Source organism: Bombina bombina, chromosome 10 (genome assembly GCF_027579735.1).
Source record: "Bombina bombina isolate aBomBom1 chromosome 10, aBomBom1.pri, whole genome shotgun sequence".
NCBI classification, from domain to species: domain Eukaryota; kingdom Metazoa; phylum Chordata; class Amphibia; order Anura; family Bombinatoridae; genus Bombina; species Bombina bombina.
This window is the reverse complement of record NC_069508.1, coordinates 191,434,878-191,506,966: the sequence shown is the minus strand read 5'-3', so window position 1 is coordinate 191,506,966 and position 72,089 is coordinate 191,434,878. Positions and strand designations below refer to the sequence as shown.

The window sequence follows — 72,089 nt, the reverse complement described above, 5'->3', positions numbered from 1 at the left end:
ATAAGTCTAATAGGTAAACTGATCTAACAATATCTTTTTATTTTCTGAAACATTACAGCCCCTAAAGAATCTCTATGTGGGGAAAAAACAACAAGCACGACTACAGTTTGGTCAGCGATGACAACAAGCACATCAGCACTTTGGTCAACAACAACTACACCAGACTTTGGAGATGTTACAGGCGTAGCGCTGCAAATGAAGATTACCAACCGGAATGAATCAGATTATAATGACAACCTGAAAACGTTTATAGAAGACGAGGTAAGTTAATGCTTATGGTAGTTCATAACATTTCTTTTTTGTAAATAAGTATGTAATACAAAAAAAGGAAAAAAGGGTCAGGGGGGGACATTTTTGTATCAGCACCTGGGTTGTGCTTTTCTGATTGATGCCTAAATCTAGCCACCAATCAGCAAGTGCAATCCAGTGTGCTGAATCAAAAATAGGCAATTCCTTAGCTTAGATTCCTGCTTTTTCAAATAAAGATAGCAAGAGAACAAAAAAACAGGTTCTAAAAATATATTCAAATTCTAACAGAATATTATAGCGCTGCGGAATCTGCTGGTGCTCTACATTAAACGATAATAATAATAATAATAATAATATTAGTCTGCTTGGCCAGGGTAGAGATAGCACCATCTACCTTAGATAGGAAACAGGAGTTTAAAGGGACACTAAAGTCAAAATTAAACTTTCATGATTCAGATAGAGCAGCAAGTTTAAAGAACTTTCCAATTTACTTCTGCTATTAAATTTGCTTTGTTCTCTTGGTATCTTTTATTGAAGAGTAAAACTAGGTAGGCTCATAAGAGCTCAGGAGTGTGCATGTGTCTTTAGTACTCTATGGCAGCAGTGTTTTGCAACATTATTTGTAGCTTTGTTATACAATGTTGCAAATCACTGCTGCCATAGAGTACTAAAGACACATGCACACTCCTGAGCTCTTGTGAGTCTACTTTGTTTTACTCTTCAATAAAAGATACCAAGAAAACAAAACACATTTGATAACAGAAGTAAATTTCAAACGTCTTTAAAATTGCTGCTCTTTATGAATCCTGATAATTTAATTTTGACTTTAGTGTCCCTTTAATAATGAAAAATTTGGAAGAAAATTAAAAAAAAAAAAATGTTGTTGCAGTTTTATTAATAGCCATTTGTACAAAACTAGTGTAGCAAAAGAGAACCACAAATAGATTTATTATGTTGTCCTGATTTTACAAATACCCCATATGTCCAGTAATGTGACTGGTTATGAACTGGTTATCATATTACAGAGAACAAACTGAGCGCACCCTAACAATAGTCACAGGATTTTCTGTAGGTAGCAGTAACATTACCAAGTGGAACGTAATTTAGGTGGCTGAACGAGGATCATAGGATTGTTCTTCATCAGTAAATGATTTTCTTTGTGTTGTTCAGGACAATCATTATATTTTCAGTAATCTGTTGCAATACTTTACAGTCTGATTATCCTAACACAAAACCTATTAACAAATAATTAAATATGATAAATATGGTGCCGATTTGCCAATGTCTGGCGGACATGATCCGCGGTAGCGTATCATGTCCGCCAGACATCGCTGAATGCTGACAGCAAATGCTGTTGGCATTTAACATTGCACAAGCAGTCCTAGTGAACTGCTTGTGCAATGCCGCCCCCTGCAGATTCGCAGCCAATCGGCCGCTAGCAGGGGGTGTCAATCAACCTGATCGTATAGGATGGGGCAGATTGATGTCCGCAGCCTCAGAGGCAGCTGACCAGTTAAGGAGCAGTGGTCTTAAGACCGCTGCTTCATAACTGCTGTCTCCGGTAAGCCTGAAGGCTCGCGCAGAAACAGGGACATCAGGGCCATTCAGCCCTTGATAAATTGTCCCCTATATATTTCATTTCCTTTTAATCTCACTCCTAGTTTATATAAATGTATCTAATGTTTTGTTTTCTGCAAATGTCACCATTAAAGGGACATGAAACCTGAAAATTGTCTTTTGGGATTCATACAATTGTAAAAATGATTCCAATGCACTTCTATTATCAAATCTGCTTTGTTCCCATGGGATTCTGTGGGAAGAGATACCTAGGTAGTTATCTAGCGCACTACATGACAGGTAATAGTGCTGCCCTCTAGTGCTCTTGTAAAACTGCTGCTATATAGTGCTCCAGACACATGCACGCTCCTGAGATTACTTCCTTGCTTTCCAACAAAAGATTCCAAGAGAATGAAGAAAATTTGATAATAGAAGTAAATTAGAAAGTTGTTTAAAATCACTGCTCTATCTGATTCATTAAAGACTCTTGGGATTTTTGTAGATGAATCATTTAATAAGCTTTATTTAAAGAATTGTGATCAACCTATATACCATTAAGCTTAAAGGGACACTGAACCCAATTTTTTTCTTCCGTGATTCAGATAGAGCATGAAATTTTAAACAACTTTCTAATTTACTCCTATTATCAAATTTTCTTCATTCTCTTGGTATCTTTATTTGAAAAAGAAGGCATCTAAGCTATTTTTTTGGTTCAGAACCATGGAAAGCACTTGTTTATTAGTAGGTGAATTTACCCACCAATCAGCAAGAACAACACAGTGTGTTCACCAAAAATGAGCCGGCATCTAAACTTACATTCTTGCATTTCAAACAAAGATACCAAGAGAATGAAAATAACTTGATAATTGGTGTAAATTAGAAAGTTGCTTAAAATTGCCTGCTCTATCTGAATCATGATAGAAAAAAATTGGGTTCAGTGTCCATTTAACTTCTTTAAAGCTATCAGCCAAGTTTTACTTTTTTATTGTATATCTCCACAGGTTACAAAAGTAGTTGCTAAGAAAAAAATCAATATGAGATATACCAGAGTGGGTCACAAGTAAGTGCATTTAGATTTGCTCTCATTGCCATGTTCACTGATGTGTAGATTAGATTTAATATATATATACGTATATATATATACTGTATATATATAATGCTATATCACAGGTAATATATATATATATATATCTATATGTACTGTATATATATAATGCTATATCACAGGTAATATATATATATATATCTATATGTACTGTATATATATAATGCTATATCACAGGTAATATATATATCTATATGTACTGTATATATATAATGCTATATCACAGGTAATATATATATATATATATATATATATATCTATATGTACTGTATATATATATAATGCTATATCACAGGTAATATATATATATCTATATGTACTGTATATATATAATGCTATATCACAGGTTATATATATATATATATATATATATATATATATATATATGTACTGTATATATATAATGCTATATCACAGGTAATATATATATAATGCTATATCACAGGTAATATATATATAATGCTATATCACAGGTTTTATATATATATATATATATATATATATATATGTACTGTATATATATAATGCTATATCACAGGTAATATATATATCTATATGTACTGTATATATATAATGCTATATCACAGGTAATATATATATATATATATATATCTATATGTACTGTATATATATAATGCTATATCACAGGTAATATATATATATATATATATATATATATATGTACTGTATATATATAATGCTATATCACAGGTAATATATATATATATATATATCTATATGTACTGTATATATATAATGCTATATCACAGGTAATATATATATAATGCTATATCACAGGTAATATATATATATATATCTATATGTACTGTATATATATAATGCTATATCACAGGTAATATATATATATATCTATATGTACTGTATATATATAATGCTATATCACAGGCAATATATATATATATATATATATATATATATATATATATATATATGTACTGTATATATATAATGCTATATCACAGGTAATATATATATAATGCTATATCACAGGTAATATATATATCTATATGTACTGTATATATATATAATGCTATATCACAGGTAATATATATATAATGCTATATCACAGGTAATATATATATATATATATATATATATATATATATATATATATATATATATGTACTGTATATATATAATGCTATATCACAGGTAATATATATATAATGCTATATCACAGGTAATATATATATAATGCTATATCACAGGTAATATATATATCTATATGTACTGTATATATATAATGCTATATCACAGGTAATATATATATAATGCTATATCACAGGTAATATATATATATATATATATGTACTGTACATATATAATGCTATATCACAGGTAATATATATATCTATATGTACTGTATATATATAATGCTATATCACAGGTAATATATATATATATAATGCTATATCACAGGTAATATATATATATATATATATATATAATGCTATATCACAGGTAATATATATATATATATATATGTACTGTATATATATAATGCTATATCACAGGTAATATATATATATATATATATATATATATATATATATATATATGTACTGTATATATATAATGCTATATCACAGGTAATATATATATATATATATCTATATGTACTGTATATATATAATGCTATATCACAGGTAATATATATATAATGCTATATCACAGGTAATATATACATAATGCTATATCACAGGTAATATATATATATCTATATGTACTGTATATATATATATAATGCTATATCACAGGTAATATATATATAATGCTATATCACAGGTAATATATATATATATATATATATATATATATATATATATATATGTACTGTATATATATAATGCTATATCACAGGTAATATATATATAATGCTATATCACAGGTAATATATATATATATATATATATATAATGCTATATCACAGGTAATATATATATACATAATGCTATATCACAGGTAATATATATATATATATATATATATGTACTGTATATATATATATATATAATGCTATATCACAGGTGAAATATATATATATATATATATCAGTGACGTGCAGTGACATCAGAGGCTGGTGAGGCAATGGCTAGGATATGCCTTCATTCTTTAGATATCCTTTGTTGAAGAAATAGCAATGCACGTGGGTGAGCCAATCACATGAGGTATCTATGTGCAGCCACCAATCAGCAGCTACTGAGCATATTTAGATATGATTTTCAACTAAGGATATCAAAAGAATGAAGAAAATTAGATATTAGATGTAAATTGGAAAGTTATTTAAATTTGCATATGGGTTTCATATGGGTTTCATGTCCCTTTAAATGGTGTCTTGGAAAACTGGTCAACTTAGTAAACATCTGATTTTAGTCTAAAAGGATTGTAAAAGAAACTCTTGCCAGATAACAAAATGCTTGCTCTGATTATGAGATCTAGAAATCCATGCCCATTAAAATATGTTTAATTTTTTTTTTACTTTAATGCTGCAAATTATGCTTATAGATTCTTTCATTATTCAGTAAATATAGAAAATGTCTTGATCCAGTGGCGGCTGGTGAAATTAAAAGATGGTGGGGCGCTTGACCCCACCCCTTTAAATAAAGCCACACCATCAGATGGCACTACCAATTCATTAATTAAATAAATAAAAGGTAGACAGAAACACAGAAAAGCACTCGGGGGGAAAGGGAGAGAGAGACGGGGGGAGAGAGACACAGAGGGTTAGAGAGAAAGAGAGAGAGAGACACAATCACACACAGAGGGTTAGAGAGAGAGAGAGACACAATCACACACAGAGGGTTAGAGAGAGAGAGACACAATCACACACAGAAGGTTAGAGAGAGAGAGAGAGAGAGAGAGAGAGAAAGAGAGACACAATCACACACAGAGGGTTAGAGAGAGAGAAAGAGAGAGAGACACAATCACACACAGAGGGTTAGAGAGAGAGAAATAAAGAGAGAGTGAGAGACACAATCACACACAGAGGGTTAGAGAGAAAGAGAGACACAATCACATACAGAGGGTTAGAGAAAGAGAGAAACAATCACACACAGAGGGTTAGAGAGAGAGAAAGAGAGACACAATCACACACAGAGGGTTAGAGACAGAGAGAAATAGAGAGAGACACAATAATACACAGAGGGTTAGAGAGAGAGAGAAAGAGAGAGAGACACAATCTCACACAGAGGGTTAGAGAGAAAGAGAGAGAGAGAGAGACAATCATACACAGAGGGTTAGAGAGAGAGACACAAAATCACACACAGAGGGTTAGAGAGAGAGAGAGAGAGAGAGAGAGAGAGAGAGAGAGAGAGAGAGAAAGAAACACAATCACACACAGAGGGTTAGAGAGAGAGAGAGAGAGAGAAAGAGAGAGACACAATCACACACAGAGGGTTAGAGAGAAAGAGAGAGAGACACACAATCACACACAGAGGGTTAGAGAGAGAGAGAGAGAGAGAGACACAATCACACACAGAGGGTTAGAGAGAGAGAGACACAATCACACACAGAGGGTTAGAGAGAGAGACACAATCACACACAGAGGGTTAGAGAGAGAAAAAGAGAGACACAATCACACACAGAGGGTGAGAGAGAAAGAGAGAGACACAATCACACACCGAGGGTTAGAGAGAGAGAAAGAGAGAGAGACACAATCACACACAGAGGGTGAGAGAGAAAGAGAGAGACACAATCACACACCGAGGGTTAGAGAGAGAGAAAGAGAGAGAGACACAATCACACACAGAGGGTGAGAGTGAAAGAGAGAGACACAATCACACACAGAGGGTTAGAGAGAGAAAGAGAGAGAGAGACACAATCATACACAGAAGGTTAGAGAGAGAGAGAGAGAGAGAGAAAGAGAGAAACAATCACACACAGAGGGTTAGAGAGAGAGACACAATCACACACAGAGGGTTAGAGAGAGAGACACACAATCATACACAGAAGGTTAGAGAGAGACACAATCATACACAGAGGGTTAGAGAGAGAGACACAATCATACACAGAAGGTTAGAGAGAGAGAGACACAATCATACACAGAGGGTTAGAGAGAGAGAGACACAATCATACACAGAGGGTTAGAGAGAGAGAGAGACACAATCATACACAGAAGGTTAGAGAGAGAGAGACATAATCATACACAGAGGGTTAGAGAGAGAGAGACACAATCATACACAGAGGGTTAGAGAGAGAGAGACACAATCATACACAGAAGGTTAGAGAGAGAGAGACACAATCATACACAGAGGGTTAGAGAGAGAGAGACACAATCATACACAGAAGGTTAGAGAGAGAGAGACACAATCATACACAGAGGGTTAGAGAGAGAGAGACACAATCATACACAGAAGGTTAGAGAGAGAGAGACACAATCATACACAGAGGGTTAGAGAGAGAGAGAGACACAATCATACACAGAGGGTTAGAGAGAGAGAGACACAATCATACACAGAAGGTTAGAGAGAGAGAGACACAATCATACACAGAGGGTTAGAGAGAGAGAGACACAATCATACACAGAGGGTTAGAGAGAGAGAGACACAATCATACACAGAAGGTTAGAGAGAGACACAATCATACACAGAAGGTTAGAGAGAGAGAGACACACACAATCATACACAGAAGGTTAGAGAGAGAGAGAGAAAGAGAGACACAATCACATACAGAGGGTTAGAGAGAGAGACACAATCACACACAGAGGGTTAGAGAGAGAGAGACACAATCACACACAGAGGGTTAGAGAGAGAGAGAGAGAGAGAGAGACCCAATCAGAGAGACACATAAGGGATGAGAGTCAGAGGGGGAGGAAGAGAGACAGAGAGAGAAAGAGACCATGGGGGAGAACAACACATAATGAGAGAGAGAGATAGATAGAGAGACACACACACACGGGGGAGGGGGGAGAGGGACCACTGCATTTTAAAGTAATAAAACAGCAGAGCTACAGAGAGTTCAGAAAATGAGTCTATAATTTAGTGTGAAGTACAGAGGCAAGCTGCTAAGTTAGTGGGTGTAAAGTTTGAGTAAACAAAATACAAAAATGACCCTGCTGTAAAAGAGTAAAAAAACACTAAACCACATTCATTAAATTATCATTTTCACTAACAGAATCCCTTTCAGTAAAATCTTACTTTAATAAGATGTGGCTGAAACACTGCAGTGCTCTCTCTGCCTCTCTTCCTGCTCTGTATAAGGATTCAGGAAGAACAGAACTCTCTTTTTTACTTTAGCAAAGCTAGCAGGTTCACAGGACAGCAACAAAATATATGAAAGTTGTTTTTTTCCATTTTTGTTTTGTTTTATATGATTTAACATCCAGCCCCAACCCTATGTTCCACTTACTAATGCCTCTCGCTGGATTGGTTCAGCCAAAATAGGACTGCCTCAAATAAGCAGTTAATGGGCCATGCAATGATCTTAACCACTTGCATCCAGTAGGTGGCGCAGCATGTTGTGTAATGGTGGGCAGACCTGCTTGTGCCTCTCCATTGCACAACATATAGCTGTGAGAGAAAAAAATGCTGGGGAAAAAAAAAATTAAATTTGTTTTTAAAGCCAATAAAAAAAATATATTTTTGCCCATATGAGAGGTGAAGCACTGCCTCACCTGCCTCTAGTGACTGCACATCACTGATATATATAAATATATATAATGTTATATCACAGGTAAAAAAATATATATACATAATGCTATATCACAGGTAATATATATATATATATATAATGCTATATCACAGGTAAAAAATATATATAGATAATGCTGTATCACAGGTAATATATATATATATATATATATATATATATATATATAATGCTATATCACAGGTAAAAAATATATATACATAATGCTATATCACAGGTAATATATATATATATATATAATGCTATATCACAGGTAAACAATATATATACATAATGCTATATCACAGGTAATATATATATATATATAATGCTATATCACAGGTAAAAAATATATATACATAATGCTATATCACAGGTAATATATATATATATAATGCTATATCACAGGTAAAAAATATATATACATAATGCTATATCACAGGTAATATATATATACAAAATTAAATTTGTTTTTAAAGCCAATAAAAAAATATATTTTTGCCCATATGAGAGGTGAAGCACTGCCTCACCTGCCTCTAGTGACTGCACATCACTGATATATATATATATATATAATGTTATATCACAGGTAAAAAAATATATATACATAATGCTATATCACAGGTAATATATATATATATATATAATGCTATATCACAGGTAAAAAATATATATAGATAATGCTGTATCACAGGTAATATATATATATATATATATATATATATATATATATATAATGCTATATCACAGGTAAAAAATATATATACATAATGCTATATCACAGGTAATATATATATATATATATATATAATGCTATATCACAGGTAAACAATATATATACATAATGCTATATCACAGGTAATATATATATATATATAATGCTATATCACAGGTAAAAAATATATATACATAATGCTATATCACAGGTAATATATATATATATAATGCTATATCACAGGTAAAAAATATATATACATAATGCTATATCACAGGTAATATATATATATATAATGCTATATCACAGGTAAAAAATATATATACATAATGCTATATCACAGGTAATATATATATATATATAATGCTATATCACAGGTAAAAAATATATATACATAATGCTATATCACAGGTAATATATATATATATATATATATATATATATATAATGCTATATCACAGGTAAAAAATATATATACATAATGCTATATCACAGGTAATATATATATATATATATATATATATATATATATATATATATAATGCTATATCACAGGTAAAAAATATATATATAATGCTATATCACAGGTAATATATATATATATATATATATATATATATAATGCTATATCACAGGTAAAAAATATATATTCATAATGCTATATCACAGGTAATATATATATACATAATGCTATATCACAGGTAATATATATATATATAATGCTATATCACAGGTTAAAAATATATATATATAATGCTATATCACAGGTAAAAAATATATATATATAATGCTATATCACAGGTAAAATATATATATATATATAATGCTATATCACAGGTTAAATATATATATATATATATAATGCTATATCACAGGTAAAAAATCTATATATAATGCTATATCACAGGTAATATATATATATATATATATATATAATGCTATATCACAGGTAATATATATATACATAATGCTATATCACAGGTAAAAAATATATATACATAATGCTATATCACAGGTAATATATATATACATAATGCTATATCACAGGTAATATATATATACATAATGCTATATCACAGGTAATATATATATACATAATGCTATATCACAGGTAATATATATATATACATAATGCTATATCACAGGTAATATATATATATACATAATGCTATATCACAGGTAATATATATATATATATATATACATAATGCTATATCACAGGTAATATATATATATATATATATATATATATATACATAATGCTATATCACAGGTAATATATATATATACATAATGCTATATCACAGGTAATATATATATATATATATATATACATAATGCTATATCACAGGTAATATATATATATATATATATATATATATACATAATGCTATATCACAGGTAATATATATATATATATATATATATATACATAATGCTATATCACAGGTAATATATATATACATAATGCTATATCACAGGTAAAAAATATATATACATAATGCTATATCACAGGTAATATATATATACATAATGCTATATCACAGGTAATATATATATACATAATGCTATATCACAGGTAATATATATATACATAATGCTATATCACAGGTAATATATATATATACATAATGCTATATCACAGGTAATATATATATATACATAATGCTATATCACAGGTAATATATATATATATATATATACATAATGCTATATCACAGGTAATATATATATATATATATATATATATATATATATATATACATAATGCTATATCACAGGTAATATATATATACATAATGCTATATCACAGGTAATATATATATATATATATATATACATAATGCTATATCACAGGTAATATATATATATATATATATATATATATACATAATGTTATATCACAGGTAATATATATATATATATATATATATACATAATGCTATATCACAGGTAATATATATATACATAATGCTATATCACAGGTAATATATATATATACATAATGCTATATCACAGGTAATATATATATATATATATATATACATAATGCTATATCACAGGTAATATATATATACATAATGCTATATCACAGGTAATATATATATACATAATGCTATATCACAGGTAATATATATATACATAATGCTATATCACAGGTAATATATATATACATAATGCTATATCACAGGTAATATATATATATATATACATAATGCTATATCACAGGTAATATATATATACATAATGCTATATCACAGGTAATATATATATACATAATGCTATATCACAGGTAATATATATATACATAATGCTATATCACAGGTAATATATATTACATAATGCTATATCACAGGTAATATATATATATACATAATGCTATATCACAGGTAATATATATATACATAATGCTATATCACAGGTAATATATATATACATAATGCTATATCACAGGTAATATATATATACATAATGCTATATCACAGGTAATATATATATACATAATGCTATATCACAGGTAAATATATATACATAATGCTATATCACAGGTAATATATATATACATAATGCTATATCACAGGTAATATATATATACATAATGCTATATCACAGGTAATATATATATATACATAATGCTATATCACAGGTAATATATATATACATAATGCTATATCACAGGTAATATATATATACATAATGCTATATCACAGGTAATATATATATACATAATGCTATATCACAGGTAATATATATATACATAATGCTATATCACAGGTAATATATATATATACATAATGCTATATCACAGGTAATATATATATACATAATGCTATATCACAGGTAATATATATATACATAATGCTATATCACAGGTAATATATATATACATAATGCTATATCCACAGGTAATATATATATACATAATGCTATATCACAGGTAATATATATATACATAATGCTATATCACAGGTAATATATATATACATAATGCTATATCACAGGTAATATATATATACATAATGCTATATCACAGGTAATATATATATACATAATGCTATATCACAGGTAATATATATATACATAATGCTATATCACAGGTAATATATATATACATAATGCTATATCTCAGGTAATATATATATACATAATGCTATATCACAGGTAATATATAATATACATAATGCTATATCACAGGTAATAATATATATACATAATGCTATATCACAGGTAATATATATATACATAATGCTATATCACAGGTAATATATATATACATAATGCTATATCACAGGTAATATATATATACATAATGCTATATCACAGGTAATATATATATACATAATGCTATATCACAGGTAATATATATATACATAATGCTATATCACAGGTAATATATATTATACATAATGCTATATCACAGGTAATATATATATACATAATGCTATATCACAGGTAATATATATATACATAATGCTATATCACAGGTAATATATATATACATAATGCTATATCACAGGTAATATATATATACATAATGCTATATCACAGGTAATATATATATACATAATGCTATATCACAGGTAATATATATATACATAATGCTATATCACAGGTAATATATATATACATAATGCTATATCACAGGTAATATATATATACATAATGCTATATCACAGGTAATATATATATACATAATGCTATATCACAGGTAATATATATATACATAATGCTATATCACAGGTAATATATATATACATAATGCTATATCACAGGTAATATATATATACATAATGCTATATCACAGGTAATATATATATACATAATGCTATATCACAGGTAATATATATATACATAATGCTATATCACAGGTAATATATATATACATAATGCTATATCACAGGTAATATATATATACATAATGCTATATCACAGGTAATATATATATACATAATGCTATATCACAGGTAATATATATATACATAATGCTATATCACAGGTAATATATATATACATAATGCTATATCACAGGTAATATATATATACATAATGCTATATCACAGGTAATATATATATACATAATGCTATATCACAGGTAATATATATATACATAATGCTATATCACAGGTAATATATATATACATAATGCTATATCACAGGTAATATATATATACATAATGCTATATCACAGGTAATATATATATACATAATGCTATATCACAGGTAATATATATATACATAATGCTATATCACAGGTAATATATATATACATAATGCTATATCACAGGTAATATATATATACATAATGCTATATCACAGGTAATATATATATACATAATGCTATATCACAGGTAATATATATATACATAATGCTATATCACAGGTAATATATATATACATAATGCTATATCACAGGTAATATATATATATACATAATGCTATATCACAGGTAATATATATATACATAATGCTATATCACAGGTAATATATATATACATAATGCTATATCACAGGTAATATATATATACATAATGCTATATCACAGGTAATATATATATACATAATGCTATATCACAGGTAATATATATATACATAATGCTATATCACAGGTAATATATATATATATAATGCTATATCACAGGTAATATATATATACATAATGCTATATCACAGGTAATATATATATATATACATAATGCTATATCACAGGTAATATATATATACATAATGCTATATCACAGGTAATATATATATATATAATGCTATATCACAGGTAATATATATATACATAATGCTATATCACAGGTAATATATATATATATAATGCTATATCACAGGTAATATATATATACATAATGCTATATCACAGGTAATATATATATATAATGCTATATCACAGGTAATATATATATACATAATGCTATATCACAGGTAATATATATATATATATACATAATGCTATATCACAGGTAATATATATATACATAATGCTATATCACAGGTAATATATATATATATAATGCTATATCACAGGTAATATATATATACATAATGCTATATCACAGGTAATATATATATATATAATGCTATATCACAGGTAATATATATATACATAATGCTATATCACAGGTAATATATATATATATATACATAATGCTATATCACAGGTAATATATATATACATAATGCTATATCACAGGTAATATATATATATATATAATGCTATATCACAGGTAATATATATATACATAATGCTATATCACAGGTAATATATATATATATAATGCTATATCACAGGTAATATATATATACATAATGCTATATCACAGGTAATATATATATATATAATGCTATATCACAGGTAATATATATATACATAATGCTATATCACAGGTAATATATATATATACATAATGCTATATCACAGGTAATATATATATACATAATGCTATATCACAGGTAATATATATATATATAATGCTATATCGCAGGTAAAATTTGTTTAAAGGGACAGTGGGGTAGATCACAATCTATCAGCTGTAAATGCATTTACTATGTTATCTCTGTGGGGAGACTGTGCACTGTTTTTCTATTGCTATATGGGCATTTGGCAACTTTCACAAAGATTCTCTTAAACTATATTTATTTCTCCTGTTTGTTAACCCCTTCAGGGCAGGGGGGCAAATGGACAAGATTGGAATGAAGTTGTGATGTAAACATATTGGAGAAACAGGAAGTCACGTGATCGCCGCTGTGATCACGTGACTACAATGCAGCTGATTGAATCTGGGAAACTGCCTAGAATGCTAGGCACGTCCCCCTGTCGGAGCTTCTGTTTCTTCAACATGGAAGGGAGCAGAACGCTTCAAATGTTAGGATGTTCCATGCCGTCCTGGCGGTGTAAAAGCTCAGTGCTATTAGGATCGTATGGAAATTCCTAACTGCGCCAACAGGTTAAAGGCCCAGTTCTATTAAGGAATGAACTGTACACAAAATATTGAATGGGATTTTCTATGCAAAACAATACTAACTTTTTAAACAGGATTTTCACTTATTTTAAACTGTAAATATCGACCCTGTTTCCCAGCTCCTTAGTGTCTTTGTAAGAGACCTTTAAATAAGATTGTGCGATCGTGAACAGATTTTATAGGTGATGAGTCTCCATGCACGCTAACTTCAAACTCATTCACGATACTGTATATACTATTGAACCCACGGTGACGAATGCTCACTCTAGATTACAAGTTCAAATATATTTCCCCTTTCGTGACTGAGTATGGACTTAGCATGCATGGATTGCATGTTCAAGATTGTGCAATAGCGAAAGAAAAACAGTGCACAGTCTAATAGATAACTTAATAGATGCATTTAGATGGGTTGGCCGTGGTGCCGGTAGATTCCAACAGTTAACTCCGAAAACCGTGATTATGCGATCTACTGTAAAAAAACACACACATTTAATAAGGCCTGTACTGTTTGTGACAATTATGCCAATGCGAGTGAAAATACATTGAGATATGAAATATTAAATCACACCATTTGAAAATGTAAGTGTCCTGACGTATTTTTCTTCAGATCCCCATAGCTATACATGATATCACGTAGTCTTTACATTTACATATTATAAGCCCCTATACATACTGTGAGCCTATTTATTATGGTGCGAGCGGACATGATCCGATATTGCGGATCATGTCCACTGCACATCGATAAATGGAGACAACATACGCTGTCGGCATTTATCATTGCACCGGCAGTTCTTGTGAACTGCTTGTGTAATGCCACCCCCTGCAGATGCCGCTAGCAGGGGGTGTCAATCAACCCGCCGCCTCTTTAGACCTCTGCTTCATAACTTCTGTTTCCAGCGAGCAAACACAGGGCATCAAGCTCCGTACGGAGCTTGATAAATATGCCCCTGTATGTATATGTGTACAATGTTGACTGTATCCAGCCTCTTCAATAGGAATAAATGGAGCTTTAATGAATCAATACCATGTATGTCATCAAGCCTCTAGATCTAGAATGTCTCCGGTGGCCATTTGAGAGTGTTTAACATAGGTGCAATGTAAACGACTGGAAATAGCAGTGAAAAAGTCAAAATACCCTTACAAGAACTTAACAAGTGCCTTGAGGAACCGAATTCAATAAGCCAAAACTAAGCTGGAAAACTACTGGAAGAGTGAGCCAAAAACAGATTGTGATCACAGAGAAGTTTTCTGCTCCATAGTGTAGATAAGGTTTGCAAATCATGCTATGGTAATCACAGTGAATTCAAAAGCAGCCTTTTCAAACAGAAAAATAGCTGAAAATACAGCTCCAAATATATTGAGATCAAGGCCATAATTCTCTATTGAATATAAAAGAAAATGTTTCAAAATGTATTGCTATGGAGCTCTGCTAAAAACAAAATTATAATGTTTAAACATTCTTTTAAAACGTGCTCATGCTGTATATTGTCCTCTTATATAAAGTATTTTGTGTGCACACAACACTCACTAAAGCGTGTTCATTAACACTTGTCCAAAACATGCAGTTACATTGTGCACACGCAATAGCTAAATCGTCCGCACGATGTAACTGTATATTACAATACATTGACATTTGACTCAATTGTACATGTGCAGTTCCTGAATTGTTTTTGTTTTTGTTTAGATATAAATACCTTTTAATTGAAGGGAAACAAAACCCAATGAGGTTGAAAGAAGACAGAAGTCAATTGAGTTTAACCTATATAGATCCTACCTGATTTACAATAAAGAAGCTCCGGTTGAGCTTTACTTAATCTCATTAAAAAGGTGACCTATTTAACACAAGCAATCATATCCCTGAAATCTGGCTCTAGACAGAAATGTATCTAAGCATTTACTACCTCCTTAGGTAATGAGTTCCACAATTTTATTGCTCTTACAGTGAAAAAATCTCCTTTCCTCCAGCTTTAAATTGTGGCCTCTTGTCACAAACAATTTCCCTGGAATAAACAGAGCTTCTGCCATCTTTGTATATGGGCCTTGAATATATTTATATGAAGTAGTCACGTCACCTCTCAAGCGCCTTTTTTCTAGAGAAAACAGACCCAGTTTGGCTAATCTCTGCTCATATTTGAAATTATCTGTTCCGCTTATTAGTTTTGTTGCCCTAACTCTACAATGTCTTTTTTTGAGATTGGTCCCCATAACTGCACTCCCTACTCAAGGTGAGGTCTTACCATGGATTTTATATAGTGACAGAATTATGCTTTCCTCCCTTGCATCATTGCCTCTTTTAATAAATGTTAGTATCATATTAGCCTTAGAAGCCGCTGCCCTGCCCTCCATTTTTGCTTATTTTTACTTCCAAGATGTAAAACCTTAAATTTTCCAGTATTGAGTCTCATTTTCCATTTTTCCAATTTGTATAAATCCTCTTGTAAAGCAATTTCATCCTGCACTGACCTGATGACCGTACACAACTATGTATCATCTGTAATCTGAGTATGATCCATTTACTATTACTCATTGCTCCCTGTCTTTTATTGAGTTATTGATCCATGTGCTAACATTTTCAGCCATTCCCAGTTCCTTAATGTTGTACAATATTTGCTCTTGTGGCACTGTATCAAACGCCTTTGCAAAATCCATGGATATCACATCAACTGATTCCCCTTTATTTATATTTTTACTTCCTCATAGAATCTAATTACATTAGTTTGACATAATCTATTTCTCATAAAACCACGCTGATTTGAACTCATAGGGCTCCATTTATTAAGCAGCGGGTCCACATGAAACGGAAGTTAAGAAGTAGCGGTCGTAAGACTGAAATCATCCTGATCCACTACGATCGGGATTATTGACGGCCCCTGGTAGCGGCCGATTGGCCACCAGTGAGCAGGGGGCGGCATTGCACAAGCATTTTACCAGAATGTTAAATGCTGACTGCATATTTAGCGAGGTTGAGCAGACATGCAATTTTAAGCAACTTTCTAATTTACTTCTATTAGCAATTTTTCTTCGTTCTCTTGCTATCTTTATTTGAAAAAGAAGACAGCTAAGCTATTTTTTGGTTCATAACACTTGTTTATTGGTCGGTTAAATTAATCCACCAATCAGCAAGAACAACCCAGGTTGTTCACCAAAAATGGGCTGACATCTAAACTTACATTCTTACTTGCTAAGAGAATGAATAAAATTTGATAATAGGAGTAAATTAGAAAGTTGCTTAAAATTGCATGCTCTAGCTGAATCACAAAAGAAAAAAATTTTGGTTCAGTGTCCCTTTAATATAACCCCTTATAATCCCTTCAAGTATCTTGTCCACTACAAATGTCAGAGTAACTGGTTTATAGCTTCCTGGATAAGTCCTGCTTAGCAGCTAGCTCCCATTATTGCACTGCTCTTCCCAAGCCCACCTAGGTATGGTTTTTAACAAAAGATACAAAGAGAACAAAGAGATTTAGATAAAAGAAGCAAATTTAAAAGTCATTTAAGAGACATGAAAAACGATTTTTTTCTTTCATGATTAGGATAGAGAATACAATTTTAAACACAATTCTAATTTACTTCTATTATTTAATTTGCTTCATTCTTCAGATATCCTTTGTTGAAGGAATAGCAATACACACGGGTGAGCCAATTACACAAGGCATCTACAGTATGTGCAGTCACCAACCCGCAGCTACTGAGCCTATCTAGATGTGTGTTTCAATAAAGGATACCAAAACAATGAAGAAAATTAATGATAGAAGTAAATTGGAAAGTTGTTTAAAATCGCATGTTCTTTCTAACCCACAAAAGAAAAGTTTTTGGTTTCATGTCCCTTTAAAATCACAGCACATGCACTTCTGACCTCCAGTTGTGAGAAATATAGAAAATAAATATGAGGAATTTTCAGGGATTGCAGGCATCCCAGTGCCTAATACACCACTGATGTAATTGTTTGCTATTTTGCATTATTAACTCAAACAATTATTTTGCTGTGCATAAAAATGCACATTATCAGTTATGTATTTTTCTTCTTCTGACAGGGCAGGGTCGTTATTTCTTTACCTTCTCTTGTTCTTCTCTGATCCGGTCCCTTCTAATGAAGAAGTTATGGACATATTTTATCAAGCTATGAGTTTAACAAACTTTTTTCTGGGTAACCTGAAGCTGGAAGCTGCTAGTATTCGATCAGGAGGTAAGTAACATGACAGAAGATTAATGTTTTAAGTTAAAGGGACGTGTACTTTAATTTTTTTCTCCCCTTTAATTTGTTTCCAGTTATCCATTCTACTTGCTGAGTATTAAATTGTTTACATATAGCTCCTATACTTCTCTCTGTCTCTCTCTGTTCTCCCCCCACTCTCTTTATCTGTTGTCTCCCACTCGCTCTACACCTGTTCTCACTCCCTCTTCTCTCTCCCTTTCTTATCCCCCTTTTTTCTCTCCCTCTATTCTCCCCTATCTTTATCTCCCTCTTTTCTCCCCCTTCTCTCTCTCCTTCTGTTCTCTCCCCTCCCTCTTCCTCTGTTCTCTCCCATTCTCTCCCTCTTTCTCTCCCCCTCTCTTTCCCTCTGTTCTCTCCTCCTCCCTTTCCATCAGTTCCCCCCTCCCTCTGTTATCTGCCCATCTATCTCTATGTCTGTTCTCTCCCCTATCTCTCTCTGTTCTCTCTTCCTCTTCTCTCACTCTTCTCTCCCCTCTCTCTCTGTCCTCTCCTCTCTATTATATCCCACCACTCTATCTTTCTGCCCCCCCCTCTCTCTGTTCTCTCCCTCTGTCTCCATCTTTTCTCTCTGGAAATTGGCAATATCTCATTCTAAGAACTTGAAATGCAGCCTGCTGAGCTATCAAGGATAACACTGCTACATATCTGTTCCTAATTGGCTTTATCAGATAACAACTGCCAAAAACTGAATTGTACACTAACTTTATGACAATGTCTAGCCAGTGTCTGTGGACTGAAGCTCAGATTTGCTCTCCAAATAAGGCGATTGGTGGGTGCAGTTCAGCTGCACATATTCTAATAATTCAAGCACTTTATCAAGCCATCATCTAAAACCTATCCTGCAATCTGTGCAGCACAATTATTACCACTATTAAAGTTATTCTTACTATTAATGCTCTTGGATATATCTCTCTGTTCCTCTCCTCTTTCCCTCTCTCTCTCCCTCTGTTATCTCCTCCCTTTTCTTTCCCTCTGTTCTCCCCCTTTCACCTTCTTTTCTATCCCCCTGTTCTCTCTCCCTCTCTGTTTCCCTCTGTTCTCTTCAACTCTCTCCCCATTCTATTCATCTCCCCCCCCTATCTCCCTCTGTTCTGTTCATCTCTCTCCCCATTCTATTCAACTGTCCTCCCCCCCTCTCTCCCTCTGTTCTCTTCATCCTCCCCCCATTCTATTAATCTGTTCTCCCCCCTCTCTTTCCCTCTGTTCTCTTCATCTCTCTCCCCATTCTATTCATCTGTTCTCCCCCCTCTCTTTCCCTCTGTTCTCTTCAACTCTCTCCCCATTCTATTCAACTGTTCTCTCCCCCTCTCTCTCCCTCTGTTCTCTTCATCTCTCCCCCCATTCTATTCATCTGTTCTCCCCCCTCTCTTTCCCTCTGTTCTCTTCAACTCTCTCCCCATTCTATTCAACTGTTCTCTCCCCCTCTCTCCCTCTGTTCTCTTCATCTCTCTCCCCATTCTATTCATCTGTTCTCCCCCCTCTCTCCCTCTGTTTTCTTCCTCTCTCTCCCCATTCTATTCATCTGTTCTCCCCCCTCTCTTTCCCTCTGTTCTCTTCATCTCTCTCCCCATTCTATTCATCTGTTCTCCCCCCTCTCTTTCCCTCTGTTCTCTTCATCTCTCCCCCCATTCTATTCATCTGTTCTCCCCCCTCTCTTTCCCTCTGTTCTCTTCATCTCTCTCCCCATTCTATTCATCTGTTCTCCCCCCTCTCTTTCCCTCTGTTCTCTTCAACTCTCTCCCCATTCTATTCAACTGTTCTCTCCCCCTCTCTCTCCCTCTGTTCTCTTCATCTCTCCCCCCATTCTATTCATCTGTTCTCCCCCCTCTCTTTCCCTCTGTTCTCTTCATCTCTCTCCCCATTCTATTCAACTGTTCTCTCCCCCTCTCTCTCCCTCTGTTCTCTTCATCTCTCTCCCCATTCTATTCAACTGTTCTCTCCCCCTCTCTCCCTCTGTTCTCTTCATCTCTCTCCCCATTCTATTCATCTGTTCTCCCCCCTCTCTCCCTCTGTTCTCTTCATCTCTCTCCCCATTCTATTCATCTGTTCTCTCCCCCCTCTCTCTCCATCTGTTCTCTCTCTCTTTGTTTCTTCCCCTCTGTTTACCCCTTCTCTCTCTCCCCCTTCTCTCTCCCTTTGTTCTCCTCCCTTCTCTCTCTCAATTTGTTCTCCCCTTTCTCTCCCTCTGTTCTCTATCTCCTTCTGTTATTTCCTCTCTCTCTTCCTCTGTTCTCTCTCACTCTCTTTCTCTCTGTTTCCCACTGTGTGTGTATGTGGGAGAGAGAGAGTGTGTGAGTGAGATAGAGGGTCACCATTCTGTGGGTGGGGCTGTGTCAGAAGGGGCAAGGTCATGGGTGTATAGTGGGCGGGTTATGGGCGTATCTGGGTGGTCAGTGGGTGTGTCTGGGCCATTTGTTGCCATATTTGGGTGGTTTATTGGTGTATCTAATGGGAATTCTGCAAATAGGGGCATATGACAGTGGGACAAAGCACAGAAATAGGGATTGTCCCTGTATAAGGCTGATGGCTGTCACATGGTACAGCGGGCAGGGAAATGAAAACAATCTTTGAAATGTCTCAGGCAAAAAATCTACTGATCATTTCAAATTTAGAATAAGTGCTATTGCATTGTCTTTTGATTGTGCATTTGTGGATTATGCATTTTTTACTGTATTTAATGGTCTTTTAAAACAGCAGAGAAAGAGGATAAGGAATGGGGGAAATGTGGATTTATATTAGAAATAAAAGCATGATAGCAAATGATGAAAAATACATTTTACCACATTAGTTAACCTGTTAGATTATCTCTATAACTATCTGCATATGAATACTGTGGTGAGCTGGGGGCACATACATTTGTGCAAACGATTCAGTCACATTGTTATCAATGCATGAATAGAATAATATAAACAGTAGTATTTCATATGTATCATATTTTAGAGAAGAATAAGTTAAGTATCCTAATTGCATCCTAAATGTAGCCCTTTGTTTACATATGGCTTGATTACGAGTCTTGCGTTAGCCTTTAAAAGCAGCGTTAAGGGGTCCTAACGCTGCTTTTTAACGCTCACTGGTATTACGAGTCAGGCAGGTAAGGGTATACCGCTCACTTTTTTTCCGCGATTTTAGCATACCGCAAATCCCCTTACGTCAATTGCGTATCCTATCTTTTTAATGGGATTTGCCTAACACCGGTATTACGATCACTTTAAAAAGTGAGCGGTACACCCTCTACCTCCAAGACTCCTACCGCATTTTAAAGTCAGTAGTTAAGAGTTTTACACTACAATGCCGTAACATAAAGCTCTTAACTAAAGTGCTACAAAGTACACTAACACCCATAAACTACCCATTGACCCCTAAACCGAGGCCCCCCACATCGCAAAAACTCTAATAAAATTATTTAACCCCTAATCTGCCGACCGGACATCGCCGCCACTTTAATAAATGTATTAACCCCTAAACCACTGGACTCCCGCCTCGCAAACACTAGTTAAATTTTATTAACCCCTAATCTGCCGTCCCTAACATCGCCGCCACTATATTAAATTTATTAACCCCTAAACCTAAGTCTAACCCTAACCCTAATACCCCCCTAACTTAAATATAATTTAAATAAAACAAAATATATTTACTACTATTAAATAAATTAATCCTATTTAAAACGAAATACTTACCTATAAAATAAACCCTAAGCTAGCTACAATATAACTAATAGTTACATTGTAGCTATTTTAGGATTTATATTTATTTTACAGGCAACTTTGTATTTATTTTAGCTATTAAATAGTTATTAACTATTTAATAACTTCCTAGTTAAAATAAGTACAAATTTACCTGTAAAATAAATCCTAACCTAAATTACAATTACACCTAACACTACACTATCATTAAACTAATTACCTAAACTACCTACAATTAATTACAATTAAATTAAATAAACTAAATTACGGGGAAAAAACACTAAATTACAGAAAATAAAAATAGAATTACAAGAATTTTAAACTAATTACACCTAATCTAATCCCCCTAATAAAATAAAAAAGCCCCCCAAAATAATAAAATTCCCTACCCTCTACTAAATTACAAATAGCCCTTAAAAGGGCCTTTTGCGGGGCATTGCCCCAAAGTAATCAGCTCTTTCACCTGTAAAAAAAAATACAATACCCCCCCAACATTAAAACCCACCACCCACACACCCAACCCTACTCTAAAACCCACCCAATCCCCCTTAAAAAAACCTAACACTAACCCCTTGAAGATCACCCTACCTTGAGACGTCAAGAATAGAATCCTATCAGCCAATCGGAATTAAGGTAGGAAAAATCCTATTGGCTGATGCAATCAGCGAATAGGATTGACCTCGCATTTTATTGGCTGATTGGAACAGCCAATAGAATGCGAGCTCAATCCTATTGGCTGATTGGCCAATAGGATTTTTCCTACCTTAATTCCGATTGGCTGATAGGATTCTATCAGCCAATCGGAATTCAAGGGACGCCATCTTGGATGACGTCACTTAAAGGACCAGTCATTCAGTCGTCGGATGGAACAGGATGCTCCGCGTCGGATGTCTTGAAGATGGACCTGCTCCGCTCCGGAAGGATGAAGATAGAAGATTCCACCTGGATGAAGCCTTCTGCCGGTCTGGATGTCCTCTTCTGGCCGGATAGGATGAAGACTTCGAACCCTCTGGAGGACTACTTGTGCCCAGCTGGGTGAAGACGTCTCAAGGTAGAGTGATCTTCAAGGGGTTAGTGTTAGTTTTTTTTAAGGGGGGATTGGGTGGGTTTTAGAGTAGGGTTGGGTGTGTGGGTGGTGGGTTTTAATGTTGGGGGGTATTGTATTTTTTTTTACAGGTGAAAGAGCTGATTACTTTGGGGCAATGCCCCGCAAAAGGCCCTTTTAAGGGCTATTTGTAATTTAGTAGAGGGTAGGGAATTTTATTATTTTGGGGGACTTTTTTATTTTATTAGGGGGATTAGATTAGGTGTAATTAGCTTAAAATTCTTGTAATTCTTTTTTTTTCTGTAAATTAGTGTTTGTTTTTTTTCGTAATTTAGTTTATATAATTTAATTGTAATTAATTGTAGGTAGTTTAGGTAATTAGTTTAATGATAGTGTAGTGTTAGGTGTAATTGTAACTTAGGTTAGGATTTATTTTACAGGTAATTTTGTACTTATTTTAACTAGGTAGTTATTTAATAGTTAATAACTATTTAATAACTTTTGTACCTAGTTAAAATAAATACAAAGTTGCCTGTAAAATAAATATAAATCCTAAGCTAGCTACAATGTAACTATTAGTTATATTGTAGCTATCTTAGGGTTTATTTTATCGGTAAGTATTTAGTTTTAAATAGGATTAATTTATTTAATTATGTTAAATTTATTTCGTTTAATTAAAATTATATTTAAGTTAGGGGGGTGTTAGGGTTAGGGTTAGACTTAGGTTTAGGGGTTAATAACTTTATTATAGTGGCAGCAACGTTGGCGGCGGTGGCAGATTAAGGGTTAATAAATTTAATATAGTTGTGGCGATGTTGGGGGGGCAGATTAGGGGTTAATAAATATAATGTAGGTGTCGGCGATGTTGGGGGCAGTAGATTAGGGGTTCATAAGTATAATGTAGATGGCGGCGGTGTCCGGAGCGGCAGATTAGGGGTTAATAATATAATGCAGGTGTCAGAGATGTCGGGGGCGGCAGATTAGCGGTTAATAAGGGTAAAATTAGGGGTGTTTAGACTCGGGGTTCATGTTAGGGTGTTAGGTGCAGACATAAATTTCATTTTCCCATAGGAAACAATGGGGCTGCGTTAGGAGCTGAACGCTGCTTTTTTGCAGGTGTTAGGTTTTTTTTCAGTCAGCTCAGCCCCATTGTTTCCTATGGGGAAATCATGCACGAGCATGTTTTGCCAGTTTACCGCTACCGTAAGCAGCGCTGGTATTACAGTGAGATGTGGAGCTAAATTTTGCTCAACGCTCACTTTTCTGAGGCTAACGCCGGCTTGCAGAAAACCTGTAATACCAGCATTGTTTAAAGGGAGCGGTAAGAAAAAAAGGAGCGTTAGCACCGCACAGCCTTACCGACAAAACTCGTAATCTAGCTGATAGAGAGGTGAAGCATTTTGGAAGTTCTGCCCTGCTCTATCTTCCCTATAAATGTCGCAGTTTCACAAAATGAAACTAAACCCTTCCCAGCAATGCCTAATGACTAAGATTCCATATTGCCCAGATTAGGCCAAAACCCTGTCCTGACCCATTCATGATCAAACTTGAGTCCTCCCTTCGACCACACCCTCAGGTCACCAATACTTGCCCCCTAGCCTTCTAATCCCAGAATAGCCAGAAAATAATGAGATGTATACATTGAGATTTAAAGGGACACTACTCACTAAATACATTTTATAAGCATGGTATTGAGGTAATGTTCCTTCTAGTCATGGTCACTACCATGTTGAACTCTAGCTTTTACGGCATTCCACTACTGCACATGTGCAGCAACTTTTCTTCAGATATCTGAAGTGTAACCTAGGTTTTAAAATGGCTGCAGCCATAATTAGAGGGAGGTGAAGTAAATGTATTTAGTGTTTAATGTCCATTTAACCTTTTTCTGCAAATGAAGGATTAACTTATTTAAATGTAGTTTAAAATACACTGTTATGATTCTAGTCTATAGAAGAAGAATTCTAATACGTACACTGATCTAACACTATCTTTTTTTTCTGAAACATTACAGCCCCTAAAGAGTCACTATGTGGAGCAAGCACAACTACACTTTGGCCAACTATGACAACAAGCACACCGGCACTTTGGTCAACTATAGCAGCAACTACAGCAGACTTTCAAGATGTTACGTGTCTAGCGCTGCAAATGAAGATTACAAGTCGGAATAAATCAGATTATAATGACACCCTAAAAACGTTTATAGAAGATGAGGTAAAATAATGCTTATGGTAGTTCATAACAGTTCATATTTTGTAAATAAGTAGGTTAATGCAAACATATTTTCGATTAAGAGTACATTTTTGGCCAGATTTCGAGTAAAACACCATCTAATCAAAATTATCCCAAAAAAATATTGCACACAAAAGTTATAAAGGCTCAAAGATATAAGATCTAAGGCAAAGGGCTTTCATATTGAGATACATACATATACATGTCTAAATATGTATGTATTTATATATGTTTATATGTGTATACATATGTATTTATATATGTTTATATGTGTATACATATGTATTTATGTATGTATTTATATATGTTTATATGTTTATAAATATGTATTTATTTATATATATATATATATATATATATATATATATATATACTGTAAATATTTCAGATTCCTATGTTCTGTACATATAGAATATGTTCTATGTATTTCTAACTATATATTCCTATATACTGTATATATATATATATATACACACAGAGAGAAATGCACTCACAGGAACGAACAACCAGCTCAATACCATTGTTAGCCTGTTCTATGGCGATTTACCACCTGGGTGCAACTTCTTTTAGCTCAGCAATGCTTTTCACAGAGTAGAACTTTCCTGTAGTATATCAGTCTGATCCTGCCTATTACGGTCATTCCAGCACCGAAATACCAGGCAATTCCTCTCTGAACAAGGAACACAGCAACCCCAGACGATCGTTTCGGCCTTCATTGGGCCTCGTCAGTGAGGTGTAGCAGTATTCCTCTAAGCACACTGAGCAAGGAGTCCACGTCTGGTTGCCCCTTTTTCCCATAGGGAGACTAAATACACACAGAGAGAAATGCACTCACAGGAACGAGCAACCAGCTCAATACCATTGTTAGCCTGTTCTATGGCGATTTACCACCTGGGTGCAACTTCTTTTAGCCCAGTAATGCTTTTCACAGAGTAGAACTTTCCTGTAGTATATCAGTCTGATCCTGCCTATTACGGTCAGTCCAGCACCGAAATACCAGGCAATTCCTCTCTGATATATCTGTATATATCTATATATAATCATCTATATATATATATGGGTATAGATACAGTATATATAGTACAAATATACCATCAGATATATGTAGAAATATTTATTTATGAATAAATAGAACATATTCTGCCATGTGAAGAACACTGAAATGTGAAATATTAGTATTTTCATGTTGGGTTAGAGCAAATGAGAATATGTGATCCGGTTTACATGAGAGTGGGGTGTTTTTTCGACTTTTTTTTCCTATTGACTTCTATGGGGGAATACATGACCACTCACGCAATATTATATATACTAAGGCTTTTTGCGCTCGTCGGATTAGTACAAGAGTGAAAACAGTTTACTTTCAATTCGCAAAACGAGCGCAACCCAACAAGCGCAAAAAGCTTACTTTTAGCACAGTTAACGCTCAAGCGCAATATAGTGCGTGTAAAAAGTGGTTGCCAGACAATCAAGCTTGTGCACTAGAGCATATTTACCAGTCAGTGGCTATATTAAACTTTCATGACTCAGATAGGGCATACAATTTTAAACAACTTTCCATTTTACTTTTATCATTACATTTGCTTTGTTCTTTTCATATTTGTTGTTGAAGGCTAAACCTAGGTAGGATCATATGCTGATTTATAAGTCCCAAAAGGCTTACTCTAATTTCAGTGCAATTTATTAACTTTTCACAGCTAGTCAGTGCTTGTTCCTGTGTGCCACATAAATAACATTGTGCTCACTCTCATGGAATTATGCTTGAGTCAGCACTGATTGGCTAAAATGCAAGTCATAGATACAAGGTACCAAGCAGATAGGACCAGCACAACACCTAACGGCAATAGCCACAGTAGAATGTGTAAGGTAGGTGCAACACCTTCCAGGCCTCCCTCTTTAGGCCTCAAAAGTATATTAAGAACAAAAGGTGAAGGTGGCACACTTGAATAAGCAAACGTGTATTGGATGAGCAACATTTCGGGACTCCTGACTTGAGAAACGGACAGGAGTCCAGAAACGTTGCTCATCCAATAAAGTTTTGCTTATTCAAGTGTGCTACCTTCACCTTTTGTTCTATAAATTCAAGGTAGTGACATAGGTAAAAAGTGTATTAATATAACAGTGTTGGTTATGCAAAACTGGGGAATGGTTAATAAAGGGGTTATCTTTTTAAACAAAGATAATGCTGAAGTTGTAATCCCCATTATATCCTATGGGAGACACATTACCACTCGTTAGCAGAACGAGGTTCAGCCCACTTTTTAGAATGTATCGCCAGACCAACAGACTGCGACCCTGGCAAACCCAAAAAGGCAATTTCTCGTCAGTCTGACAATGTTTTGAATATCGGGGCCCGAGAGAGAGGGCTAAATATGAACATTATACACAGTGTCCTCCATATTCATTTTATCAGCAAAGTTTCACTTTTTTATTATATATTGTCACAGGTTACAGAAGTAATTGCTAAGAAAAAACCCAATATGAAATATACCAGAGTGTGTGACCACAGGTAAGTTCATTTCAATTTGCTCCTTTTGGCATGTATGTTTTGATTTAATTCACTGATGTATATATTATGTAGAGTTTAAAAATATTATGCTATTTCACAGGTAATTATTTGTTTAAAAGGATAGTGGGGTTGACAGCTGCCAGTATCTAAGATGGCTGCTACTAGTGGGAGGGGGAGGGTTATATAGCTGTTTGGGAGGGATCAGGGAGGTGGGACTGTTGAGGTTGGGTTTCCCTACACTGCAGAAGAAGAAAAAAAAGCTCTAAACTGCATACTGGTAGACTGTCTTCCAGTACCTAAGATGGTGGTGAGGATTGTGTGTGGGAGAGAGCTGTGTGGAAGGGATCAGGGAGGTGGAAGGGTAATCCCTACACTAAAATGTTATTAGCCTTACCAACTAATCAATTAACCCCTTCACTGCCGGGAAATTCAGAAGTATGGCACGCAGCTGCAATTAGCAGCCTTCTAATTACCAAAAAGAAATGTCAAAGCCAATCATGTCTACTAATTCTAAGCAAAACGGATCCTAGAGAAGCTTTTACAACCATTTGTGTAATGACTGTTGTGATGAGAGCAGGATGTGATGTCACTAGTTTGGGGGCGGGTCTTAGGTCCGGTAGTCTGTGTCGCAGTTAGTTAGTACAATCAACCTGACTAGATGTATGTTTCTGTGCTCTGTAATAAAATAGAGTTGTACCATCATTGCTGTGTCCTGCATATGTTCTGCATCTCATGACATGGTGTCAGAATTTCTGGCCTGCGCTTCTGTTCCTGATCGATGATGATGTCAAAGTTTACCCCACCTGAGCCTTTTGACTTCTCTCAGCCTGCAGCTTGGCCCACATGGCGTCAGCGGTTTCAGCGCTTCAGGATTGCTTCCAAGCTGGACAAGGAGAGTGGTGAAGTACAAGTTAATTCTCTTTTATACTCTATGGGGAAGGATGTGGAGCCAGTATTCAATGCTTTTGCTTTCCAAGAAGGGGAAGAATTTAACTTTGATATAGTTATGGATAAACTCAGTGCCCACTTTGTGCCCAAAAGAAATGTAATTCATGAGAGAGCTTGTTTTCACAAACGTAATCAGCGTGTGGGAGAATCTGTGGAGTCATTTGTGCGTAGTTTGTATGAACTAGCTGAATTCTGTGAGTTTGGTGTTGCTAAAGAAGAGCAAATCAGAGACAGAATAGTTATTGGAATTGCAGATGCTGAAGTCTCACTGAAGCTGCAGTTAGAGCCTGATTTAACATTAGATGGGGCTATTAGGATGGCCCGCCAGAGTGAACTGGTGAAAAAGCAAAGTGCTGATCTGAGGTCTGAGAGTATTGTGGATGAAGTGCAGCAGTTCAGGAAAACTGCTAGTGAAAGGCACAGTGTGAGCGGTAGATCTAAAGTAACGGATAGACCTAGAAGTGGATGGGCGCAGCATGCCAGATGCACACGGTGCTACCGTGCCCATGATCAGAGTGTTATATGCCCGGCCAGAGATAAAAGATGCAGAAAATGTAACAGAATGGGCCATTTTGAAGTGGTGTGTAAAACTGAATACATTAAGGAGATGCAGGTGGACAGTGACCAGGAGGGTCAGTAAGTGTCTTTTGTGGGGTCTGTTGTGGAACGGCCAAGCTCAGAGGAAGATTGGAAGGTTACTTTTACTGTAATGGGAGCCAAAGTTGATTTTAAGATTGACACAGGAGCTGATATCACTGTAATGTCTCTCGCTGCATTTATGCAACTGCCTCGACAGCCCCAGCTGGCAAAGGTTACTACAAACGTCCATAGTCCTGGTGGCCACATTGATTGTGCGGGGAAATTTCTTGCCAGCTGTGAGTATAAGAAAAGAAAGTTCACTATGTGGGTGCATGTGATTCAAGGTCAGTGTGTTAGCAATTTATTGAGCAGAAAAGCAGCCTGTGACTTGGGCCTCGTGGCCAGAGTGAATGAGATCTCTGAAGATATGTTTGGCGAATTGGGCCTACTGAATTGCAAACCAGTCCGTATAGCGCTTAAAAGTGACGGAGTCCCATACAGTATTTCTACTCCCCATAGAATTCCGTTCCCGCTCATGCCTCAAGTGGAGAAGGAGCTTATGCGCATGAAGTCTATGGGGGTTATTGAAGAGGTTGTTGAAGCGATTGATTAGTGTGCCCCCATTGTTTCTGTTTCAAAGAAAAACGGAAAGGTGCGCATTTGTGTGGACCTGAAAAGGTTGAATGAGGCAGTGAAGAGAGAGAGAGAGAGAGAGATTTGTGCTGCCGACATTAGAAGATATAGCTCCAAAGTTGGCTGGGGCGAAGTTCTTTTCTACATTGGACGCTTCTAGCGGCTTTTGGCAGATCCCCCTGGATCCAAAGTGCCGCAAACTGACTACACCGGTAGGTCGGTTTTGCTTCTGCAGACTTCCCTTTGGGATATCCTCTGCTCCTGAAATCTTTCAAAGGGAAATGAGTTCTCTCCTGAGTGACCACAGGGACACGGCAGTCGTCATGGACGACATTCAAGTGTATGGGTCTACAGTGGAGGAGCATGATCAGCATTTAAGTTGTGTGCTGCAGGCTATCAAAGTGTCTGGGCTGAAGTTGAATAAAGAAAAATGACATTTTAGGAAAACTGAATTATGTTACTTTGGGCATATCATCAATGGGGATGGCATCAAGCCAGACCCCGAGAAAATTTGTGCTATTGAACAGATGAAAAGTCCTTCTGATGTACATGAGCTGAGACAGATATTGGGCCTTGTAAATTATGTGGGCAAGTTTCTTCCAGATTTATCACCAGTTCTACACCCTATCACAGAGTTGCTAAAGAAAGACGTTGCCTGGGTCTGGGGACCTTCACAAGAAAAAGCTTTATTGCAGGCCAAGTCCCTGCTGGGGTCTGCCCCAGTGCTGGGGTTCTACGACCCTGCCAAAAAGACTGTGGTTAGTGCTTATGCAAGCAGTTATGGGTTGGGGGTTGCTCTCCTGCAGTTAAATGAAAATAAACTACAGCCCATTGCCTACTGTTCCCGCACACTGACGGCTGCTGAGTCAAAATACGCTCAAATTGAGAAAGAGTGCCTGGCTGCAGTTTGGGCCTGTGAGCGCTTTCAGCGTTATCTAGTGGTTTTGGAGAAATTTAGTCTGGAGACTGACCACAAACCGCTAGTCCCTCTAATCAACTCTTATGATATCGACAAAACACCCTTAAGATGCCAGAGACTTTTAATGAGACTGCTCAGGTTCAATGTTCAGGCAGTGCATGTGCCAGGGAAACAACTGGTTGTGGCGGATACACTATCCAGGCTCCCGCTGGCTGCTGCTGAAGAATCCTCCACTGAATCTGATGTGAAAGTGTATGTTGATTCAGTTCTGGCCTCTAAGTCCATTTCTTCAAGGAAACTGGAGGAAATAAAGAAAGAGACATATTTGGACACAGATCTGCAAGAGGTTATAAAGTACATAAAAGAAGGCTGGCCCGAGAGCCGGGCAGCCTAGATATCTTTAAGTGCTTACCAGCCAGAGAGGTCGCATCTCACGGAGCTGGAGGGGTTGGTGCTGTTCCAAGACTGCATCGTAATTCCTGTCAGCATGAGGAAGGAGATGTTAAACAGGATTCACGATGGCCACTTAGGCATTACAAAGTGCAGAGAAAGGGCAGCTACAGCTGTGTGGTGGCCTGGGATCAGCTCCGACATTGCAAATCACGTGTCTAAATGTGCCTTTTGCCAGGAACGCCGGCCTACTGAGAGAAGGGAGCCCTTGATTTCTACTCCACTGCCTGCGGGGCCGTGGCAGAAAATAGCTGCTGATTTGTGTGAACTGCACGGGAAAAAGTTCCTTGTTGTGATCGACTACTATTCCAGGTATTTGGAAATTGCACCCCTGAATGATATCACAAGTCAAGCTGTTATCATTCGCCTGAAGAGCTTGTTCGCCCGGTGGGGCATTCCAATGGAGCTGGTGAGTGATAATGGTATGCAGTTCGCTTCTACAGAGTTCAGTGCTTTCAGCAGGGAATATGACTTTGTACATTCCACGTAAAGTCCACATTATCCGCAGGCCAACGGAATGGCTGAAAGGGCAGTTCAAACAACAAAATTCATTCTAAAGCAATCTGAGCCGTACCTAGCCCTCTTGTCATACAGGGCGACGCCCATTCAAGCCACCGGGTTTAGCCCAGCACAGCTGATGCTAGGACGCCAGATTCGCACCACTTTACCCTCAGTGGGTGTCTTGAAGCTGCCTGGCCCTGTTCCTCGGGACAAAGTCCTTAGGAGGGATGAGGAGGCCAAAAAGGGTTATCGTTTCTTCTACGACAGGAGACATTCTGTCAGGCCCTTACCAGAACTGAATGCGGGGCAAAGGGTAAGAATTAAACTGGATGATGAGAAGAAATGGAAGACGCCTGCTACGGTAATTGGACACTCTCCAGAACCAAGGTCTTATACAGTCCTTACTGATGGAGGGACGGTTACACGCCGTAACCTAAGACATCTTCAGCCTGTACCTGAGAGTCTGGAACTGGATGCCTCAGTACCACCGCCGGTGGGATCCCCTGTTCTAAGAGAGGTGCCTTCCCCTCAGCAAGATCACAGCGGGGATATATCTTTGCCTCCAGCGGACTCTTATTCACCATCTTCTGTATCAGAGGACAGTTCATGCAAAGTTACATCAAGTGGAAGAGTGGTGAAACTTCCGGCCCGATATAGGGACTAACTTTAGCTAGAACAGGTACCGGAAGTATGGGCATAATAATCCCATGGTCACTGTGGACTAGGGTAGTCTACCCCGATGTCCAAGTCAGGATGTAATTTATGTGTTTATATTTTCTGAACCTATTTGTTTATATATACACATTTATCATTGCAGCAGCAGTTCTGGTGAACTGCTGGTGCAATACTGCCCCCTGCAGATTGGCCGCTAGCAGGGGGTGTCAATCAACTCGATCGTATTCGATCGGGTTGATTTCCGGCGATGTCTGTCCGCCACCTCAGAGAAGGCGGACAGGTTATGAACCAGCAGTCTTTAGAAGGCGGAAGGCTCACCAGAAACACCGGGCATCAAGCTCCATTTGAAGCTTGATAATTCCGCCCCTATGAGTAAATTAGAACGTTGCTTAAAAATGCATACTCTATCTGAATCATAAAAAAATGGGTTTCATATCCCTTCAAGCCCTGAAAAAATGCACCTAAAATGTTAAGAATAAATTAATCATGTGATTGTAAGAATGTTATTTCTTATGTATCATTAAAGTTTTTTGTTTTTTTGGCTCTTCTTTGGTGCTCTTTCATCAAGGAAGGTTGCTTGTTTATTGTCGCTTTAAATTATTTTACTTTTTTATAAATCTGTATATACCTTTTTGTTATTTAATTAAATATTATTCTTCTGCTCCTTGTTGTGGGTGATTTCTAACCATAGATACAGTCATTATGTCACAAAAAAAGAATATTTTCCATTTTCACTCCAAAGAACAATAGTGCTCTCTCTCTTTCATTACCTCACAAACTACAAATTGGCGGTGTTTAAAAAAGTGAATATTACATGCCCCACTTTTCATAAATATATAAGAACTGCTAATATATACGGGCATTTTAAAATGCCAATAGAGATTAATTCAAGAATTAGGCATTTCCAGACAACTTATTCACATATATTAAAGACTTTTAAGGAAATCATTAAATAATATAAATTGGGACAATGTATTTTCTAATAAAAATACAGAGGATAAATGGATAATATTTAAAAATTTGTTAAATAAATATACATATCAATACATACCATATGGTTATAAAAATAAAAATAAAAAAACTAAGCCGTTATGGCTAAATAAAAATGTGTTAAAAGAAATTAGGAAAAAACGTAGGGCATTTAAATTATTAAAAGAAAATAGTACAGACTCAGGATACAATATTTATAAGGAATGTAACAAAGCATGCAAAAAAACAATCAAATTAGCCAAAATTGAAAATGAAAAATTAATTGCCAAGGATTCTAAGTCTAACCCTAAAAGGTTCTTTAAGTACATAAATAGCAAAAAATCTAAGAAGGATAATATAGGTACATTAAAATGTGTGGAGGGTAGCATGATAAATAATGACAGGGAGAAGGCTGAGGTACTAAACCAGTTTTTTTCTTCAGTATACACAAGAGAGGAACCATTGAATGATACTTTGGAACAGAATAGAACATGCCAGTCCATACCACTAACTGGGTTTTGTTTAGAGGATATCAGGAAAAAACTAAAAAATATTAAGGTAAATAAAACTCCAGGCCCAGATGGAATACACCCAAGGGTGTTAGTGAACTTAGCACTGTTATAGATAAACCTTTACTCTTAATTTTTCAAGACTCATTATCCTCAGGCATGGTACCCCAGGATTGGCGTAAAGCTGATGTGGTGCCACTCTTCAAAAAGGGAAGCTGGGATGATCCAGGAAGCTATAGACCAGTTAGTCTGACATCAATAGTGGGGAAGATATTTGAAGGGATTATAAGGGATTATATTGATGAGCATATTTGTGTAAACAAGATTATGAGTTCTAATCAGCATGGCTTTAGGAGAAATAGATCATGTCAAACTAATCTAATTAGATTCTACGAGGAAGTAAGTAAAAATATAGATAAAGGGGAATCAGTTGATGTGATATACTTAGATTTTGCAAAGGCATTTGATACAGTGCCACATGAGAGATTAATGCACAAAATTAAGGGACTGGGAATAGCTGAAAATGTTAGCTCATGGATAAATAACTGGATAAAAGATAGGGAGCAACGAGTAGCAGTAAATGGATCATACTCAGATTGGACAAAGGTAATCAGTGGCGTCCCCCAGGGATCAGTACTGGGCCCTGTTCTTTTTAATATTTTTATAAATGACTTGGAGCAAGGATTAAATAGCGACATCTCTATTTTTGCAGATGATACTAAGTTAAGTAAGGTCATTAGGTCAGAGCAGGATGAACTCTCTTTCCAAAGGGATTTGCTAAAATTAGAACTATGGGCAAGTGAATGGAAAATGAGATTTAATATGGAAAAATGTAAGGTTCTACATTTTGGAAGTAAAAATAAGCAGGCTATGTATTTTTTAAATGGGACAAGACTTAGCCAAACACAGGAGGAAAGGGATTTGGGAGTAGTAATAGATAACAAGCTAAAGATGAGTGCACAATGCAGGGCAGCGGCTTCAAAGGCTAATAAGATACTAGCATGTATTAAAAGAGGCATTGATTCAAGGGAGGAAAGCATAATTCTGTCATTATATAAAGCCCTGGTAAGACCTCACCTTGAGTTTGGAGTGCAGTTCTGGGGACCGATTGCTAAAAAAGATATTGCAGAACTAGAAAAAGTTCAGAGAAGGGCCACAAAGCTAATAAGGGGATTGGAGAAATTAACCTATGAGGAGAGGCTAGCCAAACTGGGTCTGTTCTCTTTAGAAAAAAGGCGCTTGAGAGGTGACATGATTACTTTATATAAATATATTCAAGGCCCATATACAGAGATGGCAGAAGCTCTTTTTATTCCAAGAAAATTGGTTCTGACAAGAGGTCATAATTTAAGGTTGGAGGAAAGGAGATTTAATCTCCTGCAACGGAAACGTTTTTTCACTGTAAGAGCAATAAAATTGTGGAACTCATTACCAAAGGAGGTAGTGAATGCCAATACCATAGATACATTTAAAAATAGTCTGGATAAATTTCTGTATATAAACAAAATTCATGGATATGATTGCTAGTATTAAATGGGTCACATTTTAATAGGGTTATTTAAGCTTAACTGGAGCTTTTTGTAAGTATTTTAGATTTGTATAGGTTGAACTCGATGGACTTCAGTCTTTTTTCAACCTTATCTACTATGTTACTATGTTACTATGTTACTTGCAAATGATCATGGGTCAATTTGTTCGCACATATGAAAAGTTGCACCTTTATTGCCGCATAACCCTTTATAAATATGGTGATATAATTTCTGATGTGTTTTTTTTATGACAAACATGAGGATTTTCTTATTCTCACTTTGAGAATTTTTGCCCTAAATGTCTACAAAGAGTTTCACTGAAGGCATAATAATATTTCTCAATACAGATTCTATTAGGTGTATCTTACTGCTTTGTCAATAACCCCTTTACAAATGGGAATTTCAGAGAAAAACCTTCCCAAAATACCGTAGGATTTTTAGCATTTTTGCTATTACTCCATATAAACAGAAATAGACAGTTGATTATTTTTTAAAGGGCCTTAATACCCAAATGTTTAAACACTTGAAAGTGATGCAGCATAGCTGTAAAAAGCTGACTAGAAAATATTACCTGAACATCTCTATGTAAAAAAGAAAGATATTTTACCTCAAAAATTCCTCAGTAGCCACATCCCATTGTAAAGGATTTCTAAGCAGCATTTTAGTGTGTCTGTCCTAGGACAGCTTAGGGGATGAGCCTCGTGCACTCTCATATTATTTCACCAATCAGGTAAAGGAAGCTTACTATGAAATCTCATGAGAGTTAAGTCAAATCTCATGAGATCACAGCAAAAGAGTTCATGACCTCAGCACTGCTGATGCTGATTGGCTGCAGTTAATTTCTTCATTTTTTTTTAATTTTTTACCTGCAGCTGGGAGCAGCCGAGTATAACTTTTTACACAAAACTTACTCTGCTGAGCTGAGGAGATTGCGAGGTAAAATATCTTCCTTTTTTACATAGAGATGTTCAGGTGATATTTTCCTGTCAGCTTTATACAGTTATACTGCATTAGTTTCAAGTGATTTAGCATATGAGTATTATGTCCCTTTAAGTAGCCAACCCACAATATTGATCCATGCCCAATTTGGTATATTCCATGCCAACATTTTTCCACCAAATGCAATCATATAAAAAAAATTAACTTTTTCACAATCTGCGTTTCTCACTAAAATTATTTTCATACCGCTTGTGCAGTCATAACACAAATGGCTGTAAAAGCTTCTCTGGGATACTTTGTTCTGAAGTAGCAGACATGAATGATGACTTTGCCATTGCTTTTTGGTAATTAGAAGGTTGCTAATTGCACCTGGCAACCACACTTCTGAAATTCCCGGCAGTGAAGGGGTTAATTAGTTAGCTGGTAAGGGTAATAGTATTGAAGTGTATGGATATTGCCCTCCCACCTGACACCTCCCACCTCCTTGATTTCAACCTTATTCCTTCTAGACAGCTCTCCCCCTCACACACACTCCTCACCACAACTTTGGTATTATTATTTTTTGCAGTGTAGGAATCCCTCCTCAACCATTCCACCTGTATGATTTCTCCCAAATAGCTTTCCCTCCTCCCACTAGTGGCAGCCATCTTTTATTTTTTTATTTTATTTAATTTTTATTTATTTTATTTAGTAATATTTTTGCTGTAGTGTAGGGGCCATTACCACCTCCCCCCTCCCCACAATCATTATGTAGGGTACCCTCACCCTGATTCCCCTTTTTCTGTAGTGTAGAGCCCCATCCTTCCCTCTCTCTCATCCCTTCACAATATATTTTCTGCATCATAGGTTCCTGCCCCTCCATCCCAACTCCCTCCTCCGCTGAGCCGCCCACCTGCCTCCCACCTTCCCTCCCACTGTCACCAACGGATGATCGTTACAGACAGTGACACACACAGTATCACTGTCTGTAACAATCTGGAAATCTGCCTTCATATGATAAAGGAGCAATCATCGTGCCATATGAAGGCAGATGCCTGATGCCCACAAATAGCAAGTCTCAGGTGTCAATTGACAACCAAGACTTTTTGGGTTATGTATAATGCATCTACATCTGATTGAGTTAAGGGGTGAAAGAAAAAAAAGTCACTTTGCAGAAGGGTGGTCAACAAAGGGTGAATAATTAAAACATATTTAAAATAAATATTTTTTAAAAAGTCCATGCGTTTTTTAAGGGTAGTTGCCTTGTACTCTATGCTCTCTAATGTTTTATTTTTACATTTTATTACAAATCTATGATCCCTGGTTGATAAGCTGCACACATGACTCCTCCAGTATTATTATTATTATTATTATTGGTTATTTGTAGAGTACCAACAGATTCTGCAGCGCTATAAACAAAGGCAGAGTACAACAAAACAATTATAGGCATCACATGGGTAGAGGGCCCTACCAAGAGTCGCACTGTTGTTGTCAGCTCTTAAGAAGGTGATCTACGAACAGCTGGACTCTTAGGCATACATGCTAAAAGGGGTTCAGGGGATAGCATTGGAGGAGAGGAACTGGTATAAAGAAAGGTTAGTGTAGGTTGTATGCATCCCTGAACAGTAGAGTTTTTAGTTGAGAGTCTTGAGGAGCGAGGCAGAAAGTTCCACAAGATGGGAGCCAGTCTGGAGAAGTCCATATACTTTTGACCTCTGGTAGTGAGAGCCATATGAAGCAAATATGAGGAATTTGCAGGGATGGTAGACATCCCAGTGCCTAATATACCACTGATGTCATTATTTGTTATTTTTGCTTTATTAACTCAAACATATTTTTTGTGTGAATAAAACTGCACCTTATCAGTGTAATTATGTATTTTTCTTCTTCTGACAGGGCAGGGTCGTTAATTGTTTACCTTCTATTGTTCTTCTCTGATCCGGTCCCTTCTAATGAAGAAGTTATGGACATATTTTATCAAGCTATGAGTTTATCAAATTTTTCTCTTGCTGACCTGAAGCTGGAAGCTGCGAGTATACGATCAGGAGGTAAGTGATATGACAGAATATCACTGTTTTCAGTTAAAGGGACGGTGTACTGTTAATTTTTATTTTAGGTCTGCATACTCATGGGCCCCAAAAACCTCAGACCCTTCCCCCATACCCCCACCCGCCTGGGCCATACCCCACACTACAGAGCAACAGACCTCCCAGGGATAGGGCCCCCACTTAGGTACCCCCTCTGCTAACCCTTAACTGCTTACAACAACAGTCAGCACTGCTCTAGCTCCTAATCATTTTCTACCTGCCCCAGCTCACAACCACTGGCGTTGCTGTCTGCACTGCAGCTGCTCTAGCTAATCTTTGTGTGGTCCCCATCTAAGGATCAGATTACAAGTGTTGCGTTAACAGTTACGTGCGTTGGGTTTACCTCTCGTATTACAAGTTGAAAGTAAATGCTATTGCTTGAGCGCAATCAGGATTTATGCTAAAATGATTACCGTGTCCTTAGAGCACCGGTTAATTGTTTTGGGAAATAAAAAATTGGCATAAAACACATCACGAAAACATTACAAAGTACAGTTACTCTCAGAATAACACTAATAAAAATTATTTAAAAAAAAGTTTTGCACAAAAAAGTTGTAAGGGCCCAAAAATATGAGATCTCAAGGCTGCAAAGGACTTTAACATAGAGATACATAAATATACATGTCTAACTATGCATTTGTATGTATATATATATATTTATATTCATATGTGTGTACATATGTATCTCTGTATTTATATGTGTGTACATATGTATCTCTGTATTTATATGTGTATATATGTATTTACAGACATGTATACACAAATAAACACATAGATACTTTCATCTACATTGAGGGGGAAAAAATATCTGATCCCCTGCTGATTTTGTATGTTTGCCCACTGACAAAGAAATTATCAGTCTATAATTTAAATGGTAGGTTTATTTGCACAGTGAGAGACAGAATAACAACAAAATCCAGAAAAACGCAGTCGGTAAGTATTTGATCCCCTATCAATCAGCATGATTTCTGGCTCCCAGGTGTCTTTTATACAGGTAACAAGCTGAGATTAGGAGCACTCTCTTAAAGGGAGTGCTCCTAATCTCAGCTTGTTACCTGTATAAAAGACACCTGTCCACAGAAGCAATCAATCAATCAGATTCCAAACTCCCCACCATAGCAAAGAGCTGTCCAAGCATGTCAGGTGACAAGGTGACAACAGTTGGTGTGATTATTCCCAAATGGAAGAAGCACAAATTAACTGTCAATCTCCCTCGGTCAGGGCCTCCATGCAAGATCTCACCTCGTGTAGTTTCAATGACGAGAACTGTGAGGAATCAGCCCAGAACTACACGGGAGGATCTTGTCAATAATTGTAAAGCAGCTGGGACCATAGTCACCAAGAAAACAATTGGTAACACACTACGCCGCGAAGGACTGAAATCCTGCAGCTCCCGCAAGGTCCCCCTGCTCAAAATAGCACATGTACAGGCCAGTCTGAAGTTTGCAATGAACATCTGAATGATTCAGAGGAGAACTGGGTGAAAGTGTTGTGGTCAGATGAGACCAAAATCGAGCTCTATGGCATCAACTCAACTCGCCGTGTTTGGAGGAGGAGGAATGCTGCCTATGACCCCAAGAACACCATCCCCACCGTCAAACATGGAGGTGGAAACATTATGCTTTGGGGGGGGGGTTCTGCTAAGTGAACAGGACAACTTCACCGCATCAAAGGGACGATGGACGGGGCCATGTAATGTCAAATCTTGAGTGAGAAGCTCCTTCCCTCAGCCAGAGCATTGAAAATGTGTTGTGTATGGGTATTTCAGAATGACAATGACCCAAAACACACGGCCAAGGCAACAAAGGAGTGGCTCAAGAAGAAGCACATTAAGGTCCTGGAGTGGCCTAGCCAGTCTCTAGACCTTAATCCCATAGAAAATCTGTGGAGGGAGCTAAAGGTTCAAGTTGCCAAACATCAGCCTCGAAACCTTAAGGACTTGGAGAGGATCTGCAAAGAGGAGTGGGACAAAATCCTTCCTGATATGTGTGCAAACCTGGTGGCCAACTACAAGAAACATCTGACCTCTGTGATTGCCAACAAGGGTTTTGCCTTCAACTACTAAGTCATGTTTTGCAAAGGGATCAAATACTTATTTCATTTATCAAAATGCAAATCAATTTATAAAGTTTTTGAAATGCGTTTTTTTCTGAATTTTTGTTGTTATTCTGTCTCTCACTGTTCAAATAAACCTACCATTAAAATTATAGACTGATCATTTATTTGTCAGTGGGCAATCGTACGAAATCAGCAGGGGATCAAATACATTTTTCCCTTACTGTACTTAACCTTTGCACTTAAGTAGATTAAAACATATAAAAACATATTTATGCAATATTTATATTTAATAAAGTGTTATACTATGTATTTACTGTAAACATGTCCCATTCCAATGTTCTGGACTTAGCAGAATATGTTCTATGCATTTATATTCCTATTTTAAATATCTGTATATAGCTATACCCATATATAATTTTATATATATATATATATATATATATATATATATATATAGTCCATGTAAAAAACAAGGTGCTGGATTCAACTCACTTACTTCTTATATATATATATAGGTATAGATAAATATTTTACCAAAATACCATATATATGTGTGTGTGTATATATATATATGAATAAATAGAACATATTTCTGCTATGTGAAGAACATTGAAATGTGAAATAGACTTCTATGGGGGAATACATTATTGCATGCGCCATATTCCAAGTTTGGCTTCTTACATGCATCGAGTTAGCATGTGAGCGAAAACTATTTACTTAAAACTTGTAATACGAGTGCTACCTGACACGCGCAAAACGCTTACATCTAGCGGAAGCGTTAAATACTGCGCCACTTGTAATCTGGCCCTAAATGTTTCCTGCCTGCTGCCGCCAAGTCCCTCCCAGCTCAACTGTCACCTCGGCTCTAGCTCATTTGACAACTGTGACTATTAGTATTGGGGGCCCCTTACATCCCGCCCCTGCCCACATACATACAAAACAATACATACACATATAGAAATACACACAAGCATATTTATATATCTTTGGGCCCTTCCCAGTCAAACATATTGTCATATACCATATCTCTTTAAACTGCTGTTAACACACTTTATTATTAAAGGGGCAGTAAAGTCAAAATTAAACATCCATATTTCGGGTAGAGCATGCAATTTTAAATAACTTTCCATTTTACTTTCATTTTTAGTTTTGCTTAGTGCTTAGTTCTTTTAGTATCCTTTGTTAAAGAGTAATCATATGTGAGCTCTAGAGTGTGCACGTGTCATTAGCCATCTGGCAACAGTATTTGCAACAGTCTTTGAAACAATGTTATACATAGTTATACATAATAGCAAACTCTGCTTCCATAGAGTGCCTGTACTAAAGTAAATTGAAAAGTTGTATAAATGTCATGTTCTAGTTTATATATATATATATATATATATATATATATATTTATAAAGTCCAAAAGGGTTAAGCACTCACTGCAAAAAGAACAACCTTCAGGGTGCACTTCAAAAATCTTCATATAACAAAAATGCTGCAGGTAGGCACTCACCGTTTTATCAAAAGTAATCTTTAATTACACGTGAACGTTTTCGGTGTATGTCTGAGGACGGGGCTGACCCTGAAAACGTTCAAGTGTAATTAAAGATTACTTTTGATAAAACGGTGAGTGCCTACCTGCAGCATTTTTGTTATATATATACAGTATATATATATATATATATATATATATATACACACACACAAAAGAAGAAATGACCAGGCACTACAATCCATAAAATATCTAAGTTTATTTAGAAAAAAATCTAAAAGCAGGAGGTAAGTGTCAACAGCGTAAGACACCAGACTAACAGACTATATACAAAAAAAATGCAGAGCAAACGGTCAACTGGGTTCCCATGCAGAAATATCTATATATACGTATATATATGTATATACATTAGTACTGTGTCTAGAACAAACTAATTCTTCTATTTTTTAACACACCTTGGGGTTAGCGCTCGAGTGAAAGCCAGGACCTGAGTTTTGTATTGTGCCCCATAGTCTATTAGGTGAGGGATTTAGAGCGGCCACACTCTCTGACCTCCAGATGTTAGAGCGAAGCTTTTACTCAAGTACTAACATTTAATTATAACTTGTAATATGAGCATAAGAATAGCAGCAGTGTTAGCCCTCAATAGCGCTAATATGTTTGTGCTTCACTTGTAATCTAGGCATAGTTTGAGACTTGCAGTAGTGAGATGTTTAAGCTCATCATACTATTTTACACTTTATTCTATGTATAATCTGCCATTTTATTGACATATTTCTACAACTACGCATCATAAAAAATACTTTTGTTAAATAAAACAATATGTTTTTCCATCTTATTGTACATTTCTAAGGAAGATGTTAGTACAATATAGATACAGGAATTAATAGAATGATATTAAAGGGAGATGAAACAATTGTTTCTTTCTTTCATGATTCAGATAGAGCATAGGATTTTAAACAACTTTCCAATTTTATTCTGTGATCAAATTTGCTTCATTCTCTTGGTATCCTTTGTTAAAGGAGCAGCAATGCACTACTGGGAGCTAGCTGAACTCATCATGTGAGCCAATGAAATAGGTATTTATATGCAGCCAACAATCAGCAGTTAGCTTCTAGTAATGCATTGCTGCTACTGAGTCCACCTAGGTATGCTTTTTAACAAATCATACCAAGAGAACTAAGCAACTTAGTTTAATTGATTTTGACTTTACTATCCCTTTAAAGACACACAACAGTGAAAATGAAACTTTCATGATTCAGTTTAAAATTTTCAGCTACAAATTTAAAAAAATGTTTGTATTTAACCCTATTATCAAATTTACCTCGTTCTGTTGGAATCCTTGGATGAAACCTAGCTTCTTTCCATGCAAGAATACTGAGGTAGGCTCAGGAGTGTTCATGTGTTTTGATCACTATGGGGCCGATTTATTAAAGTGCAGATGGACATGATACGATGTAGTATATCATGTCTGCCGCACATCGATAAATGCCGACAGCATACGCTGTCTGCATTTATCTTTACACAAGCAGTTCTTGTGAACTGCTTGTGCAATGCCTCCCCCTGCAGATTTGCTGCCATTTGGCCACAAGCAGGATCGGGTGGATTGATGTCAGCAGCCTCAGAGCAGATGGACAAGTTATGAAGCAGTGGTCTTTAGACCGCTGCTTCATAACTACTGTTTCCGGTGAGCCTGAAGGCTCACGCGGAAACAGGGGCATCAAGCCCATTCGGAGCTTGATAATTCGGCCCCTATATCTATAATATTGTTTCAAACATTGTTGCAAGCACTGTTGCCATATAGGGGGATATTTATCAAAGCCTCAACCGCAAATACGCCAGAATTACGCAGCGTAGTTGTTGCAAGCTTGATCCGTCCTAGTTATCAAAGCCTACAGACCGTCAAATGTTGAAATTTGTGACGTAACCCTACGATCCACCAGTCTCAATCCGATGCATATCGATGCTTACATCATTACAGATGTTCTGAATACACATTCGGCTCTATCTGACACTTTTTCCCATTTACCAAATAGTTAACAGGTACGCTCGTGGCTATTCCAGCCCAGCATACCTGGTTTTCAATCCGCCATCCTGGAGGCCGCGGATGCCACAGAAATCAATAGGAGTCTGAAAGCAGCGAAAGCTTATGTTCGATGCTGCCAGATATCCCATTGATTTATACGGTAGAAAACAAGTTACGTTTACGCCTAACACCCTAACATAAACCCTGAGTCTAAACACCCCTAACATCGCCGCAACCTAAATAATACTAAAATTAAATTAAACTACCAATTAAATTAACTAAATTACATATTAAAAAGTCCTAACCCTACTCAAATTATTTAAATATACTATTAAACCTTATTACAAAGTTCTAAATTACAGGGGGAAAAAATTACGAAAAATTAAAAAAACACATTATCAAAAATAAAAAAGAATTACACCTAATCTAATAGCCCTATCAAAAAAAACTACCAATGACCATTAAACGGGCCTTTTGTAGGGCATTGCCCCAAAGAAATCAGCTCTTTTACTTGTAATAAAAAATACAAACACCCCCAACAGTAAAACCCACCACCCAACAAACCAACCTCCCCCAATAAAAAAAAAATATCTAAAATAACCTAAGCTCCCCATTGCCCTGAAAAGGGCATTTGTATGGGCATTGCCCTTAAAAGGGCATTTAGCTCTTTCACATGCCTAGACCCTAATCTAAAAATAAAACCCACCCAAAAAAACTTTAAATAAACCTAACACTAACCCCCGACGATCCACTTACAGTTATTGAAGTCCTGCTTGAAGGATCCATCCAGCCAATAGGATTAGAGCTGCTAAAATCCTATTGGCTGTTCCAATCAGCCAATAGGATTTGAGCAGCTCTCATTCTATTGGCTGTTCCAATCAGCCAACAGGATGAGAGCTCAATCCTATTGGCTGATTGGAACAGCCAATAGTATGAGAACTGCTCAAATCCTATTGGCTGATTGGAACAGCCAACAGTATTTTTGCAGCTCTAATCCTATTGGCTGATTGAAATCGTTCAGCCAATAGGAATGCAAGGGGCGCCATCTTGGATGACGTCACTTGCATTGAGGTTCCAGTTTACGACGGCAAACGTATGAAGAGGATGCTCCGCACCAGATTTCTTCAGGATGCGAAGCTGTAGATGACGTAATGTGCATTGAAGGAGAAAGTGGCCGGATGGATGAAGATAGAAGATGCCGTCTGGATGAAGACTTCTTGCTGCCTGGTTGAGGACTTCACCGACTGGATGAAGATCAAAGAGGCCGCCTGGATGAAGACTTCTTGCCGGCTGGATGGATCCTTCAAGCGGGACTTCAATAACTGTAAATGGATAGTCGGGGGTTAGTGTTAGGTTTATTTAAGGGTTTTTTGGGTGGGTTTTATTTTTAGATTAGGGTCTGGGCATGTAAAATAGCTAAATGCCCTTTTAAGGGCAATGCCCATACAAATGCACTTTTCAGGGCAATGGGGAGCTTAGGTTACTTTAGATTTTATTTGGGGGGGGGGGTTGGTTGGGTGGTGGGTTTTACTGTTGGGGGGATGTTTGTATTTTTTTTTACAAGTAAAAGAGCTGATTTCTTTGGGGCAATTCTCAACAAAAGGCCTAAGGGCCATTGGTAGTTTATTGTAGGCTAGGATTTTTTTTATTTTTGGGGGGGCTTTTTATTTTGATAGGGCTATTAGATTAGGTGTAATTCTTTTTTATTTTTGATAATGTGTTTTTTTATTTTTCGTAATTTAGTTTTTAGTTTTTGTAACTTTTTTTTTTTCAGCTGTAATTTAGTACTTTTAATAACGTTTAATAGTATATTTAAATAATTTGAGTAGGGTTAGGGTTTTTTAATATGTAATTTAGTTAATTTAATTGGTAGTTTAATTTAATTGTAGTATAATAGTTAAGGTAGATTAATTAATATTTTAAAAAAGTTTATTTTAATTCTACAGCTAAGTTTAAATTTATTTGAAGATAGGAATGTTGTAATTTTAATTTAAAGTTAGCGGGTTGTTAGGTATAGGGCTTAATAGCTTAATTTATTTTTTGGCAATGTGGGGGGCTGACGGTTTAGGGGTTAATAGGTTTAGTTAGTGGTAGTGATATGGGAGGCCAGAGGTTTAGGGGTTAATACGTTTATTTAGGTTGCGGCGGGGTCAGGGAGCGGCGGGATAGGGGTTAAAAAAACAGAATTTATGCTTACCTGATAAAATACTTTCTCCAACGGTGTGTCCGGTCCACGGCGTCATCCATTACTTGTGGGAAATGTTCTCCCCCACAGGGAAAGGCAAGGAGAGCACACAGCAAGAGCTGTCCATATAGCTCCCCCTCTGGCTCCGCCCCCCAGTCATTCGACCGACGGTTATGAGAAAAAGGAGAAACTATAGGGTGCCGTGGTGACTGTAGTGTATAAAGAAAAAAATTTCAACCTGATTAAAAAAAAAAAAAAAACCAGGGCGGGCCGTGGACCGGACACACCGTTGGAGAAAGTAATTTATCAGGTAAGCATAAATTCTGTTTTCTCCAACATTGGTGTGTCCGGTCCACGGCGTCATCCATTACTTGTGGGAACCAATACCAAAGCTTTAGGACACGGATGAAGGGAGGGAGCAAATCAGGTTACCTAAACAGAAGGCACCACGGCTTGCAAAACCTTTCTCCCAAAAACAGCCTCCGAAGAAGCAAAAATATCAAATTTGTAGAATTTGGCAAAAGTGTGCAGAGAAGACCAAGTCGCTGCCTTACATATCTGGTCAACAGAAGCCTCGTTCTTATAGGCCCATGTGGAAGCCACAGCCCTAGTAGAGTGAGCTGTGATACGGTCAGGAGGCTGCCGTCCGGCAGTCTCATAAGCCAAGCGGATAATGCTTTTCAGCCAGAAAGAGAGAGAGGTAGCAGTAGCTTTTTGACCTTTCCTCTTACCAGAGTAAACGACAAACAAGGATGAGGTTTGTCTAAAATCTTTTGTTGCTTCTAAATAGAACTTTAAAGCACGAACAACATCTAAATTGTGTAATAAACGTTCCTTCTTTGAAACTGGATTCGGACACAAAGAAGGAACAACTATTTCCTGGTTGATGTTCTTGTTGGAAACAACTTTTGGAAGAAAACCAGGCTTAGTACGCAAAACAACCTTATCTGAATGGAACACCAGATAGGGTGGATCACACTGCAAAGCAGATAATTCAGAAACTCTTCTAGCAGAAGAAATAGCAACCAAAAACAGAACTTTCCAAGATAGTAACTTAATATCTATGGAATGTAAAGGTTCAAACGGAACCCCTTGAAGAACTGAAAGAACTAAATTTAGACTCCAAGGAGGAGTCATGGGTCTGTAAACAGGCTTGATTCTAACCAAAGCCTGAACAAAAAACTTGTACATCTGGCAAAGCTGCCAGTCGTTTGTGCAACAAGACGGATAATGCAGAAATCTGTCCTTTTAGAGAACTAGCTGACAATCCTTTATCCAAACCTTCTTGGAGAAAGGAGAGAATCTTTGGAATTTTAATCTTACTCCAGGAGAATCCTTTGGATTCACACCAACAGATATATTTTTTCCATATTTTATGGTAAATCTTTCTAGTCACAGGTTTTCTGGCTTGGACCAGAGTATCAATCACAGAATTTGAAAACCCACGCTTGGATAAAATCAAGCGTTCAATTTCCAAGCAGTCAGCTGCAGAGAAACTAGATTGGGATGTTCGAATGGACCTTGTACTAGAAGGTCCTGTCTCAAAGGTAGCTTCCATGGTGGAGCCGATGACATATTCACCAGGTCTGCATACCAAGTCCTGCGTGGCCACGCAGGAGCTATCAGAATCACCGAGGCCTTCTCCTGTTTGATCCTGGCTATGAGCCTGGGGAGGAGAGGAAACGGTGGAAACACATATGCTAGGTTGAACGACCAAGGCGCCACTAATGCATCCACTAGAGTCACCTTGGGATCCCTGGATCTGGACCCGTAGCAAGGAATCTTGAAGTTCTGACGGGACGCCATTAGATCCATGTCTGGAATGCCCCATAATTGGGTTAACTGAGCAAAGACCTCCGGATGGAGTTCCCACTCCCCCAGATGGAAAGTCTGACGACTCAAATAGTCCGCCTCCCAGTTGTCTACTCCTGGGATGTGAATAGCAGATAGATGGCAGGAGTGATTCTCTGCCCATTGGATTATGTTGGTTACTTCCTTCATCGCTAGGGAACTCTTTGTTCCCCCCTAATGATTGATGTACGCAACAGTCGTTATGTTGTCCGACTGAAATCTTATGAACCTGGCTTCCACTAGCTGAGGCCAAGCCAGGAGCGCATTGAATATAGCTCTTAGTTCCAAAATGTTTATCGGGAGAAGCGACTCTTCCCGCGACCATAGGCCCTGAGCTTTCAGAGAGTCCCAGACCGCACCCCACCCCAAGAGGCTGGCGTCGGTCGTGACGATGACCCACTCCGGTCTGCGGAAACTCATTCCCTGAGACAGGTGATCCTGGGTCAACCACCAGAGAAGTGAGTCCCTGGTTACCTGGTCTACTTGAATTTGGGGAGACAAGTCTGTATAGTCCCCATTCCACTGATTGAGCATGCACAGCTGTAATGGTCTTAGATGAATTCGAGCAAAAGGAACCACATCCATTGCTGCGACCATTAGTCCTATTACTTCCATGCATTGAGCTATGGAGGGTTGAGGAATAGAGTGAAGAACTCGACAAGCTTTTAGAAGTTTTGTCTTTCTGACGTCTGTGAGAAAGATCTTCATTTCCACAGAATCTATTATTGTTCCCAGAAAAGGAACCCTTGTGGACGGTGACAGTGAACTTTTTTCTATGTTCACTTTCCACCCGTGAGATCTGAGAAAAGCCAACACAATGTCTGTATGAGCCCTCGCTTTGGAAAGAGACGACGCTTGGATTAGGATGTCGTCTAGATAAGGTGCTACAGCGATGCCCCTCAGTCTTAGGACCGCTAGAAGGGACCCTAGCACCTTTGTGAAAATTCTGGGAGCGGTGGCTAAACCGAATGGAAGAGCCATAAACTGGTAATGTTTGTCCAGAAAGGCGAACCTCAGGAACTGATGATGAGATTTGTGGATTGGGATATGCAGATACGCATCCTTTAGATCCACGGTAGTCAAAAATTGACCCTGCTGGATTGTTGGTAAGATTGTCCGAATGGTTTCCATCTTGAAGGATGGAACTCTGAGGAACTTGTTTAATATCTTTAAATCCAGAATTGGCCTGAAAGTTCCCTCTTTTTTGGGAACCACAAACAGGTTTGAGTAAAACCCTAGACCTTGTTCCCCGGAGGGGACTGGGTTTATCACTCCCATCTTTGATAGGTCTCTTACACAATGTAAGAATGCCTGTTTCTTTATCTGGTCTGAAGATAAGCGAGACAGGTGGAACCTTCCCTTTTGAGGAAGTCTCTTGAATTCTAACAGGTATCCCTTGGAAACTATCTCTAGTGCCCAGGGATCCAGAACATCTCTTGCCCAAGCCTGAGCGAAGAGAGATAGTCTGCCCCCTACCAGATCCGGTCCCGGATCGGGGGCTACCCCTTCATGCTGTCTTGGTAGCAGCAGCAGGTTTCTTGGTTTGTTTACCCTTGTTCCAGCCTTGCATGGGCTTCCAAGCGGGTTTGGGCTGGGCCGCGTTACCTTCTTGTCTAGCGGCAGTGGAGTTATTAGCCGGTCCGTTCCTGAAATTGCGAAAGGAACGAAAATTAGACTTTTTCTTAGCATTAAAAGGCCTATCCTGTGGGAGGGCATGGCCCTTACCCCCAGTGATGTCTGAAATAATTTCCTTCAATTCCGGCCCAAAAAGGGTCTTACCCTTGAAAGGAATATTCAGTAACTTAGTCTTGGACGACACATCTGCCGACCAGGATTTTAGCCAAAGCGCCCTCCGCGCTACTATAGCAAAACCTGAGTTTTTCGCCGCCAATTTCGTTATTTGAAAGGCGGCATCCAATATAAAGGAATTAGCTAACTTTAATGCGTGAATTCTGTCCATGACTTCTTCATAGGAAGTCTCTTTCTGGAGCGACCTTTCTAGTTCTTCGAACCAAAAGGACGCAGCTGAAGTGGTAACACACGTAGCTGGTTGAAGGATGAACCCTTGCTGAACAAAAATCTTTTTAAGCAATCCTTCCAATTTTTTATCAATAGGATCTTTGAAAGCGCAGCTGTCCTCTATAGGAATAGTTGTGCGCTTCGCTAGTGTTGAAACAGCTCCCTCAACCTTCGGGACCGTTTGCCATGCATCCCTTCTAGGGTCTACTATGGGAAACATTTTCTTAAATATAGGAGGTGGGGCAAAGGGTACACCTGGCTTCTCCCACTCCTTTTCCACTATGTTCGCTACCCTCTTAGATATTGGAAAAGCGTCGTCGTGCACTGGGACCTCTAAAAATGTGTCCAATTTGCACAACTTCTCTGGTACTACCATGGAATCACAGTCATCCAGAGTAGCTAATACCTCCTTAAGCAAAGCGCGGAGATGTTCTAGCTTAAACTTAAATGCCACTAGATCAGGTTCTGCCTGTTGAGAAATTTTTCCTGAGTCTGAAATTTCACCCTCAGACAGCCCTTCCCTCACAGCCAATTCCGATTGATGTGAGGGTAAAATAGATAAGGCATCGTCAGCATCTGATTGTTCATCCTTTTTATCTGTATTTAAAACTGAACAATCACGCTTTCTCTGAAAAACTGGCAGTTTGGATAAAAGATTTGCTATAGAATTATCCACTACTGCTGATAATTGTTGCATAGAAATAAGCACTGGCGCGCTAGGTGTCGCCTGCGCGGGCAAAGCTGGTGTAGACACAGAAGGAGAGGATGTAGAGCTATCCCCACTACCTTCATTAGATAAATCATCTTGGGTAACATTATGAAAAATAACAGAGCTGTCCTGATTTTGTTTGGACGCTATGGCGCAATTATCACAAACACTCGAAGGGGGAACCACATTTGTCTCTATACACACAGAACATAGGTTATCTGATGGAACAGACATGTTAAACAGATTTAGGCAGGCAAACAATGCAATAAAAACGATTTTAAACAAAAACGTTACTGTCTCTTTAAATAATAAAATGACACATATATTTCTGAATGTTAAAAAAACTATGAAGGCAATATCCGATTTTTCTGAAATTTGGACCCCAGTGTCTTAATGCTTAGAAATTATTGCACAGCAAATATGGAGACTCTAGCTCTTAAAACAAGCAAACCGGAGCTAATTGTTGGATTTAACCGTTTTTACACACCACAATCCCAGCTACAGCCTTGCTGCAGCTTTTTACCTTCCTTAGGGGTCACCATTCACAGAAAAAAGCCTTTTGGAGTCACTTTCTGAACCACAGGACCCTCTCACATGAATCTGCATGCACTGCCTTGAAATTCAACTACACAGCTGAAGTGCCAAAATGAGGCTTCCTCCCTCAGCACACTAGAGTGAAGGGGCCTTCCTGACTAGATTTAGGTGTCTAAAACAAGCCAGATCAATAAAAAACGTTCCCAAGTGTATGTGAGCTTATAAAATATTTCAAATGGTATAATATTGTAATAAAAACCAATCGATTTAGCCCCTAACAGTGTCTACCAGCATAAAAAACAAAAAGGGGAAGCCTGTTATCTTTTTTGCTGAGGTGAAAGAAAAATGGCTTACCGTTTCCCCTGAGGGGAAAAATGACTGTCATCTAGCATTAGCCTGTGTTGTTAGAAGGAGACTAGTCATACCTGAAGCAGATGAGTCTGCAAACTGTTACCCCCAACTGAAGTTCTCTAGTTTCAACAGTCCTGTGTGGTAACAGTAATGGATTTTAGTTACTTGTGCTAAAATCATAGCCCTCTTAAACAGAAATCTTCATCACTTTTCTGTTATAGAGTAAATAGTACAAGCCAGCACTATTTTAAAATAACAAACTCTTGATAGAAGAATAAAAAACTACAACTAACACCACAAACTCCTCGCCATCCCCGTGGTAGATGCTACTTGTTCAGAGCGGCAAGGAGAATGACTGGGGGCGGAGCCAAAGGGGGAGCTATATGGACAGCTCTTGCTGTGTGCTCTCCTTGCCTTTCCCTGTGGGGGAGAACATTTCCCACAAGTAATGGATGACGCCGTGGACCGGACACACCAATGTTGGAGAAATGTATTTAGGTTGTGGCAGGGTTGGGGAGCGGCGGGATAGGGGTTAAACATTTTAGTATAGTGGCGGCGTTTAGTGACAGGGTATAAATAATGTTTGGAAAAAGCCGAATAGATGTGAGATCGATGACTGCTAGTTAACAGCAGTCCGATGCTCATCGCCCCATACTTTTTGCCGGCTTTTTTCATAACTAAGAAGAGCGTAGGGAGATACGCGGCCGCAATGTTAGGCGAGCGTATTGGTGCCGGCGAATGCAACAAAGTTGAGGCTTTGATAAATATCCCTCATAGTGCTTACAACACATGCATGCTCCTGAGCCTACATTAATATGCTCTCATGGCAAGGCACTAAGTTTCAACAAAGAAGAGAAAGACGTACACTTAATAAAAGGCATTAATTGGAACGCTATTTTTTTTTTAATCTGAATGCTTTTCCTGAATTAAACATTTTAAGTATTTAATAATTTATGCAAATTAAAGGGATACTAAACCCAATATTTTGTCTTTAATGATTCAAATAAAACATGCCATTTTAAGCAACTTTCTAATTTACTCCTATTATCAATTTTTCTTTGTTCTCTTGCTATTTTTATTTAAAAAGCAGGAATGTAAAGTTTAGGAGCCAGCCCATTTTAAGTTTAGCACCATGGATAGCATTTGCTGATTGGTGGGTACATTTAGTCACCAATAAGCAAGCGTAACCTAGGTTCTGAACCAAGAATGGGCTCCTAAATTTAAATTCCTGTTTTTTCAAAAATAAACGGCCAGATTACGAGTTTTGCGGTATGAGGGGTGCGGTACTAACTTGCACATTATTGTTACCGCTCACTTCCCTACAGCGCTGGTATTACAGGTTTTTACAAACCTGGCGTTAAAAGGCAAGAAGTGAGCGTAGAGCAAAATTGTGCTACATACCGCACTCCAATACCAGCGCTGCTTAAGTCAGCGGTGAGCTGGTTGTACGTGCTCGTGCACAATTTCCCCATAGACATCAATGGGGAGAGCTGGCTGAGAAAAAGTCTAACACCTGCAAAAAAGCAGCGTAAAGCTCAGTAACGCAGCCCCATTGATTCCTATGGGGAAACAAAATTTATGTTTACACCTAACACCCTAACATGAACCCCGAGTCTAAACACCCCTAATCTTACACTTATTAACCCCTAATCTGCCGCCCCTGACATCACAGACACCTACATTATACTTATTAATCCCTAATCTGCCGCTCCGGACACCGCCGCCACCTACATTATACCTATGAACCCCTAATCTGCTGCCCCCAACATCGCCGCCACCTACATTATATTTATTAACCCCTAATCTCCCGCCCCCAATGTCGCTGCAACCTACCTACACTTATTTACCCCTAATCTCCCGCCCCTAACGTCGCCGCCACTATAATAAACATATTAACCCCTAAACCGCCACACTCCCGCATCACAAACACTAGTTAAATATTATTAACCCCTAATCTGCCATCCCCAACGTCGCCGCCACCTACCTACAATTATTAACCCCTAATCTGCCGCCCCCAACGTCGCCGCCACTATATTATATTTATTAACCCCTAAACCTAAGTCTAACCCTAACACCCCCTAACTTAAATATAATTAAAAGAAATCTAAATAAAACTTACTATTAATAACTAAATAATTCTTTTTTTAAACTAAATACTTACCTATAAAATAAACCCTAAGCTTGCTACAATATAACTAATAGTTACATTGTAGCTAGCTTAGGGTTTATTTTTATTTTACAGGCAAGTTTGTATTTATTGTAACTAAATAGTTATTAACTATTTAATAACTACCTAGCTAAAATAAATACAAACTGACCTGTAAAATAAAACCTAACCTGTCTTACACTAACACCTAACCTAACCCTACAATTAATTAAATTCCCTAAATTAATAGCAATTAACTAAATTCAAAACAATTAGCTAAATTACAAAAAAAACACTAAATTACAGAAAATAAAAAACAAATGACAAGATCTCTAAACTAATTATACATAATCTAATAGCCCTATCAAAATAAAAAAGCCCACCCAAAATAAAAAAACCTAGCCTAAGCTAAACTACCAATAGCCCTTAAAAGGGCCTTTTGCGGGGCATTTCCCCAAAGAAATCAGCTCTTTTACCTGTAAAAAAAAATACAAACAACCCCCTCAACAGTAAAACACACCACCCACACAACCAACCCCCCAACAAAACTCTAACTAAAAAAACCTAAGCTCCCCATTGCCCTGAAAAGGGCATTTGGATGGGCATCGCCCTTAAAAGGGCATTTAGCTCTATTGCGGCCTAAAGCCTTAACCTAAAAATAAAACCCACCCAATACACCCTTCAAAAATCCTAACACTAACCTCCGAAGATCCACTTACCGGGAGAAGTCTTCATCCAAGCGGCAAGATGTCCTCAACGAAGCCAGCAGAAGTGGTCCTCCAGACGGGCAGAAGTGGTCATCCAGATGGGCAGAAGTCTTCATCCAGATGGCATCTTCTATCTTCATCCTTCCGACGCGGAGCGGCTCTATCTTCAAGACATCCAGCGCGGAGCATCCTCTTCAATCGACGGCTTCTTGCTGAATGAAGGTTCCTTTAAATTACGTCATCCAAGATTGCGTCCCTTAGATTCCGATTGGCTGATAAAATTCTATCAGCCAATGGAATGCGAGCTCAATCCTATTGGCTGATTGGATTTTTTCAACCTTAATTCCGATTGGCTGATAGAATTCTATCAGCCAATCGGAATCTAAGGGACGCCATATTGGATGACGTCACTTAAAGAAACATTCATTCCAGAAGAAGCCGTTGATTGAAGAGGATGCTCCGTGCCGGATGTCTTGAAGATGGAACCGCTCCGCATTGGAAGGATGAAAATAGAAGATGCCATCTGCCGTCTGGATGAAGACTTCTGCCCGTCTGGAGGACCACTTCTGCCCGTCTGGAGGACCACTTCTACCAGTTTCGTTGAGGATATCATGCTGCTTGGATGAAGACTTCTCCCGGTAAGCGGATCTTCGGGGGTTAGTGTTAGGATTTTTTAAGGGTGTATTGGGTGGGTTTTATTTTTAGGTCAGGGCTTTGGGCCGCAATAGAGCTAAATGCCTTTTTAAGGGCAATGCCCATCCAAATGCCCTTTTCAGGGCAATGGGGAGCTTAGGTTTTTTTAGTTAGGGTTTTATTTGGGGGGTTGGTTGTGTGGGTGGTGGGTTTTACTGTTGGGGGGTTGTTTGTATTTTTTTTTTGCAGGTAAAAGAGCTGATTTCTTTGGGGCAAAATAGCCCTTTTAAGGGCTATTGGTAGTTTAGTTTAGGCTAGGGTTTTTTTTATTTTGGGTGGGCTTTTTTATTTTGATAGGGCTATTAGATTAGGTGTAATTAGTATAAAGATCTTGTAATTTGTTTTTTATTTTCTGTAATTTAGTGTTTGTTTTTAGTAATTTAGCTAATTGTTTTGAATTTAGTTAATTGTATTTAATTTAGGGAATTTATTTAATTGTAGGGTTAGGTTAGGTGTTAGTTTAAGACAGGTTAGGTTTTATTTTACGGGTCAATTTGTATTTATTTTAGCTAGGTAGTTATTAAATAGTTAATAACTATTTAGTAACTATTCTACCTAGTTAAAATAAATACAAACTGTAAAATAAAAATAAAACCTAAGCTAGATACAATGTAACTATTAGTTATATTGTATCTAGCTTAGGGTTTATTTTATAGGTAAGTATTTAGTTTTAAATAGGAATTATTTAGGTAATTATAGGAATTGTTATTTATATTTTAATTATATTTAAGTTAGGGGGTGTTAGGGTTAGACTTAGATTTAGGGGTTAATAAATTTAAAATAGTGGCAGCGACGTTGGGGACAGCAGATTAGGGGTTAATAATATTTAACTAGTGTTTGCGAGGCGGGAGTGTGGCGGTTTATGTGTTAATATGTTTATTATAGTGGCGGCTATGTCCGGAGCGGCAGATTAGGGGTTAATAATTTTATGTTAGTGTTTGCGATGCGGGAGGGCCTCGGTTTAGGGGTTAATAGGTAGTTTATGGGTGTTAGTGTACTTTTTAGCACTTTAGTTATGAGTTTTATGCTACAGCGTTGTAGTGTAAAACTCATAACTACTGACTTTAAAATGCGGTACGAATCTTGATGGGATAGGCTGTACCGCTCACTTTTTGGCCTCCCAGGACAGACTCGTAATACCGGCGCTATGAAAGTCCCATAGAAAAATTGCGTAAGTTGATTTGCGGTAAGGCCAAAAAAGTGTGCGGTGCCCCTAAATCTGCAAGACTCGTAATAGCAGCGGTAGTGAAAAAGCAGCGTTATGAGCCGTAACGCTGCTTTTTTACTCATAATGCAAGACTGGTAATCTAGCCGAAAGATAGCAAGAGAACGAAGAATATTTGACAATAGGAGTAAATTAGAAAGTTGCTTAAAATTGCTGCTTTATCTGAATCATTAAAGACAAAAATGTGGGTTTAGTGTCCCTTTAACCTGCATTATAGTTCCTTGTTTTATAAACTTAAATTGTTCCTGTGCTGAAAAAAATATTTTTATTGTTATGCTTGTGAGGCTTGTCACTGCCCACCAATAAGGCTGCGAGTCTGTTCTTTATCGGCCAGTTACCTTCTTCCTATGGCCCATTAGTCTCATAATTCAGTTTTAAAGGGACAAGAAACCCTGCATGCAATTTTTATCATTTTTTTGTTCTCTTGGTATCCTTTGTTAGAACGTAAGCTCAGAAGCGTGCACGTGTCTGGAGCACTATATGGCAGCAGTTTTGCAAGAATGTTATCCATTTGCAGGAGCACTATATGGCAGCACTATTCCCTTACACATAGTGCTCCAGACACCTACCTAGGTATCTCTTCTACAAAGAATATCATGAGAACAAAGCAAAATTGATCATAGATGTAAATTGAGAACTTTTTTTAAATGGTCTGTTCTGTCTGAATCACAAAATAAAATGTTTGGGGTTTCATATCCCTTTAATTTGACCTTTTTCATACAAGAAGAAACTATTTAACATGTTTTAGTATTGCTTTGTATTATAAAATGATACACGTGTGCAGTTTAATGTTCCAGTAATGTCAAACATGGCTGACACTACACGCTATAAATAAGCTGCACTGGGTCAAAAGCACATTCACTTTGTATATAGCCCAATCTGCTTCTTGCCTCTGCTTAAACATAAACTGTTATAAATTATGTTTCTTACCAAATTATTTCTATAGCTGCATCTACTACATCGGATTCTTCCACAAACACAAGTGACACCACACCTGGAACAACTATGTCAACTATAAGTGGCATCACACCTGGTACAACGACCACAAGTGGCACTGCCTCTGGAACAACTATGTCAACTATAAGTGGCATCACACCTGGAACAAGTACAACAACCACAAGTGGCACTGCATCTGGAACAACTATGTCAAATATAAGTGGCATCACACCTGGTACAACGACCACAAGTGGCACTGCCTCTGGAACAACTATGTCAACTATAAGTGGCATCACACCTGGAACAAGTACAACAACCACAAGTGGCACTGCATCTGGAACAACTATGTCAACTATAAGTGGCATCACACCTGGCTCAACTACCACAAGTGGCACTGCATCTGGAACAACTATGTCAACCGTAAGTGGCATCACACCTGGAACAAGAACAACCACAAGTGGCACTGCATCTGAAACAACTATGTCAACCATAAGTGGCATCCCACCTGGTACAACGACCACAAGTGGCACTGCATCTAGAACAACTATGTCAACCATAAGTGGCATCCCACCTGGTACAACGACCACAAGTGGCACTGCATCTAGAACAACTATGTCAACTATAAGTGGCATCACACCTGGTACAACGACCACAAGTAGCACTGCATCTGGAACAACTATGTCAACTATAAGTGGCATCACACCTGGTACAACGACCACAAGTGGCACTGCATCTGGAACAACTATGTCAACTATAAGTGGCGTCACACCTGGAACAAGTACAACGACCACAAGTGGCACTGCATCTGGAACAACTATGTCAACCTTAAGTGATATCACACCTGGAACAAGTATAACGACCACAAGTGGCACTGCATCTGGAACAACTATGTCAACTATAAGTGGCATCACACCTGGAACAAGTACAACGACCACAAGTGGCACTGCATCTGGAACAACTATGTCAACTATAAGTGGCGTCACACCTGGAACAAGTACAACGACCACAAGTGGCACTGCACCTGGAACAACTACGTCAACCATAAGTGGCACTGCATCTGTAAAGATTACAACACCCAGAAATATCAGTACTGGAACAGGATCAACAGCTACAACCTCTGAGCAACAAATTGTATCATCTGGTCAATCAGCTGTTGGTAAGCATTAATTATAAGATAACACGCAGAACAATCACTGTTAAAGTCGTTTTAATGTTGCAATCACAAAGTTTACTAATGTGCTTTGTAAATAGAGGTATATGAGTTTTAAAAAATTGCAGATTAGAGTTACAGTTGTTTGGTCTGACCTCTTATCCCTACAATGCAAATCTGTAAACCGGAGCCACTATGAAACATCTAGGGACAGTTTACTTTTTTTTATCTTTCTGACAAAACCTGGGAGCTTGAACCTTGAGGTGAGGTCCAGCGCAGTCCTGTTGTGCTGCACATCCTTCTCCAAGTGCCACCAGAGACCTCCAGGGACCGACGTTCCTGATTTTGGGATCGCTAGTAGCCCTATCCATAGTGATTAAGCTGTAGTGAGAGAAGCTCTTCCCTCTCACACAAAGACCACACAAGTTTAGAGCAGTATAGAGTAACTCAATTTAATGGTCAATACACAGGGTTTTTATACAGTGCAAGGTTTAAAATGTAAAGATGCAAAAGCCAATTACAATTACACACTGCCCTATGCTCTCCCTCCTTGTGTCCAGATCTTGCCAAGAGATAAGCTTTCCCGGACATATCACTTAGCCCCGCACATTTTATGTCCAGTAACTGTACCCTGCTTCTATAGGGAGCATTGTAAAGCTCTAGTTCAGACGCAGATTCTCTGATAGTTTGGTCTATTTCGATCGCATTTTGTGGAAGCGATAAGCCTTTTTGTGTTTACCAGGTGCTCACAAGGTAGCGTAAACAGTAGGGATATTGCTGGTACAATAAAACACATCCTGGCAGCTAGAAACATGCCCTGGAAAGGCTGCTTTTGTAAGGGGGGGGGTTGTGTTTGCTCCACCCTAGTAAAAGATTAAAATAGGGCAGAAAGAAAAGAAATAAAGGGACTTGTGTGGCTAGGAACCGTCTTTTAATCCCTATGTAGCTGGGCTGCAGAAGAAGCAACAGGCGTCGTGTCACAATCACCTTTTATTATTTAGTGACAGCATAAAAAACAAGCGGCTAGATTACGAGTTGTGCGTTAGGGTAAAAAAGCAGCGTTAACAGGTCTTAACGCTGCTTTTTTACGCCCGCTGGTATTACGAGTCTTGAAGGTTTAGGGTTACTGCACACTTTTTTGGCCTTACCGCAAAACGACTTACGTAATCTTCGTAAAGTCTTTTTTCTATGGGACTTCCATAGCGCCGGTATTACGAGTCTGTCCTGGGAGGCCAAAAAGTGAGTGGTACACCCTACCCCATCAAGAGTCCAAACGCATTTAAAAGTCAGTAGTTATGAGTTTTACACTACAACGCTGTAACATAGAACTCATAACTAAAGGGCTAAAAAGTACACTAACACCCATAAACTACCTATTAACCCCTAAACCGAGGCCCTCCCACATCGCAAACACTAAAATAACATTTTTAACCCCTAATCTGCCGCTCCGGACACCGCCGCCGCCTACATTATACTTATGAACCCCTAATCTGCTGCCCCCAACATCGCCGACACCTACATTATATTTATTAACCCCTAATCTGCCGCCCCCAATTTCGTTGCCACCTACCTACACTTATTAACCCCTAATCTGCCACCCCCAACGTTGCCGCCATTATAATAAACATATTAACCCCTAAACCGCTGCACTCCCGCCTCGCAAACATTAGTTAAATATTGTTAACCCCTAATCTGCCGTCTCTAACATCACCGCCACTTACCTACATTTATTAACCCCTAATCTGCTGCCCCCAACGTCGCTGCCACTATACTAAATGTATTAACCCCTTAACCTAAGTCTAACCCTAAGATACTATACTACTAACCTGAGATACTATATCGAGCATGCAGGAAGAAGGGGGTGGGCTCTATAGCGGTGAGAAAAAAAAAGATTAAGCCCCACAGTGCCTAACCACTACCATTGTAAGAGCACAAAAGGAAAGAGCACCTCCATAGATAATGTAAAATTAAACTTTATTAGATAACATACGTTAAAATATCTATTGCAGATATAAATACATAGTGGCAAAGGTGGGAAAAATAAGGATTAATCCCTGTGACCCACTGACGCGTTATGGTTTGTATGCCGTAGTCGTAGTGTGGTCAAATGGCCTATTCCGGCCCCTTATATTTTAAAAGATACATTCTAATTGGTTTAAAACCGAAATGGGATTTAACCCTATTTTTCCTCATTCGGACATCTTCCATATGTTAAATAACACAATTCCTGCAGTAACAGAGATGAATATATAGATGATCTATTTTTGTTTTTATATTCTTAATGTCAGCTGTAACCTCTCACATCAGTCATATATATACTCATTATTTGATACCTGATACGTTTCAAATCTAATAGATACAATTCAATACATAATTTTCAATAGAACATATACAAAAGGATTTCTTCTCTTAAATAGTAAGTAAACACATAAAATTCCTGCATACATATTCTAACTTAGGAACTACTATTTACACTAACCATACTCTCACTGATCAAGAGCATTTCATAGGGCTAGTCTTGTATATTACTGTTTATTTACCACAATGTTCTCTTATTGGTTAATATTTAAAACTACAAGTATATATATGTATAAATACACATACACATCGTTGCGCAATACATATGCCCGTTTACCTACCGGACCAATAGATCACTAATTTCTCCACATAATTGGGTATGCTTACTTATTCAGTACATACAAACTTTATCTTACATAGACAAGTGAATAACTGCAAAGTTAGGACCCTATACGTGCACAACCTAATTTGGAATACTAAAGTATCATTCCCCTGATAAATATAAAACAAACAACCACAACAAAAAGGGGGGGGGTGAGAGAAAGGTGTCCCGGACACAGAGAACCAAGACACCAATGCCTATTGCCAAAAGTTAATCACATCATATTCTGAGTTTATGCCATATGGCACTCTAGTCTTTAGTCTGTGTATCCAGAACACCTCTCTTTTCCTCAAGACGGACTCCCTATCGCCTCCCCCCCTGGTATGGGGCACAACTGTCTCAATAATGGTCCACCTGAAAGAACCACTTTCTTTATTGTGATTATCCGTGAAATGTAAAACCAAATGTGTAGTTAATTTACCCAACTTTATTTTCGATAGATGCTCTCTTATCCTGTACCTGACCTCCCTTGTAGTGAGGCCCACATATTGCACCTCACAGTCTAAACATATAGCATATAGATCGAATAAGTGGCTCTACAATTAGTACAGAGTTTATGTTTAAAGAACTCTCCTGTAACACAACTCATAAAGCCCACTCTCCTGTCCAGCTTTTCACATGCTTTACACTGGAAGTTACAACACTTGTATACTCCTTTGTGTTGCAACCATGAACTTGTTCATTCCATATTAAGTTTTAATTGAGTGGAAGCCAATCTATTACCAATGGACATCCCTTTCCTAAATGCAAACCTGCATTTTTTTTGGTGTAATTTCCTCTTAGCCCATCATCTGCCTTCTGCATAGCTAATTTTTTTCTAATAATGTTACATACTTGATGAAACTGGTTACTATACTGGGTAACAAATGTAATGCCATCAAAATCTTTGTTCTTAGTGGCACTCTTAGTCTTCAGGAAATCAGACCTGTCCCTGTCATCAATACTAGAATGCGTTTGTTCAATATCAATGGGGTTATACCCCCTTTCTAATAATCTATTCGTAAGATCCTCAGCATGCTTCATATAAGAAATTCTTCCTGTACAAGTTCTCTTCAGTCTAATAAACTGACCTCTTAAACCTGATTTAAACACTCTCTCTGGGTGGTTGCTGCGTGCATGTAAAAGGGTATTGCCCAATATGGGTTTCCTAAATAGGTCAATGTCCACCTTTCCTGCTACGTCCCCCTTCAGAGTTATATCTAGATAGTTTATGCTGTCAGTACTAAACTCAAAAGTAAATTTAATCCCTAATTCATTCATGTTGAGATCCTCCACAAACTTCTCTGCCTCTGAGGGTCCCCCTCGCCATATAAAGATCAAATCGTCAATAAATCTCTGATAGTATACTATACGATCCTTCTTGAGGTATTCACCTCCAAAGATGTGGGACTGCTCCCACCATCCCATAAACAGGTATGCATAGGAGGGGCAAATTTTTCCCCCATTGCTGTCCCACATCTCTGGAGGTAAAATTCCCCCTCGAAGGCAAAGAAATTGTGGGTAAGAAGCAGCTCTGCATAATCTATCCTCATAGAGTTGATTGCTTTTTAGGAAAAAATTCAGTGCTTCCAGGCCCTTATTATGCTGTATGGATGAATATAAAGAAATGACATCCACTGTCAACCAATTGCATCCACTCTCCCATTTGACAGACTCCATCTCCAGTAACAATTGCTTTGTATCTCTCAAGTGGCTGGGTAGCTGTTTAACCACTGGCTGAAAAATTTCATCCAGCCACTGTGAGAGATGCCCAAACATTAAGTTAATGCCACTGATCATGGGTCTGCCTACTACGTTGATGAGAAATTTATGTACCTTAGGCAGGAAGTTGAAAATGGGGACAACTGGATGATCCACTAAAAGATAGTTACTGGTTTTCTCATCTAGAAAACCTGCCTCCACCCCATCCACCCCATCGTCAACTAACTGCCTATGCTCTCTTAGGAAGCGTTCAGTTGGATTATAAATCAGTTTTAAGTACTGCTGGGAATCATTCAACTGTCTCAAAGACTCACTCATAAAACATTCTCTATCCATTACAATCACTGATCCCCTTTGTTAGCCACCCTTATCACAAGTTCTTGTCGTTCTCCTAAGTTTTTGAGTGTATTCAGCTCTTTCTGTGTTAAGTTTTTCCTTTTAAAAAGTAAAAACAGGTTTATATGTGCACTAAAAAAGCTCAAGGGAATGGTGCTTTATAATTTATCCAATCTTAATTCAATGAAACTTCAAATTATGGTATAAAATGTTCACATATGATTATGCTTTATTTTAAAAATAACCTTTGTTATTCAGTTCATATATAAAATACTGTAATATACACAACTATACATACACTCTAAAAAACACTGTTACTTTAAAATATATAAATAAATTAATATGACCGGTCATATACCTATGTTTACTTATAATATGAAAAATACTTTTAATATGAAAAATACGTTTTTGAAACCACCTTTATCTTCAAATTATTGATTCTCAGATACAGGTAAGCGTCCCTTTAAATTATTGGTGCTCTGATATAGGTAAGCATCCCTTTAAATTATTGGTGCTCTGATATAGAAACGTCCTTTTAATAAAAATGATTTGATATTTTTGATATTTTTAGTGATATTTGTATAAATGGTACAAATTTGGCAATGTGGTAGTCTCTTATAGCGTGACGCTGCCTGATAGGTAGCTCACTCGGTCTTGAATTAAGTGACTGCTGTCCAAAGATTCTCTCGCTTTAGTCTTGTGTAAAAAAATCTTGATAAAGATTTTATAAAGCCGTGCAATCTTGATAAAGCCGTGCAAAAAAACGCGTCGATGGCAGAATAAAAGATTGCTGATATTAAATTCGCTCAATTTAATCTAAGGATTAAGAAGGATTCGAATGGGGGCTCTTTTTTCTTTGAAGGAAATTACTAAAACTCTGCTCAGAGTAACTACCACGGAACTACTTTCCGACTCACACATGCTGACAACAACGTCAGAGTTTGGAGACGACGACTTTTCAGAGCCACAGAGACACCTGTGCTGAGCCGGACATATGTGGAACTCCATAACCGGAGAAAGGTAAGCACAAAGAGGTGTAGTGGTCTGATATAGTGCATTTTTTTTACACAAGACTGAAGCGAGAGAATCTTTGGACAGCAGTCACTTAATTCAAGACCGAGTGAGCTACCTATCAGGCAGCGTCACGCTATAAGAGACTACCCCATTGCCGAATTTGCACCATTTATAAAAATTTCACTAAAAATATCAAAAATATCAAATCACTTTTATTAAAAGGACGTTTCTATATCAGAGCACCAATAATTTAAAGGGACGCTTACCTATATCAGAGCACCAATAATTTAAAGGGACACTTACCTGTATCTGAGCATCAATAATTTGAAGATAAAGGTGGTATTATTTATTTATATATTTTAAAGTAACAGTGTTTTTTAGAGTGTATGTATAGTAGTTGTGTATATTACAGTATTTTATATATGAAATGAATAACAAAGGCTATTTTTAAAATAAAGCATAATCATATTTGAACATTTTATACCATAATTTGAAGTTTCATTGAATTAAGATTGGATAAATTATAAAGCACCATTCCCTTGAGATTTTTTAGTGCACATATAAACCTGTTTTAACTTTTTATCTCTATTTTCTTTCTGTTTTTGGGAGCAGAAATTATGTGCTAAGGGTACTTGCGCACCATTTTAGAAATTCTTTATCACATCTGATAAGATTTTCCTTTTACCCTTATCTATACAGTAGGCTAACTGCGTGAGATCTCTTTCTACCCTTTTCTGGAATCTTTCCAAGATTTCCCCCCTTGACTGTATAGGATAAAACATAGATGCCTCTTTTAGAGAGGGTCCTCTTTCAACCATATTTCAGGTTCAGACAAGAAAGAATTCCCTTCTTTAAACAGAACCTCCAGGCCTTCTAAATCACACTCTTCTTGAAAACTAAGACCTCTGGTGCCAAATGTTTAATCTCCTTCAGAGTACATAGATGTGGACTCCCTGGTAGCATTTTCATCTTTAAAGTGTTTTCTCAGAGTCATGTTCCTTATCAGTTTGTTCACATCTATGAGTGTCTGAAAAAGATTAAAATTTTCACTTGGCACAAAACTTAGACCTAAACTCAGTATTTTTAGTTCTTCCTCATTTAACTGATGACTGGATAGGTTAATAACTGATTTTAGCTGTACTTCGTTTGAGACCTCCCCCTCCTTGGAGGAAGAGAATGAGTTACCTTTCCACCTCTTCCCCCCTCCCTTCTTGTTCTTTTGGGCGTGAGGGAAAAACCTGGGCTAGGTCTGTTCTATCCAAAGCTCCAGGGCCTATACGTGAGGTTGCTCCCTCCTGTATCTCTGTGGCCTCCCCTTGATATTTGGAATTTATACCAATTTGCTGTGTCTTTAAAATTGAAGTCCCTATTTTGGGTTTAGCCCCTAAATTTATTGGGGGATCTACATGTTCACTCTGTCTCTCACTTATCTCCCTTTCTTCTCCTGAAGTATACCCATCCCCAGAGTTTTGACCCTCAAACTGGGATTCAGCCTCACTGTCAGTGAATGTCACTCTCTTATATTGGATTTGTTTTTTTTAATACCCTGGTTGCCTTTTCCTTGTTTATTACCCTTGTTCTTATATTGATTATTATCTTTTCTATAATTATACCTCTGCTTCTTATTCCAGATATATACTTTATTTGTTTCATAGTCAATAGTATCCCTTTAGATTCCGCTAAAGTCTCCTGTAAGATTTTGTCAAATTTGGAAAATTGTAACTCACTTTTCCTCCGGTTACACTCCACCTGTAGGGAATCAATTTCATTAGACACATCATGTAACATATTTGATTTGTAATCTAACAGTAACTTAATTAATCTGAGTGAGCATTCAGACAACACTTCATTCCAATTTTTATAAAGTCTACATCCTCTACACAGGAAAGGTGGGGAACTTATTCAGCCTCAGTTCCCTTGGAATAAGTGCAGAGCTTAAATACTTCTGAAGAGTCCAGATATCCCATTTTAATCTGGTCTCTCTTAACATTAAATTTTCCATTGTTTAAAACACCATACTTAGAGAAAACAATGAGTGGTCAGTAGAAAACACATTTTCAAGGTCCATCATATCATTTACTCTATTTACTGCTGGTTGTAGCAACTAATAATGATGTAATTGCACTGTCCCTTCGCCGCTATTTTCTTCTTCCATATTCTGTGCACAATACAAAGTCCCATTTAAATGTCTGAGTGAGAGTTCCTTAACAGCAGTGCTCTAGCCTTTAGCGGGAATATATCCGCTTTTTCCAATAGACCACTTCACAGTTGGCAAGCACCTATTGTTATAGGATTTCTTTCGAACAACCTCCAAACTTCAGTAGCTTTCTGTAGTATCGCATATACACACCTCACCACTGCCTTAATACCACACAACAACGAAAAGGTAAAAACACAATCCTTTATCAGCCTCAATGGGGAAAACAAACTTACAGTCTCGGTAGTGACCTTTTGGATTTCACCTCTGTCATCCTGAGCTCTGTCCAACTCATATACCGGATTTTCAGCAGAGGCTCTACGCTGTTTGCAGATATCCAGGCTTACAACTCCGACCGCGTCTCTAACCCCTCGGCTGTGGTGTGTGACATATCCAAAGTTGTGTTCACGTGGCAGGCAGTGGGAGTAACTGCTACCGTCTGGGGATCCAATCCAACGGAGTGCTCAACAAATATATTTTTCCCACCTTTGCCACTATGTATTTATATCTGCAATAGATATTTTAACGTATGTTATCTAATAAAGTTTAATTTTACATTATATACGGTGCTCTTTCCTTTTGTGCTCTTGGATTCGTCAGAATATTTGTTCAGCACTCCGTTGGATTGGATCCCCAGTGGGTAGCAGGGAGGGATGAAGTGCTCTTGAAAGTTTGGAAATCTTTGTCTCCTTCTAGTGGCTAGGAATTGCAACTTGTGTTATGTTATGGATTGTACACTCTCACCACCATGAAAGAAAGTCCATTCACCTCATATATAGCTCAATCTGCTTCTTGCTACTGCTGAAATCAGAAGAGTAACCATAAACTGTTATAATAAATTATTTATATAGCTGCATCTACTACATCTGTTTCTTCAACAACAAACACAAGTGGCAACACACCTAGAACAAGTACAGTGACAAGTGGCAATACATCTGGAACAACTACGTCAGCTATAAGGGGAACCACATCTGGACCAAATACAATTATCACAAGTGGCCTAGAATCTGGAACAAGTATAATGACCACAAGTAGCACCACATCTGGAAAAACTACATCAGCCATAAGTGGCAACACATCTGGAACAAGTACAATATCAAGTGCCTCCATGTCTGGAACAAGAACCACCAACAAAAGCGCCACCACATCTGAAACAAGTGGCACCATATCTGGAACAAGTACAATGACCACAAGAGGCACTGCATCTGAAACAACTGCCTTAACCATAAGTGGCAACACATCTGAAACAGGTATAATGACCATAAGTGGCACTGCATCTGGAACAAGTATAATGACTACAAGTGGCACTGCATCTGGAACAACTACATCGACCATAAGTGGCACTGCATCTGGAACAGGTAGAATGATCATAACTGGCATCACACCTGGAACAAGTACAATGACCACAAGTGGCAACACAGCTGGTACAAGTACAACATTAAGTGTCACCACATCTGGTAAAAGTACACTAACCACAAGTGACACCATGTCTGGAACAACAATCAACAAAAGTGCCATCGCATCTGGAACAAGTACAATGACCACAAGTGGAACCACATCTGTAAAGATTACAACACCCAGAAATATCAATACTGGAACAGGAACATCAACTACACCTTCTGAGCAACAAATTGTATCATCTGGTCAATCAGCTGTTGGTATGTATTAATTATAAAATAACAATCACTGTACCAGTTGTTTAAAGGGACATGAAACCCAAAAATGTTATTTCATGATTCCAACAGATCATGGGATTTTAAACAACCGTCCAATTAACTGCTAATATCTTATTTGCCTTATTCTCTTGGTAACCTTATTTGAAAGCATACCTATATAGGCACAGAAGCAGCAATACATTACTGGGAGCTAGTTGCTGATTGGTGGTTGTACACACACACACTTCTTTTCACTGGTTCATCAGAGGTGTTCAGCTAGCTCCCAGTAATGCATAGCTTCTTCTTCAAGAAAGAATACCAAGAGAATTAAGCAAATTTGATAATAGAAGTAACTGATTAAAATTGTGTTTTCTATCTGAATCATTAATGAAAAGTGTGGTGTTCCATGTCCCTTTAATATTGCAACCACAACATTTACTAATGTGCTATGTAAATAATTGTTTGGTCTGATCTCTTATCCCTACAATGCAAATCTCTAAACCTGAGCCACTATGAAACATCTAGAGACATTTTTTTTATCACTATTTATTATTTAGTGACAGTGTGCAAAACGAGGCTAGCTAAATAACAGCTGCTTACGCAGGTCACTATGGGGCCTATTTACTATGGTGCGAGCGGACATGATCTGATATAGCGTATCATGTCTGCTGCACATTGATAAATGGCGACTGTGAGTGCAATGCCGTCCCCTGCAGATTTGCGTATCAATCAACCCCATCGTATTCGATCGGGTTGATTTCTGTCCGCCGCTTTAGAGCAGGACGACAAGTTATGGAGCAGCGGTCTATAGCCTCGCCAGAAACAAGGGGCATCAAGCTCCATACGGATAAATATACCCCTATGTGTTTACTCCAAGGAGGTTCTAGTCCTTACTACTATAACACTGGTACCTTGGCTTTTTTCCATTAATCCTACTATAAAAAAGGTATAAAAACAGATTTAACTTTGCACATTACGCTGCTTTCTGTATATAACATCTCACAATCACCTATATTTTTGTGTGCGTTTGTCTATTAGTGTTATAAGTATTTCCAGTGTTTTTAGAAAAGCTCACCACCTTATAGTTTGTGAGAACAAAACTGTGAGATCCGTAGTGTGAAAATGTTTACAGAATTACGCTACGATTAGAGAGACAATTTCATATTCGCCCTTGAAACGCCCATGTTCAGCCTATTTTATAAATATTTTGTACTGCTTTTTTCTACTTAAATTACGATTTACGCTGTGCATAGTTTAATACATTTATTCCTTTGTAATTTACTTACAAATTTTTCGTTTTTGATAAAATATGATTTTTGGTGAAAAATTATATTAAGATTTTTTATGTACCTTAACAAAACAATTTTCCCTGCTTATTTTTGTGTGAATCGTCCAATTATTTATTTTGTATGATGTTTAAAATACAAATTTTATTCTGCACTTGTCATACAAAAATGCAGAATACGCCCCTTAGCCAGACACCCTGTTTTCAGGGTAAAAAGTTGGCTTTAGATCATTCCAACAGGGAAATAGAAGTACTGGCGAGCATTCTTTAATAATCTTGCCAGCCCAGAAAGTTTTAGATCATTGGGCCATTAGAGAGTATGGGGCCGATTTATCATGATTCTGTCTGACATGATCCTTTTAGCGGATCATGTCCGACAGACATCGTTCTTGTGAACTGCTTGTGCAATGCTGCCCCCTGCAGATTCTGATTTTAATAAGCCCGATTGTATAGGATTGTGCGGATTGCAGACCGCAGCCTCAGACCGCTGCTTCATAACTGCTGTTTCCAGCGAGACTGAAGGCTCATGCTGAAACAGGGGCATCAAGCTCCATTCGGAGCTTGATAATTCGGCCCCATGTGTTTTTATAGACTAAGGGCCTTGTGACGGATTCCCCAGCTACCCCGTCTGGGTAGCTCCGCCAAACGGATCCTGCTTCCTCCCTGCCGACTGCAGCTATGTAGCTGGCAAGTGACCACAGCCTGTAGCCACCCCTGATGCCTGACAGCATCAGTACCCAGGGTCCCACCCTGTGGCAGACTCCAGCTACCCAGACTGGGTAGCTCTGCTTGATGATCCTTTCTCTGCCTGGAACAGGCTGGCTATGTAGCCCAGGAAAGTGATTTCTATGTAGCCCAGGAAAGTGATTTTAGCTGGAGCTCACCCAAATAACAAGACAGACTAGCCTTCAGGTGAACAAGAACTGATTTTATTGAAAACACACACTCCTTTTATACAGACAGCTCATCTTGATAAGACCCTGGACAATCCTACTATTTTCCCGCCATTCCCGCCCCTCCAGACAGCCCGGCACCACCATAGGAGCCACAGTCCCACATAATCCCAATACATATGGGTGGCGGTTTTGGGGTGATCCCAGTAGAGCAGCGGCACTTCCAGTGTGTCATTTTAAAACTCTCGGTCCCCAGATTTCACAGTCCAAAAATCAGCATGATTCGTTACTGGGCACCGGAGTTACAGTCCGTTAAATTTATGGGGTTAGGGGTGTCCAAAACTCCCGGTTCCCAAAGGAGCTCCCCTCCGGCAATTCCACCACCCCTTGTACTCCCCAGGGGCTACTAATCCCAAAAAGAGCGGAGCTCTGGGGCACATGGTTGCTGGAGCGACCTGGGTTAAAGTTAGCGGTTGCTCTGCTGTCCTGTTGCCGACCGGGAGTTCCAGGAGCCTGGCCAGCCTGAGAGGGGTTAGGTTGGTGTCCGTTGTGAGGCGGCCAACCGGGAGTTCCAGGAGCCCGGCCAGCCTAGGAGGGTTTTCCTGGTCATACAACAACTTTTCTCTG

At 37.5% G+C, this 72,089-nt stretch overlaps 1 protein-coding gene across 1 annotated transcript; it reads left to right on the top strand.

Moving 5' to 3' along the window:
* The first annotated feature begins 37,883 nt into the window (after positions 1-37,883).
* Positions 37,884-59,596, top strand: LOC128640790 (putative per-hexamer repeat protein 5). The gene is made up of 4 exons (XM_053693210.1): positions 37,884-37,912; positions 39,444-39,595; positions 58,562-59,473; positions 59,526-59,596. Exons 1-4 carry the CDS (start codon positions 37,884-37,886, stop codon positions 59,594-59,596), a joined length of 1,164 nt encoding a protein of 387 aa, XP_053549185.1.
* Positions 59,597-72,089: the final 12,493 nt, after the last annotated feature.

Excerpts from the sequence above, each read along its gene's own strand:
- LOC128640790 (XM_053693210.1), top strand. The coding sequence starts at position 37,884 with ATGAATGATGACTTTGCCATTGCTTTTTG. Across the intron at positions 37,913-39,443 it reads GACTTTGCCATTGCTTTTTG|GGCAGGGTCGTTAATTGTTT; the intron begins GTAATTAGAAGG and ends TTCTTCTGACAG. Across the intron at positions 39,596-58,561 it reads TGCGAGTATACGATCAGGAG|CTGCATCTACTACATCGGAT; the intron begins GTAAGTGATATG and ends TTATTTCTATAG.